The following is a 72089-nucleotide window of genomic DNA, read 5'->3' as shown; positions in this document are numbered from 1 at the left end:
CATTTTGTGACATTCTCACTTGAAAGGTAATGCAAACTATTTTCGAGTAAAGATAGTTATAAACTAGGGAAAATTACATCATTACAAGCGACAAACAGAACAGTCGAGTCTTAGTACATTCATTAGAAAGGGGCCTATAATGCTAACTTTATGATTCCTTAGTTTATACATCAGGGATATATATTAATCGGATCTGACAGGTAGTAGGATGTGTGCTTTCCGCTTCATTTCCTGTTCCTTGTTTGGTTATGGGCTTAGAGCAGATTCACCCAGTCTACTATCTATTCGATCTTAGCTATATATATATATATATATATATATATATATATATATATATATATATATATTCCGTATACACTAAGTAATCCTAAGGAGTACCAGGTATGGGTCAGGTCATAGTACACTAATTCAATACACCGTTTTCTAGTACAAAACATACTTTTCAGATAGAACATTGAGTAAACTAAACTATAAACTTATCAGTGAAAGGTTTAATCCATTTTATTAAACCAGTATAACTTAAAGGACCTTAGGTGGTTAATTATATAATACCTTAGTTTATACATCAGGGTTATATATAATTAATACCCGATAGGTAGTTGGATGTGTGCTTTCCGCCTTGCTTCATGTTCCTTGTTTGGTTGTGGGCTTAGGGCAGATTCACACAATTAACTAACTGTTCGATATTAGATTATATATGGCTAGTATAAACTAAGTGATTATAGAAGGAACCATTGTGGTTACTATTTTTACTAAAAGAAATAAGGGTTTTCTGAAAGAATGTTTTCATAAAATATAGAGGAACTCTTACAGTTAACTCTGTGAGTACCAAGTGAATACGCCAGTGATATATACAACGATGATCTAACAAACAATGGGATGTGTGCCTTCCGCCTCATTTCCTGTTCCTTGTTTGGTTGTGTGCTTAGGGCAGATACACACAATCGATTGTTTGTTTACTCTGGGTTTTATATAACTTGTATCTGTTTAGTACTCATAGAAGGGACTGTAGAGCCATTTTACTTATCTTTCATCATATCAGGAAATATAGGATTTCATGGAGGAACAGGCGAACTTTTCTAAAACAACTTACAACTTACTTTACATCACTAAAATCTTATGAACTCACCAGCTTAAATGTTGATCTATTCTTTCAAAATAACTTGTATTCTCAGGAGACCAGTAGACAGGTACGCGCACTGGGATACAGAAGATGGAGCTTAGTAGATTCATGTCTTGTTTTGTTATTTACTTTTGTAGTCTATCTTATGTGAATCACATACTTTGTAAACACTTTCTTTCTAATGAAATGGTTGTTTGTTACTTTGATTACTATGATACATGTCTTGTGATACTAAACATGACGTCCTCCGCCCCCGAATGTTTCTGCCGTTCCGGTTTGGGGGTGTGACAGATTGGTATCAGAGCATTGTTTATAGTGAACTAAGTATATCAACCGATAAAATATATACAACTATAAATGCAATGGGGCCGAAGTGCTCTGGATAATAATATATTTTAAAAATATAACAATACCTTATAAAAGTGTACATACATGGTAATACATATATACATACTAGAACAAGTATCACAAGAAGAACAGAACAGAAGTATTTAAAGGTTGAACACTGCGGTTAAACGTGGACAATTATGTAATCATATCAAGGATCAATATAGCCTGATCAACTATATTCATTCGAGATGTGTCCGACATGTGTTTAGGAGTGATATGGTGTTGCAACAGTCTTAAAACTTACCTAACTCTATTCAAGGGATTTCTAGATCAGTACATAAATTTAGAATACTATGGGAGTATTTTATGATACTATAACACAACAACAAGTTTAAAACATACCAAGATCATTACATTAAAATACTATAGGAGTATTTTACGCACTATAAATAACTTATGTGATAATTTAAAGACCCTTCTGGTAGGTCTATGATTCCGGAATGTATACTGCCAAGGTTTTATATAATTGAGATTTTATAGACTTAGAATTTGTGATCTATGCTTCACTCCCTGTTCCTTGTTTGGTTGTGGTTTTGGAGTAGGATCACTTATTCGAAGGTCTATTTAATCTTAAATTATATACAACTTGTATACATTGTGCAATTATAGGAGGACCCGGAAAGGATCACCCCATAATGTATCACCTAAAGCTCATAGATTCTTTAGACACTTCCATTCTCGCACGAAAAACCCAGATAGATGTAACCACTTCCTCATAGCGGTCAACGGAAGATTCTAGGAGGAACAAGAACAGGTTCATGAGAAGTTTCCAAGAAGTGATCAGCCAGAGAAACTAAAAATGACTTATGCGTCACACTAATAAATAATTACCTTAATTGACTCCGTGAGCTAGTGGTTACACTACTCACACTGTGTTAGAATTATTTGTTTTCATGCAGCCAGTATCAGTTATTAAATTAACAGAAATTCATTAGAGGATAGCCACTTCTGATTCATGAGGTTTATTTTATATAGACTTCCTTTATGAATTGTTTCCAGAACCCCATGAAAGATAGAACCAGATACACTCAGAACAGGGATAACTTAGTTTAAATATCACTCGTACAATACCTACTTCTACCCACTATCATGGACATATCTCAGAAATGTTGACAAAAACATTGAGAGTTTTCTAGAAAAGCATGAAATTGTTTAATACATTTATGTTGATGGGAGTGATGACCATCATTACTCACGATATCATTCTTCGCCATGCAACAGAATCATGTCTTCACAAGGAGGAAACCAACCAATAGGCGAGGCACCAATTCTACAGATAGACTCCGCTACTTTTCAGGTTGCGGTCACAGCTGCTGTGACAGCCGTCATGGCACATTTCAATGCTAACGATGCCAGCGAAAGCGGAAGAGGTGCCGGTTGTTGTTAGGGTCAAAGTGTTGTAATTAGTCGAAGTGTGTTTTGGTGTCTTCGAACATTTTGTAATCTATTTTACTAGGGCATTATATTCGAAACTTAATGTTTAGTCCTTAGTATATTTTTTGTACGCTTTCCTCTCCTATAAATAGGAGTGTTTACTAGAGTCATAGTAACGAAGTCTTTACAGAATTATCTTTGTAATCTGTAAAACTTGAGAGCGTAATAGAGCTGAAACAAAATCATGTTTACATCCTGTGTTAAAATCTCGCAATTCTACCTTAAATCATACTCTGATTAAATCAATACTCGATTCTTTGTTTCATCAATTGGTATCAGAGCAGGAATCATATCTCTGATCTGATTTTCACATTGTTCAAAAGGTTTTTGAATCAAATTTTTGATTCAAAAGTTTTCGCACTTTTTGAAAGTGAAAAATTATCTAGATCTTAGTCTGTGATTCGATTCTGCACTTAATTCATTGAATCGAGTGTTCTACTAGTGATTCTGATTTGAATCATATAGTTTGTTATCAAATTCTCAAAGTTTCGTCAAAAATTCTCAAGGATTTATTCTATACATCAATGGCGTCTTTCAATCTTAATTCAATGACTTCATTTTCTCATCTTCTAGGTTCATCCACCAAAATTCCCATGCTAATCCCTGAGTATTACGATCAATGGGCTGATCGTATGCAGGATTATTTCAATGGATTGGATGAAGAACTGTGGAATTGCATTTCTGGCAATCTTAATCCACCGATGAATGTTCAACCAATTGGATCATCTTCTGGAAATTCTGAAGTTGAGAATCAGACTGATCGTCTGAAAAAGCTGGAGAAGAGGTGCATGAGAGAGCTAAGAGGAGCTTTGCCTCCAGTTGTATACAACTATGTGAGGAGTTGTACAACTGCAAAGGAAATCTGGAACAATCTCAAGGAGAAATTTCAGGGAAGTGAGAAGACAAAAGTTAACTCTGTGAAGCAATGCTTAGTGGAACTGAAGGACTTCAGACAAAAAGATGGTGAAACGATAGAAGTTTATTATGATCATCTTAATGAATTGATCTATCGATGCAATCGATATGGTATTACTAGATCAGCCATGGAGTTCAATCTAATTTTTGTTATGGGACTTCGTAAAGAGTGGCGTAGTGTGAGCATGATGGTCAAGAATCAACAGAGTTTTGATACGTCAACTTTGAATGACTTGTACAATCAACTGAAGTCTCATGAAAGCGAAGTGAACGAAATTGCTGAAGAATCGAAGGCAAGTTTGGGAGGTCCACTAGCTTTGGTTTCGAAGATCTCTGAAAGGGAAGCTGAGAAAGATCTTTCGGACGAAGATGAAGGGTTCATCGTGAACTCAGATGATGAGGCAATTGCTTTCTATTCAAACAATCGTGTGAAAAAGTTCTTCAAAAAGCCCTTTAATCCGAAGGCAAAGTCATCTGAGACAAAAGGGAATTTTATGAATAAAAGTGTTGGGGAAGAGAAAAAGAAGGAAGAGATGAAGATACGAAGCCTATTGAGGGAAAAACGAAGAAGAAATTAAAGGGAGATGCCGGGATTGATTGTCATTATTGCAACGGTGCTAATCACCTTGCGAATGACTGTATGCTTCGCAAGAAGGATGAAAGGAAGAATAAGGTCAAGGATGAGGTGTACTATGCTGAGAAGCTGGAGGTGGTTCGTGCTAAAGCCAAGAATTTGTCATTAGTTGCAAAGGGTGAGATTGAGGATGATGAAGGTACTTATCAAATCTGGTCTTCTGGATCAGATGATGAGGAAATGCGAAATCCAACCCACGGAGCAATGTTTGCAAAAATGGAGGAAGAATCAGATGAGGAGGCATACGAAGTTCATGGGAGATGCTTCGTATCCAAAGCTTCTGACAAATCTCCAATGACCACAAAGGTACGAAACATTCTTGAATCTTTCAATATTCCATTACATGCTTATAATTCTGAATTAGTATCTTTCGATGAAACTGTTACTTATTTTGATTCAATTGTGGTATCTGTTAGTAATGAGGCTAAGAAGCTGTCTATGCAGTTGCTAGAGACACAGAAGAAACTAGATTCGAAAATCACTAAGATAGATTGTTTAGAACTTCAAATAACTAATATCATGGTTGATAGGGATAATTTGTCTAGTGAAACTAAACTGTTGTTAGCCCAGAGGAACATTTACTGTAATTCGGCTAAACGATTGTATGGGAAATTAACTGAACTACATCATTCATGCGAAATCAGTAAAGAACAACATAGAAAATTACTACCATTTTTAGCTTATGAAAGAGCTACGGTAGATAACATTTCGTATGACTATGAAAAGGAAATAGCTGATTTCAACAAAGTTCCAAATGATAAGTATAGATATGGAATAGTCAATGTTGATGAATGTCTTGATACGAATGATTTAGTTAACATTGTGAATGATACTTTGACTAAATCTAAACGAATTAAAATTTTGAAAAAGACTGAGAATTCAACGTCTAATTCTCAATCTAATTATGCTGATATTGAAGATAATTCTGATAATATTAGTGAAATTAGTGAGCTTGAAGATGTTGATTGTTCTCAGTTGTCTGTTGTTAATGTTGCTTCAACATCTAAAGGGAAAGAAAAAGTTAAGGATTTGATGGTTGAAAATGAAACTGATATACCCTCAACTTCGAAAGTTTGTGATATGAACTTCGTGGATCTCAAAGACGGCCAAACTGATGATAGTGATGATGAGAAAGAAGAGAAACAAACGAAGAAAAAGGAAGTTACAAAAGGAAAAAGAAATTCCTCATATAGTTGTTGAACAAGTGTATGGTGATACACAAAAGTTCGAAAAAGTAATGAATGAAAAAGGTGAACATTATCTTGAAACAAACACGGTGGTTTATCCAAATTTCAAATGCACAGATGATGTCATTTTTCCAAATCAAGTTTTCGTAACTACCGGAAATGTTGAGAATATCAAACCAGAATTAAAGAAGATGGTTGAAGAAGATAATTCAAAAACAACTAAAGAAGGTTTTTTCGCAAATCAAAACACAATTGAAAACAACTTAACAAAGAATTCGTATGTGTTTCAACGACAAAAACCACAAAAACAATGGGTTGAAAAATCAAAAGTTGAAAAAGAGAAAACAATAAAGGTTGAAAAGGAAAATGAAAATGTTTTCAAATTAAACTCTAAGAAATTTAAAGATCAAATTGACAAATTTTCGAAGGAAAACAACATTTCGAAAAGACAAGCAAGAAATAAAATATTTTTGCAAAATGTTGAGTCTCAAAAGATGTCTGAATCACAATCAACCAAAAATGTTTTCAAAGCTAAAAATTCTTCTTTTTCAAAGACCCAACATTCATCTCAATCAAATCATACAAGGTCTGAAGTAAATAAGCAGTCAAAGTTTTCGAAAGTTTCTTAAACTAACAAATCAAGAGATTTTTCAAATAGATCTAATTCAAATCAACAAGTTTTTCAACGTCAACATTTTAAATCAACAGTTGATTCATCTTATGCTTATTCTTTTGTAACAAATCCCAAAGTTGATTTTGTTCCTCAAAAGCCAAATTTTCCTAATCATACGAAGAAACAAACACTAAAGACTTCGCATGAAAAAGGCATAACTTCAAAGAAAAACATAGATCACTGGCTCGAAGGACGAGGAAAAGTTTATCAATCCAGCAAATATTCAGAAACACAAATCAACGAAGCTTATGAAAAGTATGTCAATACTTCTTCAAATGGAAGTTCGTCTTCAAAAGATTCGAACATTTCCATCAGAGCTTGGAGACCAGTCACAAAAGTGAAGACAGTTCATTCACAAACTCAATATGCGAAGGGTAATGTCAGTGAACATTCGAAGCCATCAAACTCTTATGTTTCGGTTTCTTTAAATGATGAAGTGAACTTAATTGATAGTCTCAAAACCAAAGTTTGTGATTGGGTTAAAAGTTCTTCATTACATTCGAAATTGAAATCTAATTTCCAAGGACCCAAAAAGCCTTGGGTACCTAAATTTTTCCATTGATTGTAGGTACTGTGTGACGAGCAATATGATAACAAGTGGTACATTGATAGTGTTTACTCTCGTCACATGACTGGAAAGAAGGAGAATTTAAGAGATTTTCGAAGTCTCAAAAATGCTGGAGTAGTTAAATTTGGGAATAATCAAAAGTGTCAAGTCAAAGGATATGGAAAGATCACGAATGGACAATTCACAGTGAATCGTGTTGCATATGTTGAAGGTCTTCAACATAACTTGATTAGTGTTTCTGAACTTGTTGTGGGCACTGGTAATCAAGTTCTCTTTAACGAAGAAGGAAGTGTTATTTCGAATGTTAACACAAAAGAAATATTACTGAAATCCAAAAGGAAAGGTGACATGTTCACTCTGGATATCAATCCAATTGTCGGCAAACCTGTTGTATGTCTTCTTTCGAAAGCCACTTCTGATCTGAGCTGGCTATGGCATCGAAGACTTTCACATCTCAACTTTCGAAACATCAATTCGATTAGTCAGAGACGAAGTGGGATTCTGTAATCGTATTGTTGTTTGAGTGATTGACGATTTTGGAAATCAATTTGGAGAAGTCGATATTGGAAGTCGATTGAACAAAGACTGTGAAATTGTTTTGGGAGTTCGATCGGTGAAGGATTTGTTTACGAATCGTTGAAATGTTGTTATCGATGATTGTTTATGTTTGATGTCGAATGGTTTAAAGCTTTGGGAATCGATGGGTATTTTCTGTAAAACAAAGCGAACAGATCGATTGCTTTGAAGTCGATGATTGCAAGATTGATTTCGAATGTTTTTGGAAGTCAAAAACGAATCGAATAGTCAATAGTCGATGGTTTGGGTATCTGTGATTCTCATTGTATTCGACTGTTTTGAAAATGAGTGAAGATTTTGAGTTTGGATTCGAAAACTGGTAAGCGATAGTTTGGAATCGATGGAGCCTTGAGTCAATCTACGAACAGGTACTGGGAATTCGATAATTGGATTCGTGTTTGATTGGATGTTCACTAATCGAGAATGGGAAGAAGACAAACGACGATTTCAAGTTTTGATTTCAATGTGGGTTTGGATTGTCGATTGTTTTCACAGTTTTGATGTCGAGTTTGGTTTATTGGTTGATAACGAACTATTGAAGGTTTGATAGATGGGTTATCCGATTGTTGTTTTGATAACAGAAAGGAGGATGGAAATTGATTTCGAATGTTTTGGATTAACATCTGATAACACGAATTTGGGGAAGAAAGCAAAGGTGTTCGCTTTGATGGTTTGAGATCTAAGTTGACATGCGAAGGGTCCCTGTGTTGTCGATGGTTTTGAGTAGATGAAAAGCGAAGTTCGTAAGATTGAATTCAAGTTTGGTTGATTTTGTTAATGCCGATTGGAGTGAGTAATGGACGAACAGATGGGTTATGGTTTGGAGTCGAGACTAAGAGACGAATTTCGAACGTTTTGGGTGTAATCGACACTCGACTCTTGATAGTCGAAGATTTTGGGTTGATAAGTTTCGAAGGTTTTACCCGTATCGACTAACGAAGATTATTGTACGAAGAATTGTATATCGACGTGCGAAGAATTTGATTGGAACGTATGAAGATTTTTTCTCAAACTGTCGAAATTTTTGAGGCGTCGTCTGGAACAAGCGAATTGGAGAAGAAATCACACAAGTTTTGAAATTAGCCCCTGAAATTTCGAAGACTTGGCAGAATTAGTCCGGTTTCGAATATTGAGCAAAAATTGTGAAGAATACAGAAGTTTCAAGTTCATTCCCTGCAGTTTATGCAAATTGACGCTTTCTACCCAGCTTTGGAAAAGGGGGAGAGTTTTGCATATTTAGCTGTTTTGGGCGGAATACAATACTCCCCCTTGATGTGTCCCTGCAAGTTTCAGAAAGTGACGATTTTTAGCCGGTTTTTGAAAAATCTTGCAACTTTCACTCAAAAAGTCAAAAATTTTCATAAATTGGAAAATTTTTGTGGCTTTTTCGTGATTGTTTTTCCGTGCAAGATTTTTGGTGATTCATTTTTCGTACACATCAAGGGGGAGTATTGTATTGTTCATTCCTCGAGCGCTTCTCACCCTTAATGGGTTTTATAATCATTTTTTGATTATAAAAAGGGGGAGAATGATGGGTATTCGAAGCGGGTTTCTCGGATATTCGTTTGCGGATTTGAAGACCGGTGTTACTTCGAGGGGGAGTTTGGTCTTGATCACGCTAGCTCGTTGGAGATTGAAGCCGGACATCCAATCCTAACTTTGAGGGGGAGAATGTTAGGGTGTAAAGTCACTCTTGGATGTAGTGTTTTAGGCTTTCCCCTTTGTATGTGTAAATGGGTTGAGTCTTTCCTATAAATAGGAAGTGAGTGACTCCCATTATGTAAGGAACCATTTGGAGTGTTAGACCAGAGAGAGAAACTTTGTACAAACCCATTTGTATATTCTTTCTAGATCTAATATGAGCTTACAAAGATTTATTTACTCCTTGTGTTCTTGAGTTTACATGATGATTCACTAGATCTTTCTAATTCCGCACATGCCATCATAATCAACACCACTACAGTTGTGCTAATCACAATAACAATCAAGGGGACTCGCTAATGTCTACTGACAAGGACACCCCAGACCACAAACCTAAGAACAAGAAACGAGAGTTCTGGGACAAAAAGGGGAGAAAGGCGGCTCAAGGTTCTACCAAGAGACGACAGCTCGTGGCTACTCCTTCAGTAACAACAGCAGTCACAACATCGGGTACTTCATCTGCCACTACAACCCCCGCCAACCGATATGCTGGAAATCTTCCAAGGTAGCGGAAAATGCACCTACCACCACAACGGAGCTTGCCGAGAGATGCAGTGCTCGAATTACCGCAAGAAGGGGCACACTGCCCGTTTCTACAGGGCGCCGGCACGACCAATCTCCCAAGTAAACCTGGCTTGTTTCAAGTGCAGAAAATCTAGACACTTTAAGAGGGATTGTCCAACAGAGAGGAAAGATGAAGAAGCTCGTTTCTATGAAACTCCGACTCAGCACATCACTACAACCACCGATACTGGTATAGTTCAGATATGCCATACATGCGGGGAAATGGGACAGGCCAAGAAAGACTGCCCAAAAGAGAGAAATGACGGAGGATAAGGAGAAATATAGCGACAAGACACAAGAGAGCAGCGAGTAACCCCTCTTTTGAGATTTTGGTACGTCCTCTAAATAAAATAATTACTTTAAAAATTAATTTATATTTATATAAGATTAAAACTTGGGGAAAACATTTAAAAGTAATTATAATAACTCACTAATCTGAACAAGTGACAGTATTCAAGAGAACTAAAAGATTCATTCAGAGAAGCTATGATGGCTTAGTATATACATCAGGGTTGTGCATAGCTAAGATTTTGCATACTTAGAGTGAGTGACTCCGTCTTAATTCCTGTTCCTTGTTTGGTTGTGGATTTGGGGCAGAGTTACTCAGTCGATTGTCTTATTCATCTTAATTATTCATAACTTGTATATGTCAGGCGATCATAGTGGTACCGAGGAGGAATCGTAGTATAAAATATCGACACTAGTTATCAAAGCACTTTCATTGTATGTACTCGCTCATCGCGGTACTATACGTGATAGTGTTAACATCAAGGAGAAAACAGAAAGCACTAGAAAGTCTACACGGACTACGTTGTCGAACACACTCGGAATAGACCGTTGTATAACAAGCGTTTCTTTCAAATCGACATAACTTTTGTTTCTGTAAAGAGTATGTTGTCATCATTCGTCATGAATTGGCGTGGTCCTCACCATACTAAGTTCATATGTTTCCATCGCCTTGACCGTCAAATTCACGAACCCCTCGTCATTCGTAACGACAACCCGACCTAGACCTCGGAATCGTTTACCTCGTATTCTAAACCCCGAAGTACTCATGCGAAGAGTACCTTGCCCTCCGAAACCTTGTCGCCATATTTCGAACAGACCTTCCCGAAATACCACTCGTTCAACAGACCAAGTTCAAGCATAGAGGCTAAGGACAAATACAGCCCACCTATCACTAATAAGTGTATACGCGAGAGTGGTATATAATTATGATTATGCAGATTTAGTATGTGTGTTTCCGCCCTATCTCATGTTCCTTGTTTGGTTGTGGACCTGGGGCAGAGTAGCACATCCGACCGTCTTACTAATCTTAATTATATACGACTTCTATACACGATGTAATGATAAATGGACCGGTTATGAATCCTATCATGGACATTAGGGCAAGGTTGCCAGGTCTACGACTGGGTATTCTGCCATTCAGAGGAGCACGACCCCAGGAGTACTGCTAAAAAAGCTAATTTCGGGACGAAATTCCATCTAACGGGGGGATGATGTGACAACCCGAAATTTTTTTCCTTGTAAGTCCAATCATTCAATTCAACCGAGAGTCAAACTCATTTCTGCTACCTTTTAGCATTGTTTAAGGTCTGTTTGAGTGTTTCGAGCATAGCACATTCAAGTTTTGGTTTTAAGGATGAGTTAACTTAAGTTCAAAGTGTTGCATTCGGGCCAAACACTCCTTCAAGAGGAGTGTACGGTCGTACACATGGGTGTACGGTCGTACACCCATGATGGCTGTGAACCCATGCCCTTATGTAGGGTATTCCTTCATTATTCTTCATTTCTTACATTTCCACCTAAACAAATCCAATTCTCTCTCAACTATCATCAAGCTTTTCACCTTGATCTTCAAAAACGTAAGTGATTCTTCCATCTATTAGTTGTTATCCTTCTTGATCAAGTATCACCCTTTGATTTCATCCATGAAAATCATCTTTTTGGTTAGATCTTCAAGATCCTCATCTTTCACCAAGAACACCAAGAACACACACTTGTTCTTGGTGGCCGTGAACCATCTTCAAGCTTCCAAATCGTAAGTATCATTTCCATATGCTTAGTATACATTAGAAACTCTTGATTAACACCCTAGAAACGACCATTTTTCATGAACAAAAGGAGTGTATGGCCGTACACCCTTGCATAGCCGTACACACCTCAAGACCCTCCAAAAGACCCTAAAAATGAGAACTTTGTTCATCTTCTTGTTGAGCATGAGACTCACTAGTTTCCCCATGGATTGAATACCCTCTTTTGCATGATTTACCATGAGTGTACGGCCGTACACTCCATGGTCATACACCCCTTGGCCGTACACTCCATGGTGTGGCCGTATACTCCTTTTAGTTAATCACATGTGATTGTAACACTTAGTCCAAGTGTTTCCTTGTCCTGAAGGGTGTTTCCTTGCATATTAGTTGTTTAAAACACTAATTACATGCCAATATATATCATTATATGTCATTTAGGACTCATTTGTGTCTTGGGACTTCATTCGTGGAACTTCTCATCCATACGCACATATTCGATTGAATCACCCACATAAGGTGAGTTCATACCCCTATAATCAATCTTTTAAATTTTTTAAATGCTTTTAAGGGGGATAATACAAGTTGAACACAATGATAATTGTGTAAATGTTATTTGTGATAACCAACATATTCAAAGGATTTCTTATACTTTATAAGTGATCAAAACCATTTCAAAAACTCTTTTAAGGTTATGTTACTTTATGGTTTATAAACTCTGTTTTTAAAGTACAATCATAACTTAGTAGATAATGAGTCTTTTATTCAAGTCAGTAACAGTTCTAGTAAACATACTAGTAAACTATAATAGATATAGTTTAGGGGTTCAGAACATGCTATAAAGAGAAACAGGGAGGAACATACTATACACTAGAACAGAGAGAACATACTATAACGAGTTGAGGGAGGAACATACTAATACTAAAACAAGAACAAGAAAACTTTAATGTGAGACTGCTTCACGGCTTAGCAATTTGTTTGTTAAGTCGCGTTTTGTAACCAGAGTCTCCTGGAGGGAGAACGTTATTAGTATGGTTACAACCACATCACATTATGACCTTAAATAAACAAACTGGTTTTTAAGGTAGTCAGTACTTCATTAGTCATTTTAAAAGACTACTGCATACTTTCATTTTCCTATTTCTTTCATATTATGACATTCTCACTTGAAAGGTAATGCAAACTATTTTCGAGTAAAGATAGTTATCAACTAGTGAAAACTTACATCATTACAAGCGACAAACAGAACAGTCGAGTCTTAGTACATTCAGTAGAAAGGGGCCTATAATGCTAACTTTATGATTCCTTAGTTTATACATCAGGGATATATATTAATCAGATATGACAGGTAGTAGGATGTGTGCTTTCTGCTTTATTTCATGTTCCTTGTTTGGTTGTGGGTTAGAGCAAATTCACCCAGTCTGCTATCTATTCGATCTTTGCTATATATATATTCCATATACACTAAGTAATCATAAGGAGTACCAGGTATGGGTCAGGTCATAGTACACTAATTCAATACACAATTTTTCTAGTACAAAACATACTTTTTAGATAGAACATTGAGTAAACTAAACTAGAAACTTATCAGTGAAAGGTTTAATTCATTTTATTAAACCAGTATAACTTAAAGGACCTTAGGTGGTTAATTCTATAATACCTTAGTTTATACATCAGGTTTATGTATAATTAATACCCGATAGGTAGTTGGATGTGTGCTTTCCACCTTACTTCCCGTTCCTTGTTTGGTTGTGGGCTTAGGGCAGATTCACACAATTAACTATATGTTCGATATTAGATTATATATGGATAGTATAAACTAATTGATTATAGAAGGAACCATTGTGGTTACTATTTTTACTAAAAGAAATAAGGGTTTTCATAAAGAATGTTTTCATAAAATATAAAGGAACTATTACAGTTAACTCCGTGAGTACCAAGTGAATACGCCAGGGTTATATACCACGATGATCTAACAAACAATGGGATGTGTGCCTTTCGCCTCATTTCATGTTCCTTGTTTGGTTGTGGGCTTAGGGCAAATACACACAATTGATTGTTTGTTTACTCTGGGTTTTATATAACTTGTATCCGTTTAGTACTCATAGAAGGGATTGTAGAGCCATTTTACTTATCTTTCATCATATCAGGAAATATAGGATTTCCTGGAGGAACAGGAAAACTTTTCTAAAACAACTTACAACTTACTTTACATCACTAAAATCTTATGAACTCACCAGCTTAAATGATGATCTACTCTTTCAAAATAACTTGTATTCTCAGGAGACTAGTAGACAGGTACGCGCACTGGGATACAGAAGATGGAGCATAGTAGCTTCATGTCTTGTTTTGTTATTTACTTTTGTAGTCTATCTTATGTGAATCACATAGTTTGTAAACACTTTCTTTCTAATGAAATGGTTGTTTGTTACTTTTATTACTATGATGCATGTCTTGTGATACTAAACATGACGTCCTCCGCCCTCGAATGTTTCCGCCGTTCCGGTTTGGGGGTGTGACACTCCCCGTTAAGATCCTTGACTAGAAGGTCACTTATCGCTTTTGAGGATACTGAGAAGTAGAGAATAAGTGGTTCTCCATCTATAGGTTTTACTAGTAGTGGAGCAGAGGTTAGATATTTTTTGAGTTCCTGGAAGGCTTTCTCGTGTTCCTCCTTCCACTCAAATTTCTTTTTCTTTTTCAAGATATCGTAAAAGGGCTTGCACCTTTTTGGGGATCATGAAATGAATCTGTTGAGTGCTGTTACGCATCCGGTTAGCCTCTAGATGTCCTTTGTTGAAGACGGGGATCTTAGTTCCATGATTGCTTTTATTTGTTCTGGGCTTGCTTCTATCCCTCTTTTGGTTACCATGTATCCAAGTAACTTGCCTGACTTCATTCCAAAGTGACATTTGAGTGGTTCAGCTTCATATTGTACCCGTCCAGAATGTCAAATGCTTCCTTGAGGTATCTAAGGTGATCTTCAACTTTCATCGACTTCACTACCATGTCATCAATATAAACTTCCATGGTGTCCCCCAGTTTTTATTTGAACATCCGATTCACCAATCTTTGATATGTCACACCTGCATTTTTGAGACCAAAGGGCATTGCGGTGTAACAATATATACCTGTTGGTGTTATAAATGCAATATCTTCTGGTCTGATGGTTCCATTTGGATTTGCTGGAATCCTGCTAAAGCATCCATGAAGGTCAGGAGTTCATGGACAGCCGTCACATCTATCATAGAGTCAATATGTGGTAGAGGGAAAGGATCCTTAGGACAATTGTTTTTGAGATCCATGTAATCCACACACACTCTCCATTTTCCGTTTTTCTTTTGTATGACAACCATGTTAGCTACCCATCTTGGAAACTTCACTTCCTTGATCATTCCTGTTTTGAGGAGCTTCTATACTTCCTCTTGGATGATTTGATTCCTTTTGGGTGCAAAATTTCCTTCTTTTTTGGTGTATTGGTCTGAAAGAAGGGTCAATATTAAGTTTATGAGTAATAATACTCTTGTCTATACCTGTCATATCTTCGTGTTTCCATGCGAATGTCGTGCTTCTAGTTCTTAAGAAATTTAGTAGATCATGCTCGATTTGCTCAGGCATTGAGGATCCTATGAGGACTTTAGCTTCAGGATCCTCGATGCCCAGGGGCACTTCCTTTACGTCTTGTTCCTTTGTCTCTAGAACATGTCGTGCCCCTGCCTTAATTTCTATGCTTGTTTGGGTTTGGTCGTAGATTTCATAGAGGTTTTGTAGCATTCTTTCTATTCATATTGGTCTCCCATGATCTTCACTGTCCCCCATAGAGTGGGCATTTTCACACACTGATGGTATGTTGATCGAATCGCTTTCATCTCGTGCATCCATGGTCTACCTAGTATCACATTATAAGAAGATAGGGTGTCAATAATACATAAATTCTGTATGGAGTTTACCCCTTCTATGTATATTGGTAGCTTTATTTCTCCAACTGTGTGTTTTGTTTCCCCGCTGAATCCTATAAGGATCGAGGATCTTCTAACTATCTCTGATTCTAGGATGTTCATTCTTTTCAGAGCGTCTAGGGGTATAATATTGATCGAGGATCCTCCATCAACGAGGACCCTTTTGACGAAATGGTTGACCATGTACAGTGTTATCACGAGTCCGTCATGATGAGGACCCTGAATTCCTTCCATGTCAGTCTCGTCAAATGTAATTTCTTTTTCACTGCTAACCATGTTTTTCTTTCGTGACCTATCCTCCTTTTCTGTTTTGGAGACCTTGACGTCTCTTTTTGCCTGAGAATAAGAGGTACCACAGATGTTAAATCCGCCTGAGATAATGTTAATTATCTTAGCGTCAGAGGGTGGAGATCCTGGTTTCTCTGGGATCCTGTGATCATCTTGGCTATTTTCCTTGCATTTTTCTCTTTTTCTCTCGAGGATCTCTTTGAGGTATCCTTTGCTAAGGAGGTAGCTGATTTCTTTTCGTAGAGCTATACAGTCCTCCGTCATGTGGCCAAAGTCTTCATGGTAAGCACACCATTTGGACTTGTGTTTCCAAGCGGTGGACTTTTATCTCTCTTTGGCCATCTTGCTTTATCTCCAAGATCCTGCATAGCATGAATTACACCTGAAACATCCACATAAAATCAATAGTCAGTGATTTTAGGAAGTTTTTCTTCTTCTCCTCCATCTTCAAGGGCATTAACCCTGTGATGACCCGGTTTGGAATAGGGCTTCGATTTGAGGATCTTTGAGTCGAGGATTCGGCCTTCCTGTTAGGGCTCTAATATTGATCCGAAGGGTTGCTTCTCTTCTGGATCTCTCTATCCTCTTCGAGCCTTATGAACCTCAATGCCCGGCATCTGACTTCATCCAATCTGTTGGATGGGGGTCATCATAAGGTCTTCGAAGAAGGGTGAATCCTTTCTTAATACCATTTTAAAAGCTTCCACAACGGTGGCCATATCAATTTTGGGGATGCTCAGAGCTTCCCTGCCAAACCTGTTAACAAAGTCCCTAAGTTTTTCCTTAGCATCCTGAACCACCCGGTAGAGATCACTAGTGATCTTCTCGAAGGTTCTGCTGCAAGAAAATTGGTGATTAAAGATATTAACTAAGTGTGCAAATGAAGTATTAGAGTATGGGGGAACGTTTAGTAGCCATTTGAGGGCTGATGTTGTAAGAGTCGAACCAAAGCCTTTGCATAGGCAAGCTTCCTTCAAGTGCCCTGGGATGGGAATGACCTCCATCCTTTCTCTGTATTGGGCTATATGCTCTTCGGGATCTGTAGTCCCATCGTATAGCTTCATGCTGGGAGTTTGGAAGCACTTAGGAACTTCAGTATCGACTATCGCAGAAGCAAATCTCGAGATCTTGTGGCTTGTAGAGGATGTTTCTGGTATTGGTTGGACCACTCTGGGTACACTGGAGATCATTTGTCTTAATTGTTGAATTTCCCTAGCCATGTTTGGGTTTATTCCTGCATCAACATTAGTGTAGTTAGTATTAATAGTATTGTTGTTTAAGAAGTTACTAGATTCAAGGTTTCTAGGAGTGTTGAAAGGCTCATTGAGATCATTGATCATGGATGCTCAGTTTCCCATAGTTGCCCCCCAAGGTGACACCACAGTGGTAGAAATTGTGTCCTTCTAGCAATTTTTTAAGGATCCTGCATTATTGAAGTCCAGGATCCTTGGTTGCATAACTGTGGGCGTAGTTTCCTGGAATTCTGAAATTCCGCCTTCATCCTCTCCACTTCCTTGAGTAGTGCTCTATTCTCCTCCTGTTGTTGGGTCACCTGTTGCGTCATTTTCCTCATCATAGCGAAAAGTTCAGCAGTAGTGGCTGAGGCAGTCGGATCCTAGAGCCCTGAGGATCCCAAAGTTCCTGGAGTAGCGATTGTGGGGGTGCTTTTCTTGGAAGTATCGGGTGTTTTCCTCTGAGTGGGGGGTCCACTCGGAGGAGGTGGCAGGTTTTTGGTTGGAATGGAAGGAGCAGAGGACGGAGAGAGGATCAGTTGTGTACACATGATTTTTTCGAGGATTTTGAACACCACGGCCCCACGGTGGGCGCCAAATTGTTTTGGTCAAAAATTGCACAGGTACTAATCAACCAAATTAAATGAGAGGCTGTGATATTCAGATTGTGTAAAAGCAAGTGGTAAAAGAAAGTGACACAATGGTTTACAAGGAAAGCCTTTGATCCTTACTAGGATCTCTAGCATAAAACCTTGGTAGGTGATAATGATCACCTACCTTGATGATTTTATTGATATAGAATATGAAGATTATAGTGAGTTTTTGGTAAGAATAAGTAGAGAATTTTGTAGAGTAAGCTTGGGCTGAAGAACAGTGTGTTGTGTACAGATTACAAGTGTTAATTTATAGTCTAATTTAGCTAACAAGATGTCCGATATTTTCGGGATCCTCTATGATTACCTTCACGAATGTTATTTGACCAAGTATTCTGGGTCTTTAGCATAGTTGAGATGATTCTTCATTGAGAATTGGACTTCCCTTGACTACTTCTGCACACGTTTTAGTTATAGACAAAATATGACCGTTATAAATATTGATAAAAATAAAAACGATAATTAGTCAGGATCCTACTGTTGCTGAGGATCCTAGATATTTGAGGATCCTGAATATCGTAAGGATCCTGGCCCTAACACTCTCGCTGAGGATTGGTTCTTAGTATAGATACGATACCATTCGTTTAATCAAGGGATATACTTGTATAGATTAGTATATAAGCAACATTAGGGTAAACCTTAGTGTTGTGTTTTTCTTAGTGATCATCTTTGTGACAAACCGTCTTCTTGGTGAAGACAAACCCTTTCTTGGTGAAAGAAAATTTGGAGAACTCCCTGTGTTATTTGCTTCATGTTCTTTGTTTGCTTAGATTAGTTTACATTTGCTCTTTATACTTGAAGTCTATCCGATCGATACAAACCTTAGATTGCTATCAAAGTAGGTTTTTGATACACTCAAGTAATTATCACGAGCTCTTTCAATCCAAAATCAAATGTCTGCAACAAGATCCCTCCGTTTGATGAACACAACTTCTCTAGTTGGAAATCAAAGGACATGGAAGATCTCAAGTTCATGGACTTTGACATGCTTGAGATAATCAAAAAAATTTCCTTTTACTGTTATGCATCAAGTGGAAAGGTGTTGTTACTCAATGGCAGTGCATCTAGTAGTAGGATAAAAGGGAAATATGAGCCTGGATATAACAAAGAAGTGGAAAGGGTGCTGAATCTCGGTGTGAAAGTGAGAGTTGGTATTGGAAACTCACTCCCTTAATCTGTCTATCGTTTAGTTCAAAACTATTTAACCGTTAGAGATGATGATTACACTATCATCTGCTTTTGAAAAGGATAAATCTTTAGATGATGAAGGTAAGTGTCTCATGGTTCAGATTGTTGAATCTCATGCTAACACATCAAATGATAGAGTTGGGCTCTTGATACCGATCCTTCTCAAGTTGCTGCTGACCTTAAGTCAGAATGGGACACTACCTCAGCGTATCAGGTAAAAAATATTGTTAACCTCTCTTCTATTGAAAAATTGGAAAAATATGACACGATGAAGGGTTCGAAATGTATGTAGTGAGAAGTCGAAATTGTTTTAAGTCTATTAGGGTGCAAATCAGAATGATTTCGACACTGTATGTATTTACAAGGCACACATCAAATTCAATATTGAACGTTTAGTCCTTGTACTTTTTGTGCGTCAGTAAAACCCTATAAATAGGGTATGTATTAGGGTCAAGAGTATATTTTGGGAACTTTTGTGCTCTTACTGTTTGTAAACACTCTCAACTTTTCTTCTCTTTTTACAGATTAAATAAGAGACAATCAAATCTTATTTACTTGATGTGTTCATTCTATTTCTGTAATTGATTTCGTATTCAGTACTCAATTCTAATTCACATCAATTGGTATCAGAGCATGATTCATTCAATCATTTTAAGTTTTCTCGTGTTTTTCATATTTTTGAATAGTTATTTCCGATTCAAAGTTTTCCATAATATTGATTTAGAAAACTTGTTTCTATTGGTTGTTTTGTTTCGATTCTGCACTCTGTTTGTGTGATCGAGTGATTACTGACCAGTTTCTGTTTCACTGTTCTTTCAAATCTATTTTTGAATTCAAAAATCAACTTTGTTCGTACAAAAATGGTGAACTTTAACATGAACACGATGTCGACTTTTTGACACTTGCTTGGATTATCTACGAAGATTCCAATGCTCATTCCTGAACACTATGAGCAGTAGGCGACCGAATGGAGGATTATCTCAACGGAATAGATGAAGATCTTTGGAGATGCGTAACAAGTGGAAACTATCGTCCTGGTATGCTTGACAAAGTAGAAACTGCTAGTTCTTCTGCCGATGTAGCTATGCGAAGGGTTAAACAAGAAGCAAATAACAAGAAATGCCTTCGTAAACTACGTGGTGCTCTTCCACCAGTAGTTTACAACTACGTTCGAAGTTGCAAAATAGCTAAGGAGATTTGGGACACACTGAAAGAAAAATATCAAGGCAATGAAAAGACAAAGAAAAGCTCAGTGAAGCAATGCTTATTGGAAATGGCTGAGTTCAAGCTTAAAGATAACGAAACAATCGAGTTTTACTATGATCGCTTGAACGAATTGATATTCAAGTGTACTCTTTATGTTGTTACTCGTTCGACTCTTGAATATAATCCAACTTTTCTGATGGGATTGCGAAAAGATTGGAGGAACATTAACCTGATGATTAAAACTTAACAAAGTTTCGATGGTTATGCGTTGGATGATCTGTATAATGTTCTTAAGGCCCATGAAAGTGAGATAAATGAAATTGCTGAAGAAGGAAAGTTGAGCTTAGGAGGGCTTTTGGCTATGATGTCGAAAGTGACTGCCAAGGACTTTGAAGTCGAATCTGTTGAACAAGATAACCTTGAAAAAGAAGGACTTTTGGTTAATTCTGAATATGAAGCGGTAGCTTACTATTCGAATAACAAAGTGAAAAAGTTCTTCAAAAATTCGTTCAATCCAAAATACAAGAACAACAATGAGTTCAAGGGAAATATATCAACTAGAAAAGGTGTAAAGGTCGAGTAGAAGGAGGAGAAATAGGATGTAAAGAATGTGATTGGGAAGAAGAAAATAAAACTCAAAGCGAATTTAGGCTATGATTGTAATTATTTTAGTGGTTCGAATCACTTGGCAAAAGACTGTATGTTGCGAAAGAAGGATGAGAAGTAGGAGAGAGTGAAAGATGTAGCGTACTATCCAGAAAGATTGAGCAGTTGAAGGCTCCAACCCTCGCAGAGCCCTATAATTTATCTTTTCGGTTTCGAAGCCCGACCCTCGCAGAGCCCGGTTTCTCAATAAAACTCCCGGTTTTATTAGAAAGGATCGTTTTAGGAAACGAATTGCTGCCCGATTTTCATTAAATCAGGTGAGTGTGTAGCCACTTTCATCTTACACATAGATATGAAGTGTTTTATATAAAATACGTGGTATGTGTATATATGTTGTTTGTTTATTCGAGATGGGTGTTGAATAAATGTTTTATACATGTTTAAAATGATTTAAAATGTATATATATTTTATCTTCAAATATGTTGGGTAAAAGATGGGTAGATAAAGTATGAGGGATAGAAGTACAGTATAGATGTACGTTGGTAGCTATGAATTTAGTACAGTATAGATGTACGTTGGTAGCTACAGATTTAGTATGTTGGCAGCTATGAACTCAGTGCCTGTTGTATAAACCTTGGCGACGATGTGACTTCGTGCCTATTTGACATAAATTGTTGAAGGAAAACAATGTTGTCACCCCGGTGTTTGTTTTATTTGACATAAATTGCTGAGGGAAAGCGATGTTGTCACCATACTTATTGTTTTATGTCAGGTGGTCTTATTTGACATAAATTGCTGAAGAAAGCAATGTTGTCACCTATTGTTGGTTGTTTTATTTGACATAAATTATTGAAGGAAAACAATGTTGTCATCCCGGTGTTTACCTTATTTGACATAAATTGCTGAAGAAAGCAATGTTGTCACCTTATTGGTCATTTTGTGTTAGGTTGTCTTGTTTGACATAAATTGTTGAGGATAGCAGTGTTGTCACCATGTAGGTTGCCTTATTTGACATAATTGTTGAGGAACCCCCGAAGCAAAGTTGTCACCCCTAATGAAAATCCTTAGGCTAGGTCCCTTGTGATAGTTGTTTTAGGGACGTAAGGTGAGGATAACGGGAATGGGTAATTAGGGTTGTTTTTGGTTGATGAAACTTAATAAATTATTTGTTGATTGATAAACTTAAAGAGTTTATTATTTATTGTGGGTTGAAAACCCTATATGCTCACCAGGCTTCCAAGCCTGACCCACTCAGCTTTTTATATTACAGGTAGTGGACCCCGAGCATAGTCGGATGATGACGATGAGTGATTTTGGATTATAGGCCAGTAGTTGTAAATAACTGTGTAAGGCTTATAATGTCTTGTTTATGCTTTTGATCTGTATCGAAACATGACATCCCGAGGTTTTGTTATGAAATAAAAATATATATTTCTTAAAGAAAGGTTTTGATAAATTTTTATCATGTTTGGTTTTGGGAACAAATTCCGCAACACTTATAATCAAATGATTACTCTGATTTTATTTTAAAAAGCATAAACGAAATCGGTCTTTTCTGGCCGTGAAATTGGGGATGTCACACACATTCGAGGTGAGTTCATACCCCTACATTTTTTTTTTACCGTTTTCAATATTTTTAGGGGGAATACATGTACAAAACAAGGAAATCTTGTGTTAACATCCAAATGATTTCAAACTATTTTAACTGAATCAAACTATTTTAAATTGTTTCAAAGTACCCAAAGTATTTTTATACTATTTTTTTGCCAAAATATACATATGCTTATACATATACGAGCATAAAACTTGTTTAAATGAAACTATAACCCCTTTTGGAACATGTCGAACAAAAAGGGGCATCCTTCTCAAGTAATTTATTGCCGCTATACGAACTGTTAAATTTCTAAGGTTTCTTTTCATTCAGAACATGCACATAGACTATAATAGGAATAGTTTAGGAAAATATATACTGAGGTTTTAATTATGAAGAAGATAAAACAACCCATTTATCATTATAAAAAGGTTTTTTTCTCTATTCTACACGTAACCGTCAATATAGTTTGTGAGACTTCCCTTCAAGTTCTTATCTTAGTACCAACAAAAGCCCTGATTTTATAACCAGAGTCTCCTGGAGGAGAGCATGAGTTTGTGTACAGATTTATACGGGACTAACAATCCCGCACCTAAAATGTTAGCAAGAGTTAGGCTGGCAGGCCTGGGGTGACAAATGTCATAACGTTCCTGACGCCTGAAGAATGTCGTATCAGGTCATCCTGGGTCATCAAGTATGGTTATAAAAGCTCACAATTTAGAATTAACAGAACGATTAGTGCATGAATATAAAAGTAACTTCAGGTGGTTTTATATATCAATGAAACTACAAAACAAGGTTTTACAAACTAGGAGGAATAGGTATGGGTCATACCAATACGTTAAAGTATAGTACATTATTTTGTAGTACAAAACCTACAGTTCTGGGCAAATCATATATTAATGCAGTGTTATCAAGTAACAAAACTTCAAGTATACAAACTTAGCACACATTTTGGAAGAAACAGTTACCTAAGCACAAAAATACTGAATCGTTGCATGTAAGTGCATCTATAATACATTACCTTTTCAAATACATTGTAGGCTACATTCAAAAAGGAACACACTCATCACATCTACCTTACAGGACAAACACATCCTCAACTTGTTTTACTTATAAATAAAACTAGGTATCATTAAACTAAGTATTGCATTTATACTTGTAATTTTCGGTCTTGGAACGTTTAATAATACAATTCAGTTTTATGGAAAATATAGAATTTTCCATGTCAAACATCATCTCTTTACAAACGAACATTTTGAAATTCACCTTTCTGGAAACAAATATGATTGCTTATATAATTCAAAGTGTCATGTTTTATTCTTTAAGTGTAAGATTACATTCCATTTTACTAAGAAAATACAGGATTTTCTGGAGGAACACACGAACATTTTCAAAGAGCTCATATTATAACTTCTATAACAAAAATACTATGAACTCACCAACTTTAATGTTGACACTTTTTCAAACCACTTGTATTCTCAGGAAAGTTAGTAGACATGTACCCTCTCAGGTGTTATGAAGAAAGAGCATAGTAGTATTACGTCTTATCTTTTGCTATATATCTAATGTTAAAAAGCAATGTTTTGAACACAATGTAAAATATATATTATCAATATGTCACACCCCAAAACCGAGAACGGCGGAATACGTTTTGGGGTGGAGGACGTCATGTACAGTATCATAACAATGCATAGAAGTAAAGACAAGCAACAACATCCATTGCATTAATATAATAGTTGTAATACAAGCGTGTTTTGTACAGTTTGTTAGACACCAAAAGTATAATCAAAATAAAGAGGATTCTTGTATGTGCTCCATCTCCTCAAAAGCTGCATTTGTACCTGTCTACTGATGACCTGAGAATACAAGTTATTTTGAAAGCGAGTATCAGCATAAAGGTGGTGAGTTCATAAGTATTTAGTGTCATTGCTTGTATAAAAATGCTTACAATCATGTAGCATAATGGTCGATACCAATGTTTGAAAATAGTGTGTTCCCTAGAAAATCCTATATTTTCCAGTGAAAGTAGTCTTCTACCAAGACCCGATTGTTTGCATGTTTGATCCTTTGAAAATGTAATAGTTTTCCCAGTGAAACTATTAGTATGAAAATATAGTTTTAGACTTCATTCATAATAAGTAATCGGGAAAATAATGTTTTACCCCAGCAGTGTCACTGCCGGCTTAACGTAATAAAAAAAATGCAGACTCCAGGTAGTATTAAATGTACAATACTCCTCGGGGAGTCTGTTTGCCTTTAATTCTTAATGTATTAATTAAAGGTCCGAATGTGAACTCGTATGTAACCATGCTGATTGACGATCGAATAACTGATGACCCTCCAGGTCACGCGTAGTATGGTGACATTTTGTCACCCCTGGGCCTAGTCAGCTCGGACTGTAGCTAGCAGTCGGGATATGGGAGTGTCTGTCCCGTATAGATCTATACACATAATGCCCGCTCTCCCTCCAGGAGACTCTGGTTACACGGTGATAGCACAATGAAGTGTCGTATCGAGGAATAGTATGTCACATTCTATTTTAGTATGTTCTCTTGTATTATGTATAATGTACTTTCTTGGTATAATGTATAGAGTGTTCTCCTGTATAGTATATAGTATTCTCTTTGTATAGTATTTAGCATGTATTCACTCATACTGTATTAACGATAGTAGGTGTCATGATAATGGTAGTAATGAGCAGTGATCCTTAACTATACCTATTATAGTTAAATAGAAATGTTGGTTGCATATCTTTGATACCCAAAGGTATTGAACTGAAGTCAAGACTTTTATATCCAATACAAATATATATAATATATAACTAAGAATTCAACGACAGTCGGACAGATAACAAATATACCCTAAATCCACAATCAAACAAGAACAGGAAGTAAGGTGAGCTATCAGTCCTAAGTCCTTCAAGTCTTACTTATATAAATATATTGGTGCAAATATGGTTTGGAAGGTAAAAGTAGTTTAAAAGAGTTTGGAAATAGTTTTACAACAATATAACATGAAAATGAGTTTGATAAACGTTTAAAGCAGTTTTGTTGGCAAAAACAGTTAAAAGTATAGAAAATCCTTTTGGTTGCAAGTTATAAATCGCATGTGATTGATAATATAACTTGATTGATTCAACTTGTATCCCCCCCCCATAAAAGCATTTAAAAACATTTAAAAGGTTGATTAAGGGGTATGAACTCACCTGCAGTGAGTGAAGTGGATGGAAGTGCTGGGTAGGATGCTAGGTGTCAAGTGAGGACCTGAACACACACTCGGATCCTATGTAACATGTAGTGATACATAATGTATCTAATTAGTTATTTAATCACTAAATAAGTAAGTAAAGGCACTCTAATGTATGAAAACACTTTGTTTCAAGTGCTAGGAGTGCTAAGGGTTGCATCTAAGGAGTGTATGGCCTCACTATGGAGTTTACACTTCAAATGGTCACCCTTAGGGGTGTTTACGGTTGAAGGACCATTTCCCCCATGAGTTTACGGCCGTAAACTCATGGGAATGGTGTGTTTGAGTGATTTATGGTCTCATGTTTCACAAAGAAGGGTCTTAGGGTTGAATCAAAGCCATAGGAAGTGGTTAGGACCCGAAATGGTACTACCTTGGAGTTTGCGGTCCTTGGACCACTCCTTGGGAGTTTACGGCCGTAAACACCTAGCCACTTCATCCTTTTCGTGTTTTGTAGTTCTAAGCTCATTCCTACAAGTTTCTAGTCCATTAAACATGCTAGGGAAGGAGTTAGGGGCACCAAAACAGCCTTTGGGGTGTTTATGGTTTTGGGTGTTTACGGTTTTGGGAGATCCCCAAACCGTAAACACATGTTCTTGGGGTTTTTGAGGTTCAAACCATGGATTTAACAAGCACACTAAGCAAATAACTAGTTAGGAAGAGTATGCTTACTTATAGGAGGCTTGTAAGAGTGATTAGAGCTCCAAAAACACAAATGTGTTCTTGGTGTTCTTGGTGCTTTGAAGATCACTTGAAGATCTATGTAAAAATCGAAAATCCTTGGATGAAAAGATGTATAAACACTAGATTAAGTGTTCTAGGAAAGAATCTAGGAAGAACAACTTACATTTTTGGCAGATTTGGAAGAAGTGTGTGATGATACTTGAGAGAAAAAGCTACTGTTCTTGAGTGGGAAGTGGGAAAATGAGGACAAGGGTGTAAACTCATGCTATATGCATGAGTTCTTGGGGAAAGGGTGTTTACGGCCCAAACACCCCATGTTTGGCCGTAAACACCTAGCTAAGGTGTCGGGTTGTTTTGCTCGTTACACTTAACTAATTACGTCACTTCCATTTATTAAATCGTTTGACGAAAAATAAAATAAAACACCAAACGGGTTTAAATCCGGCCAAAAATGTACTGAATTGTTTTTGAATATTATTTGAAGTGTTTGACTGTGGAAATTATACCAATGAAAATTTCGGGATGTCACATCATCCCCCCGTTAGAGGGAATTTCGTCCCGAAATTTAAAATTTAAGCAGCTAAGTTATTACAACGCAACTAAGCAAAGAGATGAGGATATTTAAGTTTCATCTGATCCTCGCGCTCCCAAGTGAACTCTGGTCCTCGCTTGGCGTTCCAGCGAACCTTCACAATTGGGATGCGGCTTTGTTTCGTTCGTTTGACCTTTTGGTCCATAATCTCCACAGGTTCTTCCACGAAGTTGAGGCTCTCGTTGATCTCGATCTCGTCGAGTGGAATTACAAGAGTCTCGTCGGATAGGCACTTTTTCAAGTTCGAGACGTGGAAGGTAGGATGTATGTTACTAAGCTCGCAGGGGTAGATTGAGTTTGTAAGCTACGGGGCCGATTCTAGCGAGAATATCGAAAGGCCCTATGTATCTTGGATTCAGCTTCCCACGCTTTCCGAATCGTATTAAGCATTTCCAGGGTGAGACTTTCAAAAGGACTCGGTCTCCTACCTGAAATTCCAAGGGTTTCCTTCGTTTATCTGCGTAGCTTTTCTGTCGGTCTCTAGAGGCTTTCAATCGTTCACGAATCTGAACGATCTTCTCTGTCGTTTCCCGTATGATTTCCGGACCCGTGAGAGTGCTGTCAGGAACTCGTCCTTTAGCTAATTGAGTGTCACCTACCTCGGCCCAGCACAGAGGGGATCTGCACTTCCGGCCGTAGAGGGCTTCGAATGGAGTAGCCTTGATGCTCGTGTGATAACTGTTGTTGTAGGAAAACTCGACAAGGGGTAAGCGAGTATCCCATGCCTTACCAAAGTCGATCACACAGGCTCGCAGCATATCTTCCAGAGTTTGGATAGTTCTCTCACTTTGTCCGTCGGTCTGCGGATGGTAGGCTGTACTCATGTCCAGCCTCGTTCCTAAGGAGTGTTGTAATGACTGCCAGAACCTCGAGGTGAATCTACTATCTCTATCGGAGATAATGGATATAGGAACACCATGCAGTCGTACGATTTCCCTAATGTAGGTTCTAGTGAGCTTCTCCATCTTGTCTGTTTCCTTGATGGGTAGGAAGTGTGCGGACTTGGTCAATCTGTCGACGATGACCCATATGGTATCAAGTCCACCCGTTGTCTTGGGTAGCTTGGTTATGAAATCCATAGTGATCCGCTCCCACTTCCACTCAGGTATCTCCGGTTGTTGGAGTAGACCTGATGGTTTCTGGTATTCAACCTTGACCTTGGCGCAAGTAAGGCATTTACTTACGAAGGTAGCGATCTCCGCTTTCATGTTAGGTCACCAGTATGATTTCTTGAGATCCTGATACATCTTGTCTGAACCCGGGTGGACGGAATATCGAGTGTTGTGTGTTTCCTTCATGACCAAGTCTCTGAAGCCACCGTGTAGCGGTGTCCAGATTCGGTCCATGAGATATAAGGCTCTGTCACCCTTGGCCTCCAGGTTCTTATCTATTCCTCGCAGGGATTCTTCCGCCACATTTTCAGGTTTCAAAGCTTCGAGCTGAGCCTCCTTTATTTGTGCGGTTAGATGCGAATGGATAGTCATTGCTAATGACTTGACTCTTCGACCAAAATATTCTTTCCGACTTAGGGCGTCTGCTACCACGTTGGCTTTACCCGGGTGATAACGAATTTCGCATTCGTAGTCACTGAGTAGCTCGACCCACCGTCGTTCTCTAATGTTGAGCTCCTTCTGGTTGAAGATGTGTTGGAGGATTTTGTGGTCGGTAAAGATCGTGCTCTTCGTGCCGTACAGGTAGTATCTCCAGATCTTTAGGGCGAACACGACCGCCCCTAGCTCGAGGTCGTGTGTGGTGTAGTTGACCTCGTGTGTCTTCAGCTGTCTTGAGGCGTAGGCGATGACCTTACCTCGTTGCATCAGAACACATCCAAGCCCCTGATTAGATGCATCGCAATAGACTACGAAGTCTTCTGTTCCTTCAGGGAGGGACAGTATCACTGCGGTGCATAAGGCTCGTTTCAGGGTTTAGAATGCCTTCTCTTGTTTCTCTTCCCAGTCAAAGTCCATGCCTTTCTGGGTCAATGCAGTCAGGGGTTTCGCGATTCGAGAGAAGTTCTGTATGAACCTGCGGTAGTAGCCAGCGAGGCCTAGAAATTGGCGAATTTCTGTAGGCGTCTTCGGTGCTGACCAGTTCTCAATTTCTTTAATCTTGGATGGGTCCACGTGGATTCCTTCTTTGCTAACCACGTGTCCTAAGAATTCGACTCTTCGGATCCAAAATTCGCACTTAGAGAACTTCGCGTATAGCTTCTCTGAAAGGTTTCCAGGACTTGTCTTAGATGATTTCTATGCTCCTCCTTACTTCGAGAGTAGATAAGTATGTCATCAATGAAAACGATGACGAACTGATCCAAGTAAGGACGGCATACCCTATTCATTCAATCCATGAACACTGCGGGCGCATTGGTCAGTCCGAACGGCATCACTACAAAATCGTAGTGTTCGTAACGAGTTCGGAAGGCTGTCTTCGGAACATCTTCCTCAAGTACTCGTAGTTGGTGATACCCGGACCTCAGATCGATCTTGGAAAAGTAACTCGCCCCTTGCAGTTGGTCGAATAAATACTCTATACGAGGAAGAGGGTAACGATTCTTCACCGTCAGCTTGTTGAGTTCTCTGTAGTCGATGCACATACGGAACGATCCGTCTTTCTTCTTTACGAACAAGACCGGTGCTCCCCAGGGTGAGAAGCTTGGTCTTATAAAGCCCTTGCTGAGCAGTTCGTTAAGTTGACCGGACAGTTCTTGCATCTCAACAGGCGCTAGACGATAGGGTGATTTGGCTACGGGGGTAGCTCCGGGGATTAAGTCGATTCGGAACTCGACTTGACGTTGCGGGGGTAAACCCGGTAGTTCTTCGGGGAAGACGTCGGGGAAGTCGCGTACTACGGGTAGGTCTTTCGGGACTTTTGTTTTCTGGCTCGTATCTACAACATGCGCCAGGAATGCACGATATTCCTTACGCAAGTACTTCTGGGCTTGAATACTCGAGATGATACGAAGGCTCGCACTGGGTTTGTCTCCGTAGATCATTAAGGTTTCGTTGTTGGGTAGGTTTAGACGGATGGCTTTGTCGAAACACAGAATATCGGTACGATGGAGACTCAACCAGTCCATGCCTATGATGACATCGAAGCTCTTGATCGCTACTGGTATGAGGTCGATAGGGAACGAATGATTATCTAGCGTGAGGGAACAACCTATGTAAATCTCGTTAGAACTCTCTGTCTTTCCGTTAGCCATTTCTACGACGAAGGTTTCTCTTAGTGGTTGCGGTGATTGCTTAAGTAAGTGTTTAAAGTTCTGGTTTACGAAGCTTCTTTCTGCCCCACTATCGAATAGAATACAAGCATAAGAGTTATCGAGAAGGAACGTACCCGTGACTACGGGGGGGTCTGCCACGGCCTCATTGTGGCCAATAGCAAGTAGTCTACCAGCTCCTCCCGCGTTTCTAGCCTTTGGACAGTTTCTCTTGAAATGTCCTACCTCGCCGCAGCCGTAGCAGGCCTGGCTTGCTTCTGAACTGGGAACCTGTGAAATGGGTTTGGGAGGTGCTCTGCAAAACCGAACGGTATGACCCTTCCGGTCGCAATTGGTGCAGTGCATCTCACGGCAGGGGTCGTTATGATGGAAAGAGCACTTGGTGCACTGGGGTAGATTTCCAGCATATGTTTTGGCTGGTATCGGGGCAGCAGGAGTAGTGGCAGCATGAACAGCCACAGTCTGTTGGTTCTTGGAAAAGGATCGAGCTGATTTGCCCTTCTTCCGGTCCTCCCGCTTCCTTTTGTTGTTAGAAGCCTTGGTCGATGTCGGGGTAGTTGTTGTGGCTGTTGAGGGAGTAGAAGGAGTTTCGTGATCGATAAGCCTTTGGGCCAATTTCTTGGCACTATCAAAGGTCGCAGGGTGTGATGCTAGAACGTTCCCACGATATGGGGGTATCAGGCCCCATATGTATCGTTCAATCTTCTTGCTTTCGGTGGGCACCATGTTAGGGCATAGCGCCACCAAGTCGCAGAACCTGTCCGTATAAGCTACGATGTCGGAACCCTGCATTTTGAGGTTCCAGATTTCCTCTTCAAGCTTCTGAATTTCGCCCCTCGGACAGTACTCCCTCGTCAAGAGGTCCTTCAGAGTGTCCCAGCACATGGCATTGGCTGTGACTAGGGAGAGTGTTTTGACATGGCCATTCCACCATGTCAGGGCCCTTTGGGTGAAGGTGCAAGCAGCAAACTTAATCTTGCTTCCCTCGGGGCATGAGCACATTTCGAATATTGCTTCGGTTCTTTCGATCCATTGGGATAGTGCAAGGATCCCTCCGGTTCCATTGAAGTAGGTAGGTTTGCAGCTGATGAAGTCTTTATAGGTGCACTCCCGTGCACGTGGGTGGGTTTCACCATGACTAGAGTTAGTGCCCATTCCACCTCCAATGGCGCCACCAGAGTTGACTTGCGCCATGGCGGCAGTCACAGCTGCTGTCACAGCTGCTTGAAACATCACCGGATCGAACTGCGGTGGGGGTGGTGGCGGTGGAGTTTGATCTGCAGGCGTGTTTCTAGTTGGACGCTTGCGAGGCGGCATCTCTAACTGAAAATCGAAAGAGATGAACGATGATAATGAGAATCAATTGTAAGTATGATGAGAGTGTTTCATGGACTAAATCGCCATAGTCTAACAGTTAGATAGTGACATAACAATAGAGTAGGGAAACATAAGAGTAGGGACTCTCCCATAGAGTAGGCGACTGCCAATATTACTGGTATTAATGATGTAAAGTAAGTTCAAGGAAAAATTGACCTAGCAGTAGGTCTTACATCAAACCATAGAGGAAAATGTTGGCAGACTAGAAGCCCAGTTAAGGTACTTTCAAAGTTAGGAATGTTTACAGACAGTGCCCCATAGAGCATAGAAAAGAAAGGCTATTCCTAAGTGCAATAGTAAAGATGAGTTGACATCTTCTACCGGCGACGGGTGTCTCTCGGACGAACCCTTAGGTCAGCCAGTTGACGTGCTATTTCCTGAAGATGTCGCTCATGTGCTCTCTGACGCACTCGGAGTTCCATGACTTTGGCTCGGGATGCAGCTAATTGTTGATGCAGGGCCTCATTGGTCCTCCTAGTCCTATCCACAGTCTCTTCGAGTTGGCGGATGCGAACTGTGTTTAGGTTAGAGTTGGCGTCAATTTCAACTACTCGGTCGATGGCTGCATGACCTTGCTCGATGTTCCTAGCAATCCTACGGACCATGATGGGCAGGACTCGGTCAGCTGAACCTCCCTCGCTTATGTTGTAAAAGCTTCGGTCTCCATTGAAAGGTAAAGGCTGACCCTGTTCATCACTCCATTGATTTAAGGCTGTTGCCCACATGGGAGTGGGGCCTTGAAATGTCGGACGGGGGTTGGGGTTTGGAGCTACTGGGGGTATGTTGTTGACTTCTGGTTCGGAGTCGGAGCTATCCGAAAACCTTCTGCACGATGATCATCCAAAGGGATCGGGTGATCATCTTCTGGCTCCTCATCAAGCCATCCTCCAATGCCTTGGTTCGGATAGTACGGATCGCCGGGAAGGTGGAAGCCAGCCACGCTATCTAGGCGAGAATAGGAGAAAGAATAGTTAATAGACGTACTAATCTAAGATACTTATAAGATGATCGTTATTAGTTGACCCAATACTTGCATAGTGCATACTGATTACATGTAACCGAAACAGGATAGACCTTCGAATAAGTGACCCTAACTCTAAATCCACAATCAAACAAGAACAGGAAGTAAAGCAAAGATCACAGATTCTAAGTCTATAACGCCTTAGTCACATGTAACCTTAGAGTATCCACTTAGCAACTATTGTCCTACTAGTAACGACCTTTTTAGTTCTCACATATGTGAATTTCAGGAATACAGAATACTCCTATAGTATTCTTGTTCTAATGTTCTGGTAGTAGTGTTGGTAAGTTTTTAGACTTGTTGCAACACCACAATCATTCTTAGGCACATGCTAGTCACTCCTAGGAAAAATGTAGTTGATCAGGCTACATCCACCCAGATTTGACTATATGTCTCTAAGCCTAATTGTGATGTCCAACAATCTTAATACTTTTGTTCTGTTCTAGTATGATACTGACCCTTTGTATGAATGAATGTATATATATACTTAGTTAAATATTTTTATTACTTAAAAGTATATATTCTTGTTCAGAGTGTTTTAATCCCTTTGTGTTTATAGTTTGTATATCTTTTATGGGTTGATACACTTGATTCACTATAAACAGTGCTCTGATACCAATCTGTCACACCCCAAAACCGGGAACGGCGGAATACGTTCTGGGTTGGAGGACGTCATGTACAGTATCATAACAATGCATAATAGTAAAGACAAGCAACAACATCCATTGCATTAATATAATAGTTGTAATACAAGCGTGTTTTATACAGTTTGTTAGACACCAAAAGTATAATCAAAATAAAGAGGAGTCTTCTATGTGCTCCATCTCCTCAAAAGCTGCATCTGTACCTGTCTACTGATGACCTGAGAATACAAGTTATTTTGAAAGCGAGTATCAGCATAAAGGTGGTGAGTTCATAAGTATTTAGTGTCATTGCTTGTATAAAAATGTTTACAATCATGTAGCATAATGGTCGATACCAATGTTTGAAAATAGTGTGTTCCCTAGAAAATCCTATATTTTCCAGTAAAAGTAGTCTTCTACCAAGACCCGATTGTTTGCATGTTTGATCCTTTGAAAATGTAAAGGTTTTCCCAGTGAAACTATTAGTATGAAAATATAGTTTTAGACTTCATTCATAATAAGTAATCGGGAAAATAATGTTTTACCCCAGCAGTGTCACTGCCTGCTTAACGTAATAAAAAAAATGCAGAATCCAGGTAGTATTAAATGTACAATACTCCTCGGGGAGTCTGTTTTCCTTTAATTCTTAATGTATTAATTAAAGGTCCGAATGTGAACTCGTATGTAACCATGATGATTGACGATCGAATAACTGATGACCCTCCAGGTCACGCGTAGTATGGTGACATTTTGTCACCCCTGGGCCTAGTCGGCTCGGACTGTAGCTAGCAGTCGGGATGTGGTAGTGTCTGTCCCGTATAGATCTATACACATAATGCCCGCTCTCCCTCCAGGAGACTCTGGTTACACGGTGATAGCACAATGAAGTGTCGTATCGAGGAATAGTATGTCACATTCTATTTTAGTATGTTCTCTTGTATTATGTATAATGTACTTTCTTGGTATAATGTATAGAGTGTTCTCCTGTATAGTATATAGTATTCTCTTTGTATAGTATTTAGCATGTATTCACTCATACTGTATTAACGATAGTAGGTGTCATGATAATGGTAGTAATGAGCAGTGATCCTTAACTATACCTATTATAGTTAAATAGAAATGTTGGTTGCATATCTTTCATACCCAAAGGTATTGAACTGAAGTGAAGACTTTTATATCCAATACAAATATATATAATATATAACTAAGAATTCAACGACAGTCGGACAGATAACAAATATACCCTAAATCCACAATCAAACAAGAACAGGAAGTAAGGTGAGCTATCAGTCCTAAGTCCTTCAAGTCTTACTTATATAAATATATTGGTGCAGATATGGTTTGGAAGGTAAAAGTAGTTTAAAAGAGTTTGGAAATAGTTTTACAACAATATAACATGAAAATGAGTTTGATAAACGTTTAAAGCAGTTTTGTTGGCAAAAACAGTTAAAAGTATAGAAAATCCTTTTGGTTGCAAGTTATAAATCGCATGTGATTGATACTATAACTTGATTGATTCAACTTGTATCCCCCCCCCCCATAAAAGCATTTAAAAACATTTAAAAGGTTGATTAAGGGGTATGAACTCACCTGCAGTGAGTGAAGTGGATGGAAGTGTTGGGTAGGATGCTAGGTGTCAAGTGAGGACCTGAACACACACTCGGATCCTATGTAACATGTAGTGATACATAATGTATCTAATTAGTTATTTAATCACTAATTAAGTAAGTAAAGGCACTCTAATGTATGAAAACACTTTGTTTCAAGTGCTAGGAGTGCTAAGGGTTGCATCTAAGGAGTGTATGGCCTCACTATGGAGTTTACACTTCAAATGGTCACCCTTAGGGGTGTTTACGGTTGAAGGACCATTTCCCCCATGAGTTTACGGCCGTAAACTCGTGGGAATGGTGTGTTTGAGTGATTTATGGTCTCATGTTTCACAAAGAAGGTCTTAGGGTTGAATCAAAGCCATAGGAAGTGGTTAGGACCCGAAATGGTACTCCCTTGGAGTTTGCGGTCCTTGGACCACTCCTTGGGAGTTTACGGTCGTAAACACATGTGTTTACGGCCGTAAACACCTATCCACTTCATCCTTTTCGTGTTTTGTAGTTCTAAGCTCATTCCTACAAGTTTCTAGTCCATTAAACATGCTAGGGAAGGAGTTATGGGCACCAAAACACCCTTTGGGGTGTTTACGGTTTTGGGTGTTTACGGTTTTGGGTGATCCCCAAACCGTAAACACATGTTCTTGGGGTTTTTGAGGTTCAATCCATGGATTTAACAAGCACACTAAGCAAATAACTAGTTAGGAAGAGTATGCTTACTTATAGGAGGCTTGTAAGAGTGATTAGAGCTCCAAAAACACAAATGTGTTCTTGGTGTTCTTGGTGCTTTGAAGATCACTTGAAGATCTATGTAAAAATCGAAAATCCTTGGATGAAAAGATGTATAAACACTAGATTAAGTGTTCTAGGAAAGAATCTAGGAAGAACAACTTACATTTTTGGCAGATTTGGAAGAAGTGTGTGATGATATTTGAGAGAAAAAGCTAGTGTTCTTGAGTGGGAAGTGGGAAAATGAGGACAAGGGTGTAAACTCATGCTATATGCATGAGTTCTTGGGGAAAGGGTGTTTACGGCCCAAACACCCCATGTTTGGCCGTAAACACCTAGCTAAGGTGTCGGGTTGTTTTGCTCGTTACACTTAACTAATTACGTCACTTCCATTTATTAAATCGTTTGACGAAAAATAAAATAAAACACCAAACGGGTTTAAATCCGGCCAAAAATGTACTGAATTGTTTTTGAATATTATTTGAAGTGTTTGACTGTGGAAATTATACCAATGAAAATTTCGGGATGTCACATCATCCCCCCGTTAGAGGGGATCATTGTGATACTCTACAAGACGTCCTGGTGGGGATCATTATATGAAGTATCAATACCATCTATCGAAACACTTCTACTGCTAGTACTCACCTAATGTTGTACAAAATGCTCACAATAGTAATAACAAGGATAAAACGGAAAGCATTAGAAATGTACAAATAGAAAGCACTATCGTCCTTACAACCACTCCTTCCGAATCGACTTAAAACATGTGTCAACAAGAAGTTCCGACGTTGTCAGCCGACCTGGATTGGCTTGGTCGTCACCATGCCAATCACATGTACTACCGAAATGATCCTTCGCCCTAACCGACCGACTAACGAAACTCTCGTTACTTATAACGACAAACCAGATACTAACCTCATAATCGTCTCTTGCTTCAAACCTCCGAAGTACTCATGTGAGGGGTACTATATCTTTCGTAGCCTTCCCGAAGTATCCCTAACAGACCTTTCGGGAATACTACGCGTGAAACAAGTCAAGTTCAAGCACATAGGCTAGGGACAATTACGGTTAACCTATCAATGTTAAGTGTATGCGCGAGGGTGGTATATAATTAAGATTCTATGGACTGAGGATGTGTGTTTCCGCCCTATCTCCTGTTTCTTGTTTGATTGTGGACTTGGGGCAGAGTCACCCATCCGACCGTCTTGTCAATCTTAATTATATACGACTTGTATACACGAGACGATGATGGATGGACCAGGTATGAGTCCTACCATGAACTTCAGGACAAAAGTTGCCCAGGATTACGAGTGGACACCTTACCAATCAGATGAACATGGACAAGTAAGCCAAACCCACACACGCTCTACCGATCAGAACAGCAGAGCCAACAGTGAAGATCCGCTGGAACGCCAAGCGATGATCTGAAATCACTAGAGAACCAGATGATCAAATGGAACAGATGTACCCACCTCTTTTCCTAGTTCCTGAGTAACTACTCTAGAACGAATTTCGGGACGAAATTCCCTCTAACGGGGGAATAATGTCACAACTGGGAAATTTTACACCCAACAAAGTCTAAACCCTAACCAAGTGGAAGTGAAAACACATTGCAATCCTTGTTGCATTGTATCCTCCATTGCTTTAAGGGCATGTTTATAAGCTAGTAACTAAGTGTGGATTGAAACCTAAGTTGATTTAGACTAATAAATGTCAATTTAAGAAAAAAGTAAAAACTTAAAACCAAGAAATATCCAACCATAATTGAGTTTTCGGCCTAGGAATGAAAGATTAAGTAGTTTTCGGTTTTGGGAATCAAATCCCAAAACTCAAACTGAAATCACCCCTTGGAAATAAAGCCTATACCGAATTCCTTTTTCCATTTGACTAGAAACCGAATTCCCTTTTCTCCATTGACTTAGGACCGAATTCCCTATTCTCCATTTGAATTAGGACCGAATTCCCCATTAAGGGCCATCATTTAAGCCCGAAAATACATCCTTACGGCCCATTAAGACCGAATTCTAACTGTTATATATATATATATATATATATATATATATATATATATATATATATATATATATATATATATATATATGTTTAACTGAACACAAAATTCATTACTCACTTTTCTCACTGAAAAACACTCTCATTTTTGCTCTCAAGTATCATCCGTAAACACCATAACTTCATAGATATCTTGCCTAGATCTTCTTATTTTCACCAAGAACACCAAGTACATTCGTCCAAATCTTCAAATCTTCAAGCCTCCAACCGAAAACACTAGCCTCCACCGAAAACTCCACTTGTGCACCGAAAATGTCTACAATTATTCCAAATAATTCCTAAGACTTTTGTAAGTAATTTTCTTATTGAATTATGTGTTGTCTAACACTTAATTTATTACTTTTAACCATTACTTAATTATTTAATATAATATCGTATTAATTTAAATACGACGTGAGGTATAATTATTTTTAGGATACGAGTACTGTCACGTATTCTAATCCGAGGATCATCGTTAGCACTTCGCGACTCAACCAAACACACACATTCGAGGTGAGTTCATACCCCTACGTTTTTTTTACTGTTTTTCAATATTTTTAGGGGGGGAATACATGTACAAAAGAAGGAAATCTTGTGGTAACATCCAAATGATTTCAAACTATTTTAACTGAATCAAACTATTTTAAATTGTTTCAAAATACCCAAAGTATTTTTATACTATTTTTTTTGCCAAAATATACATATGCTTATACATATACGAGCATAAAACTTGTTTAAATGAAACTATAACCCCTTTTGTAACATGTCGAACAAAAAGGGGTATCCTTCTCAAGTAATTTATTGTCGTTATACGAACTGTTAAATTTCTAAGGTTTCTTTTCATTCAGAACATGCACATAGACTATAATAGGAATAGTTTAGGAAAATATATACTGAGGTTTTAATTATGAAGAATATAAAACAACCAGTTTATCATTATAAAAAGGTTTTTTTGTCTATTCTACACGTAGTTGTTAGGAATCGGACCGGGTACACGCAGCGGAAACACACTATCACACACACAAACACACGAAGGAAATAAAGCAAGAAGGAACACAAGGATTTTACGTGGTTCGGATTCGGTGTAAATCCTACGTCCACGGGCACAACTAGATTTTATATTAACTCACTATAAGATTACAAATGGTAATATCACTCAGCACTTTTGTTGTTCTACGCTGCTTGTTGTTCTGCTGCATCGCTCTATATTTATACTACAAATGGCCGTAAATTTTCCTTCAATTTCATACTAAATTGCCGCAAATGTTGACTTTGAAAGTTTTGCCATTCACATTAGCCGTCCAACAAATATTAAATAATTGTCCACCGACCATTTGAATATTTAATTCAAACGTTTGCCGACAACAATTGAATAATTCAATTGTTAAATGTAATGTTACATTTATGGCCCTTGAACTCTTAGGAACTTGTCAATTTGTTCAAGACTTCCATAAATCTTAACAATCTCCCACTTGGAGGCTTGAACAACTTTAGCTTTTCTCCGCCATTCAACTCTCAATTACTCCAGTAATCTTAAAAAACAACCAAGTCCTTTTAGGCTTCCAGTTCCAAAGAACAAGCTAAAACTTAGTCTGATTTCTCTAGTTGCAGCCGCCCCTCATCATCAATTACTAGAAGGGCCAGTTGAAGCTCCCACTAGCTCCAACTCAGCCGTGGCTAATCCCGCCACCAACTCATCCTCTGTCTCAACTGGTTTGGACACTCCACCGGATCCAGAGATACACCGAGGACCACTAACACTCTCCAAACATAGCAAACATCCAACAGGAGAGAATTTTTCAGTCTTAGTCTTCAAAACCCAACGGCTCTTTGTAACTGTACCCGAAACACGTCCCGTGCTCCCACTGTCACAGAATCCCCTGAATGGTTTAGACTTTCGAACTCGTTCAGCTAACATCTCTTTGGCTCCAGAATTTATGTTTGCAAAATGAACTCTCTTAGCCGTAGATTTAGCGAACCAGATTTTGTCTTGTTTAACAGGGATGGTCATACTTCCCTCAGCAGGTACCTCAACCATATACAATGACCCACGCTTCAAACCTTGAGCAATCACCGAATTACCATTGACCACCATCCATTTACCACCACCAAACCTTACTTCCAGTCCTTGTTTATCCAGCTGACCAACAGAAATCAATTTTTTCTTCAGCTCCGGAATAACCCTGACATTCTTCAGGCTCCATGTAGTTCCTAATGAAGTAACCAAATCAATATCTCCCATGCCCGTTACCTGAAGCATCTCGTCATTTGCCAAACGTACCTTTCCAAAATCTCCTTCTTTTAAATTCACCATCGTTTCCCCGTTGTCCATGGCGTGAAACGAAGCCCCTGAATCCATGACCCAAGAGTCTACAGAACTTTCCATACTGAGTAACAATGCATCATCCTCAGACACACTCTCAGCACCGGCAATGTTTAATTCTTTCTTTGGACATTGACTCTTAACATGTCCCACCTCCTGGCAGTTCCAGCACTTCACATTCTTCTTAGTTCTAGATGAACTTCTTCCCCGACTCCCACTGCTTCCACTATTCCTGCTATTCCCTCTCCCTCTTCCGATATTTAATAACTCAGAAGAAGAAGATCCACCTTGATTCTTGCGTCTGATATCTTCGCCAAGAACCAAATCTCTAACCCCTTGAAAAGTCATACCACTGGTCCCCACGGAACTCGTAACAGCGGTAACTGTTCCGGACCAGCTATCAGGTAGAGAAGCTAGTAGCAGTGATGCTTGAGTCTCGTTATCAAATTTAATTCTCACAGATGATAATCTGGATTGAATTGAATTTAGATTGTTAATGTGAACCGTAACTGAGCCTTCCTCATTCATCCTTGTAGTGAACAACTCCTTCATCAAGAACACCTTGTTAGCCGCCGATGGTTTCTCATACATATTTGACAGAGCCTCCATCATACCACGTGCCGTGGTTTCATTCATGATGTTGAAAGCAACGCTCTTCGTCAACGACAATGTAATAACCGCCTTGGCTTTCTTGTCCTTTGAGTTCCACGTATCTTCAGCAGCTTTTTCCATTTTCTCCGGTTTGTCTCCGAGTACCATGTCCAAGTCTTTCTGACATAGCAATGCTTCTAATTGCATTTTGCACCAGCTAAAATCAGAACCATTGAACCTTTCGATTATAATCTTGTCTTCAGCCATTACGGCAAACAAAAAAAAATAAGGTATACTCGTGTGTGAAGAAAAACGATCGTACCCTCCAAAACCTCGCTAACCGGGCTCTGATACCAGTTGTTAGGAATCGGACCGGGTACACGCAGCGGAAACACACTATCACACACACAAACACACGAAGGAAATAAAGCAAGAAGGAACACAAGGATTTTACGTGGTTCGGATTCGGTGTAAATCCTACGTCCACGGGCGCAACTAGATTTTATATTAACTCACTATAAGATTACAAATGGTAATATCACTCAGCACTTTTGTTGTTCTACGCTGCTTGTTGTTCTGCTGCATCGCTCTATATTTATACTACAAATGGCCGTAAATTTTCCTTCAATTTCATACTAAATTGCCGCAAATATTGACTTTGAAAGTTTTGTCATTCACATTAGCCGTCCAACAAATATTAAATAATTGTCCACCGACCATTTGAATATTTAATTCAAACGTTTGCCGACAACAATTGAATAATTCAATTGTTAAATGTAATGTTACATTTATGGCCCTTGAACTCTTAGGAACTTGTCAATTTGTTCAAGACTTCCATAAATCTTAACAGTAACCGTCAATATAGCTTTATGAGACTTCCCTTCAAGTTCTTATCTTAGTACCAACAAAAGCCCTGATTTTATAACCAGCGTCTCCTGGAGGGAGAGCATGAGTTTGTGTATAGATTTATACGGGACTAACAATCACGCACCTAAAATGTTAGCTACAGTTAGGCCGACAGGCCTGGGGTGACAAATGTCATAACGTTCCTAACGCCTGAAGAACATCGTATCAGGTCATCCTAGGTCATCAAGTATGGTTATAAAAGCTCACAATTTGGTATTAACAGAACGATTAGTGTATGAATATAAAAGTAACTTCAGGTGGTTTTATATATCAATGAAACTACAAAACAAGGTTTTACAAACTAGGAGGAATAGGTATGGGTCATACGAATACGTTAAAGTATAGTACACTATTTTCTAGTACAGAACCTACAGTTTTGGGCAAAACATATATTAATGCAGTGTTATCAAGTAACAAAACTTCAAGTATACAAACTTAGCACACATTTTGGAAGAAACAGTTACCTAAGCACATAAATACTGAATGGTTGCATGTAAGTGCATCTATAATACATTACCTTTTCAAGTACATTGTAGCTACATTCAAAAAGGAACACACTCATCACATCTAGCTTACAGGGCAAACACATCCTCAACTTGTTTTACTTATAAATAAAACTAGGTATCATTAAACTAAGTATTGCATTTATACTTGTAATTTTCGGTCTTGGAACGTTTAAGAATACAATTCGGTTTTATGGAAAATATAGGATTTTCCATGTCAAACATCATCTCTTTACAAACGAACATTTTGAAATTCACCTTTCTGGAAACAAATATGATTGCTTATATAATTCAAAGTGTCATGTTTTATTCTTTAAGTATAAGATTACATTCCATTTTACTAAGAAAACTAGATTATGACACGCGTTAAACGTGGGGGGAACGTATAAAAAATACATATAAAGTTATAAAAATCTGACACAATAGTTAAAAAAAAAAAAAGATAAAGTAACAGAAACAAACTTCGCATTAGTGGTAATATTGAAATGTCTAAAAAGTAAAATGAAATGTCTTAATATATATAGTCGTTGAAAGACCTATTTGTAGACAATATTTTTTGTTTTATTAGTTGGACGACATTCCTGGTCACATATGAGTACCTTCAAGTCTTTTTTTCTTGTGACACGAGAAACAGATACATATAACTGACCATGAGTGAAGATGGATCTACGCAAGTATAATGCAATATTTGATAATGAATGTCCTTGACTTTTGTTAGTGGTCATAGCAAAGCAAACAACTATGGGGAATTGTCTCCGTTGAAAACGGAAAGGGATTGTTTTATTATATTAGTTTGACATATGGAAAGAATGGTTGAAAATGGGAAAAATTTTGTGAAAATGGTAAAAAAAAAGCCTGATTAGGCTCCACGTCAATTATGTGAAAAGGTCAATTTAGAGCAATTTATACAAACAAACTTTCGTGAAAGGGGCATTTGTCAATCAAGAATAATGGACTAAAGTTAGGACATTTTGGTGGAAATGGGATACTTTTTTGGAAAGGTGAAATTGATAAAAAAAAAATGACCATTTTTGCATCAGGTGATAATTGTGCTAAGTATGCATTTTTAGGGCATTATTTTAGCAATGTACTTCCGATTATAGGTCATTTTGACATCAGGTCAAATTGGCTTAAACTGAGCACATTTTGGTTAGAATGTTTTTGTTTTGGCAAGGTAAAATGGTATTAATGGGGCTGTTTTAGCAACATGTACAAATGGTCCAAAAAAGCAATTTTAAAGCAATTCATAGCAATGCACTTCCGTTAAAATGGCCATTTTAATATGAAATGGAAATGATGGGGTTTGGCTTTCTTATTTCATTTACTATAATACTAAGCACACACAATAATGATCTTTTGTTCATTAGATTCTATCCATCTTTATTTAAAGTTGAAATTCCTTTGAAATTCCTAAGAGAAAGTACAATGCTTTTATAGGAAAAAAACAATCAAAAAATTAAAACAATTTATGTTTAACATGCACAGACGGAGAAGGAAAAATATATATTGAACTAACCTATTAGATGAATGTGAAGCTTGAAGTTATTGTTCTTCAAAGTCTGCAGTGGCTTGATGAGAAATTGAAAGTGTGAAACAGAAATTTTCCAATAGGTGGATGGGCAAATATGTCAATTTGATTGTGTAAGGGCAAATATGTCCAATAGGTGGAAAATATGGCCATATTTTTTTTACTGTAATGATAACCATAGTACATAATGGTAACATAATTTCAACACCCACTTCAAAATAGAAACGTACTTCTGAGTCATAAGTACATTGCTATTCTGGAGTAGGTATTGAAAGTTCATTGCCATTTTCCAATTAAAATTGTCTTGACATTTTCCCGAAAATGTTATTAAAGTCGAACAAAAAGTAAGATAATCTGGAAGAAACAATATTGTGCTAATAATATGATTAATGAAGTAGTTTTGGACCAAGGGCTACATATTCATTTTTTTTTTATTAAAAGTAGTTTTCGAGCAAGGGCAAAACAGTCATATTTGTTTCCATTTTTTAGATTTTAATCCCATGGTACAATGACTTCATGTTTATTATATGTTTGTTTGAGGAACAACAAATTCATGCTTTTTTTAAAAGTTGTTTTAGACCAGGGGCAAAATAGTCAAATTCGTTGCCATTCTCTAATTTTATTCCTCTGGTACATTGAAGTCCATGTTTGTTAATACTAAATGCTTTGACCTAATATAGTTGTTTACAAAAACTTTGAAAGGCAAATATATCCAATGTATATTAGTTAAAAAAAATGTCATTTACTATTGAAACCCACTGTATGTTTTGTTTAAGTGCAAATGTGCCCAGAAAATACCAAATTATAAAATAATAAATCTATAAATTTAGTAATTAGACTTTGTACACGATAAAGTTAATATTTGGACAAGAAAAGTAATTTTATTATATCACAATGTTTTGGTATGAAAATAGAATGTTGTAAGTGGGATGACTTTGAAAGGTAAAATAGGTATATAAAAGGACCTGCTCTTTCTTCTCAATGAATTACTCAACTATTACATGTTTCTTCAAAGCAAGGTGTAAGTAGATAACTCTTTCCTCCTTCTTTAGCAAATGACATGATGATATCTTCAGCGGAATTGTTCATTTTGTTACATAAGGTCTCACTGGTAATTTCGTCTCTTAATAACAATGACAACAACAACCACAAACCACCAAAATGTTTTAAGAACTATTTTTATGAGATTATGACATCGTTCTTTAATCGTTTTTTCACCTAAAGTCAAAGAGACTGATTTTACAACTCAAATTTATATTAAAACTTTAAGATTTAATCGTAATTTGATCAACCAGATCAATTTCACATAAAAAGATTAACCTAAGATAAAGATTTCCGGGTCGATATGCATCTGATAAAGGAGGAACATAATTACTTTTAGGTCGATATGCATATGGAAAAAGAACATAAAGAAGTAATATGTCAAGAGGTTTTTGAGAAATGTTTCTTGACCTATTTTTTTATTAATAATAGAACATGCATCCAAAATAGACAACAAATCCAAAAGAAAAATATATGGACAAAAATAAAACATTAAATGTATCGGATCACTGACACATTGGTTTGGAAATGGATCTCTGTAAATTATAAAATACACAATAAAGCAAGTGAAATGCTTAAAATGTTAATTAACATCATGTTTCAAACATGAAAAGTACCACAATGTTGAAAATGTTACTGAACATGAGATTTCAAACCGAAAATTTACCAAAAATGACAAATAAGATTTCAAAAGCTAAAATCTGTATTAATGAATGCAACTGAACACTCAGAAAAATTCAAACTTGAATAAAGGAAGAAGGATCTTTACCTTGATCTTCTTCAACAACTTAAAAAACTCAAAGGATTTAGTACAAAATCTACCCATAAGCCTTATCTTTCTGAAATCGGCCAACTTCAACATGACAACCTTAAATCTTTTCTGTTTCCACTGAAATAAAAACACAGAGAAATCAAGATTGACATTTTCAAGTTTCCAAAATGGGGAAAAAAAACGTTAAACCTATGCCAAAATGGAAAAGAATTTACCTACACAATAATTGGTTAAGTCAAGCAATTGAAAAATAGTTTAAGCAACAAATAGATATCTCTATCTATATGGTTACAAATTATAAAAGACTAAGATTTTTTTACTATAATTTGTGCAAAAAAATTACCTGAGAAAATAAGTTATAATTTTGGCGGATATGCCAATGACATGTATGTTCCTTTAGCTAACATATGTATGTAAGGTTTTCAATGATGAAGATGTTGACAGATACTCTGCCATTTCTTTTGCAGGCCAACAACTTTGGTGTTCACTATAAAATGATTGTCTTGGGTTTGCATGATATTTGTTTCAGTGATTATCGAAAGTTGAGAAGTTTGTATCCAAAAAGGTAAGGTTGGTCGATAACGGTCTAAAACTGACCCACTGTCCTTTAGAAATAACATTTACTTCTAGCTTTAACTTGTCGTCACAAACGTAACACACATATCCAAAATGGTTTGAGAACCTTAATGGAGTCTTGATATCATATTCCATGGAGAAGAACTCTCCAAATGAATAAAAAATGACTCCAATAGGCTGTAAATATATACCAACATGCAAATCATGATTAGAATTAGAATTCACTTGTATATAAATTAAACTTTGATAACATGAGACCGATTATTCTAAGTTTCACCTGGACTTTGGGAATGTTTCAGCCATGCAAGGTCTTATTGAATTGATAGGAAGAACATGAAGGTTCACTATTCTTCAAAGTTTCAACTGCCATCAAGGACCTACATAAACAAACCTTTTTATTAGCACTTAACACGTTTGATTTCCACAATAAATCATAAATAAAAAAAATGACTGAAAATAAACTACATCAGGAAATAAATATAGACTTGATGAACCTAAATCCAAGATCCAGTAATTGCACACGTAATAACATCAAAAATTATAACTAAATTCAAGATTTTTCATGTTGACATTAAAAAAAACCAACACCTTAATGCTTAAGAACTCTTAATATGGCTTTTGGCCAACTAAGCAACCTTCATGGCTGGATATATCCCGAAAATCAGGAACAATGCCAAATCTGATCATCATGTAACTTGGCCATTTTGAGTTAGGGATCCAAAATTGCAAATGTTGATAGAGAAAGTAGGAATACAAAAGTAGAGAAAGGATTTAGAAGTTACCTCATGATTTCTAAACCAAACCCAATAGCTACGTGATAGTAGAAAGAACCATGAATGGCAGAGGGTAAATATCATGGTCGAAAAGATGAGAAAACAACCCATAGAGGGGTATTGTGATACGGAGAAAGGGTGATTAAACATTTTTCGATCAAATTTTTAGTAAACCTGATAACCAAAACATTATTATTCAGATGTAAACAAAGTTAGAAACAGTCACCTGAATTAACGTCAGGGTTACGCTGGATGTGGTCTCTTCTTCAATCGGACTTAATAATATTTATTGTTTCTCCAAATAGGGTCTATCTTATCATAATCAAACTCAAATTAGAAATCTTTTAACAGGGAATCCTTCGAAAAGTATGGCTGATGGATGAATACAGAGAGAGAGAGAGAGAGAGTTTTTGGGAACGAATTTCGGATATAGAATTTTCCTCGCAGAACAACCATTGACATGGAGGACGAAGAGGATTATGGAATTAGGGTTTAAGAGAGATAGAGGAAAAAGATGGGGCGATTAATGTTTTTTTGTTAGACTTACGGAGAAACTGATATCCGCTACATAAATACAATGATTTGTTTAAATTGATAGCATAATTGTTGAATTTAAAGATTTCATAATTAGCTGTAATTGTGTTTGACTAAAAGTTTGGTCATGATGTCGTCATCAAAATGATCTAAGAATGGAAAACTTATTAATGAAATGTAATGAACGGCCCTGATTTCTTTAGTTTATAATTAAAGGTTTTTTTTTAATAATATTTAGAAGTACAGGATTTTCTGGAGGAACACACGAACATTTTCAAAAAACTCAGATTATAACTTCTATAACAAAAATACTATGAACTCACCAACTTTAATGTTGACACTTTTTCAAACCACTTGTATTCTCAGGAATATTAGTAGACAGGTACCCTCTCAGGCGTTACGAAGACGGAGCATAGTAGTATTACGTCTTATCTTTTGCTATATATCTAATGTTAAAAAGCAATGTTTTGAACACAATGTAAAATATATATTATCAATACAATGGTTGTTGTTGCTTTGATTACTATTATACAATCATTGTGATACTCTACAAGACGTCCTACACCCCCGAACATTTCCACCGTTCCGGTTTGGGGGTGTAACAGTTGACCTCAAGCCTCATAGACTTCATGTGTTCGAAGCCTTAATGGAACTCTCACTACAAAGGTTCCTTCCCAATTAGGCTATATTCACATTAGCCTAAGAGCTACCTTTCTCTTCTCATATTGAGTAAAGAGATTCTGCAATGTCCATATATTTCGCAGAGGTACAATGAGTTCTTAAACACAATTTTTTCACTAAAATTTATTTCATTATCAAACACTTCACTGAATATCCTCGACATCTCTGGTGGAAACCTACCCGAATGTAGATATTGCAACGCTCTGTGTTTATGATCCTAACTCATTCTTCCGTGATGATGGTGAAACGCAAAAATCCTAATTTTTAAGGAATTCACGGTGAACATTTTTGTTCAAGATTATAACGAAACACTTGTTTTAGTACCTTTTTGATATTCAAAATCATGTTCCATTCGACATGCGTGATCTTCATGAAATGTTCTAAAACCAAAACAATTTTTTCGCAACAAGATCTAGTTTTGTTTTTTTTATTTTTTTGAATGTGATTTTTGTCTGAATGTCTATATGATTTCTTGTTAATACATATAAATATCCAACCATACTTTTTGTTGACTACACTTGTCATCCATATAATTTTGTTCAATTGACTCACACTTATGTTAAGTTGTGGTGTTGAGAAACATTGAGCCTACCTTTCGAAACAAATAGAAAAGAAGCCATTCGATGTTCATTAATGAGTATTTGATTGAAATTCACGGGAAACCACACAAGCAGTTTGTCATCTATCTTGGTGTCGAATGAAGAGATCCCCGCCCGAGATCCAACTGCTTTCGTATCAAATGCATTTTGATATCACAACACCCACACTTTTTTTTTAAAATTGCTTCTCACTCATTATTTGGCACACAATTGCACTAGAATCCTTGAGGTTTTGGTTAATACCAACTCGAAACAAAGATTTCGAAGAGTCTGCATATGATTTCTCTTTCATATCCCAAAAGCGAATGAGCCTTACCTCAGTACGAAGGAATGATGTTCTCCTTGTGTCGAAATAAGAAGGTGTACTTAATCACAGTTCGAAATAAGTGACGGTTCTTATCCGGTTAGGAACAACAAAAGATCCGACGGACATAACAGTTCAGGATCTTCTCGAGATTTGAGGAAAACATGATGATCACTTTTATTACATGGCGGTTTTTACGGTGAATGGTTAAATAACCAATGCAATACGTGGCAGTGTCTAATTGGTTACCGGTTCAAATTTAAAGAATCTGTCGATTATAAAAAGAAATCGATGCTATTATTTTCAGACTTTATGCTCTGAGAACAAATTTCCCAATATCATAACTTCTTCATCGTCTTCAGCAATTCTTACATTCACAACAATGGTTGCTCCTCAAACTAATGTTGATCCCACACACACCACCAATGAAAAAGAAATCTCACAACCCCTGATGAAGATTCATAACACGAATCTTCGTTTGCTGCCAACAGTTAATCAATATCCAGAACAATTACATATGTTTATTTTAGCCTTAAATCACTTTGTTCTATCCATAATGTTATCATCTTTGTTTGCAGTCTCGATGTCTTGGCTTTATCATGTTGGTTCTATAACAGTGTTCAATGAATCCACTAAGGTTGTTACGTTTCAACCGACGAACAAAAAGATGCAAAAGCTTACAAAGAAGCAGTTTAACCAAATCATGAAGTTGTTATTTTATGAAGTCACTAATGAACAAGTTCTTTATATGTTCAACGAGATCGGGAATCAACCAGTTATGACTGGAATAAATCTATTTCGAAAGTCGAGTCTTCCATGCGTAAGAAATTTTCTTTTTGGAATTGTTTTACGATGCTTGACTGGCCGTAGTTCAGGGTTAGACAAAGCAAAATTCGAAGTTTATTCTCTTCTTGCTGGACTGTACTATGTATTGAATGTTGATTATGTTACACTATTATGGGAGGAATTTGGCATAGCTATTACTCACACCAACTTGACAAATGGTGTTTCATGTGCTCGATATTTGTGTTTGATTCTCAAGAAAGTTTATGAAAAATAAGGGATTTTGGTTCCTTCTGATGTCGAAAAAGTTGATTTTTCGACGTTGGCTGCTCCATGACTCGTTGTTGATGATCCAACATTTTTTTCCTAATGTAGCTCGTATTCCAGATGCGATGCTAAGGCGTATTGATCTGAAATATCGAATCCTTGTTCAGTACTAGGCAACAATTGATGCTAATGTTTCTGTTGGTGTTCTTCCACCAAAAGGGGCTGAGGTTTCTTCGAAAGTTGTTAAAGTAACAAAGAAGATGAAGCAGACTGAGAAACCACAACCTGTTCAATAACCTGTGGTGGAGGAAGTTTCAAAGGAAATTTTTCCTTCGAAGATTGGTATTCTCAAGCACACCAAGAAACTAGACAATAGGCCTTGTCATTCTCCAGTGAGGCCATCTATTCACGAACCTGAAATCAAGACAACTGAGTAAACACAGGTTGATTCTTCATATACTCTTTCGTCACCAAAGGGTATCAAGAAGTGTAGAAAGCCTTAATTCCACAGAAGAGGTGTGATGTTTCGAGACATTCATGTTACTGCTTCTCCTGCATCGAAGAAACAACGGGCACTCGATATGTCTCAAAAGTTACAACAAAAGAAGCGAAAGCATCAAGATCCACTTAATCAAGTTGTTGTTGAAACTGAAAAAGAATATAATGATGAGGATGTTCGCAATGGTGATTTTGGGCTTGGGTCACCTCAAAGGGATTCCCCTCTCAAGGTGAATTTCGAGGAGATAGGAGATCTTGGTGTCACTGTAGACGTATCTAATACGAATACAAGCACCAATTCGAATGATCAAACATCTACATCAATCCCTGAGCAGACTACAGTCATACCACTAGGGTTTTCGCATCCTAAGTCCTATATAGAGGAGGTCCGAACTCCAAGCATCCATGTGAACTTATCTTATAAGGACACAAATATTAATATGAGTGAAGGGGTTCAGAACAATGAAGCCATTGTTACTTAAATTCTTGAAACATCAACCATTCCTATTTCCACCATAATCTCATCAACCATCAAATCTTTAATATTCAAAACAGTCACTTCCATACCGCCACTTTAATCACCTATCCCAACTTCACTTCTAGTTTCAACAATTCCACCAATTTATTCCACAATCATGCATGAACCCATTATTACTCTCTTCTCTTTGCAATTCATTGAAGCAAAGAGAATAGTTCAAGAAGACTAACCAAATAATGATGACATCATGGTTTCTTTTGCTGATCTTCAATTTGATTTAGAGGAGGATAGTGTACTTGATAACATGATCATGTTAGGTAAACAATTAAAAATCCTCAACAACAAAATTAATTATTTTCAATAAATTCAAGCATATACTGGGGGAAGGAATTTTATCTCTAGAGTAGAGGTGGAGTACTTATTGAAGTCTGAGGAGAATCGTCTTCGCAACCTAGTTGAAGGTCTTGAACAGAGACAGGTCAAACGGCTGATTGTTCACTCTAAGAGCTTTGAGTACGAAATTCAAAAGCTTCGTGACATTGCTAAGGAGCATCATGATCTTTTTGTTGAACAAGTGACGAAGATGAAAGAATCTGTGGATCTTTAGGTGGCTGAACTTAAGTCCGAAATGGACAAAGAAGTAGAGAATATGGAAAAAAAATCATACTGTGTTGCACGAAAAGTTGATGTTATTGCAAATGCGATCACGAAGTTGGTTGAGTTCAATATTGAATATTCGACCAAGCATAAAGCCAAATCAGAGAATGATTCCCTGGTGTTTGCTAAGTTAAGTTGGAAGAATTGTTAAAAAGTATCATGGAATCAATTTCTAAAGCTCCTCTTTCGAATCAATCTTATGTTTCTCAAGAATCAATTTCTCAGTTGATTTCGACTATCGACACGAATATCAAAGAAGGGCTTGCTCCCATCCTTGAGTTGGTTCTTCGCTTACCAACAAATGCTCCACCTGTGAAGCAAGTGTTACAAGGTGGAGATAAAGAATGTGGATGTGTTGGATCTTCGAAGGATTCAGAGAAAAGAGCAATTGTTGAAAAGGTGAGTTCGACTCTGATACCGACTTCACTTCCTGTTTCGCTAACCACAACATCAAAAACAACAACAACAAGAGCAATAACGAAAGGAATCATTATCAATGCACGAGCTAGAGGTTCAAGTTTGAGTTCTGTTCCACCACCTTTGAAAGACGATCCAGATGCTAAAGGGAAAGTTATTTCAGTGGTTCTTTCTGAAGAAAAGAAAAAGAAACAACAAGCCTTGGAAATCGAAAGGCAAAGACAAATCAACATCATAATGAGGCAAAGTCAAGATGACCCACCTGGCTTGAATAAGGGCGATCCTAAAAAGTAATGGTGTTACGAAACCATCGAAGAAATCATTTCGATTGTAATGAATGGTTATTTTCTTAAAGTGCTTAAGAAAAGTTATGCTGTTGAAAACACTGACTTTAATCAGCTTGATTTCCCGTTGAATCACATGTTGTTCACCTCTTCCCAATTCAAAATCATTGAAAAGTTTGAAGATAAAGAAGAATTCAAAAGACTAAAGATACGATTTCATGCAGTCTTGGGAAAGAATGAGGAAGAAGTATGGTCATTAGTGAAGATTGTTAAGGTGATGACAATTACACATGAAAATTTCTTTGAAGGCATTCTACAAAACTTTCGTGATGTGGTTGTTAGAGCGAATAATGTGATCTTTGAGTTCTCGATTGCTGATTTCCCATTGATGAACTTGAATGACTTGGTCACTGTGATAAAGATTTTAAGCAATGTGGATCTTTCGAAGCTGACAGAAACCAACAAGGATGACTTTCCAATTGGTTTTGCTCATATCAAGGTGTTCATCGACGACTATTTTTTATTGCTAAGAAATTACTCATATAAAGCTTGCTACAACTGTTAATAAGCCTTCGAAAGTTCCTCGATATTTGTTGAAGGGGATGCATAATTGACGAGTTTGAAGATGGGGAAATTATTCATCAACCTCTGGGAGTTGTATTTCAAGGGAAGAACAAGAATGCAAGTTGACAAAATTCTTGTTTCAGGTAACTGATTTAGATAGGTATACGAATGCTCAATATACAATTCTTATGGTTCGAATCAACAACTCGAAAAGGAATGTTGAAGAAAAAACAGAGATTCGAAATTTGATTCTGTGGTATATGGAGGAAAGCAATGTACTTTTACAGACTTTGAAGCTTATATCATAATTTCGTCTTTTCTCACTAAGGGGAGATTGTAGGGTTCGAAATGTATGTATTGAGAAGTCAATATTGTTTTAAGTCTATTAGGGTGCGAAATCAGAATGATTTCGACACTGTATGTATTACCGGGCACATCTCGAATTAGATATTGAACGTTTAGTCCTTGTACTTTTTGTGCGTCTGTAACACCCTATATAGGGTATGTATTAGGGTCGAGAGTATCTTTTGGTAACTTTTGTGCTCTTACTGTTTGTAAACACTCTCAACTTTTGTACTCTTTTACAGATAAAATATAAGCGAATCAGTTTTTAATTACTTGATGTGTTCATTCTATTTTCTATAACTGATTTCTTATTCAGTACTCGATATAATTCACATCACACGGTTGATCACATACGCTTCGATTTATCTGTTTCCAAAAAAGAAAAATCTTTTCTCAGTTTTAAGTTGAAAAATCTCAAAGAAAAACTTTCTTTCTTTGAAAAATTTGTTTCTCTATTAAAAAAGAAAAATAGTTGTATCTCGCTGACCAATAATTTTCTTCACTTTGAGAAAGAAAAACTTGTTGATCATGGTAGAAGAATTCAACTTGTTTTAAAAAAATGGGCCTCTTCTCAGTATAACGTCACAAAAATTATAAATGCCTAGGTTCCAGATCAGTGTGAGAAAATTGTTAGAGGCGATATAGAAGGTGTTGTTTCCTTAACCAAAAGTGTTAAGACTAAACAAACCTTCTATAAAGATGATTGTTTAGAAAAACACTTTAAGGATAGATTTGTGAGCTCTTATTTTATAAATCAAACTCTAATTGATACTCACTGCTCAACTGATTCTAAATTTATTACCAAATGTTTTTCTTAATTATCTTCTCTTGATCCTTCCCATCAACCTTCTCATTGTGAGTATGTTCCTCCCTCCACTAAGATTTTGCTGAAATTTCCAATATGTAATGGTGAAGTTCATTTAGTGAGCGAGATTCTTAGCATCTTTCCTTAGTGCTCTGTTAGGAACTATGCATCTGAAGATCAATTAAAGTCTTCAATTTCATATGAGTCTTCAATGTATCATGAGATTCATAACAAGTTTCAGGGTAAAGAACAAATTTGGTATTTAGATAACAGCTGCTCAAGACATATGAGTGGTGTAATGTCCCAAATCCAAGGATTTAAAACAGTGATTAAACAAGTAATCAATCAAACAAATAAGAATGGAGTAGAAGAAAAAAGTAATCAAGCAATGCACATGTTTTATATATAAAACGTCTGGTACACCTTGAGAAACACACACAAGACTGTGAACTTGACTAACCAACGTCACTGACACATTCTAACAGACTCCTATATATAGGACCAAGAGTGAACACAGTTCACGGCTGTGAAAGGTTCACGGCCGTGAACACCTACACGACCGCAAACACTACAACAACAAGACCAAACCCTACCAAGGCTTATATCTAGAGAAACCTAGCCCAAACCATAAAGTGTGACCTAACAATATCCCCCTTGGTTTGGGCTAGCATTGATTCAGTCTTTCTTGATTATGAGCACATCAGACCTCCCCATTGAACCAAGCCACATCTCCTTCTCGATAATCTCAGCAATCATCGAAGTGTACTCCTTAGCAGCAACTTCAAAAATATCTTCAGCAACCTGGATTTGATGTTGAGCCAGATGGTGTATATGCCATTTTCCAAACTTGAGTAGATCCTTTTTGTCATATATCCGAAATACACCTTCAGGAAATCTGATGACATCAGAAGCTGTCTCACTTGGTTAGTAGGAGGCTATATCACCGTCTTGAAAGGCTCATTTGTCTTTGGATCCAGCACATCTGGGAAGCTCCTGATGAAAGACTCGCCAGTCCTCATATCAGTAAAACCCTTTTTCACTTGATCTTCCAGAAAATGTTTGAAATTTGTTGCTTGTGGATCATTGGATGGATTAGCAAAGGGAGCATTAGCAAGTTCAGACATATCAACTCTCGTCCATGAACAAAAATCATGTTTGTCCTTGTAATAATCCACATTCGAACTTTTGCACTTCACAAGCCATAGTTTCAACTTGTCATGAAAACCCCAAGACACAATTCCTGAACGATCACCGTACTTGGAACCAAATCTTTTCTTCTTGAGTTTTGTAACAGTGAGTTGAGGTTGATCTCCGCGAGCGTTCTGATCTGAGATCTTCTTGAAAATCCACCTTTGTTTCTTAGAAGATGATGCTTGTTGAGCTCGCTTCAAAGTAACTATGTAACGAGCTTAACTGGCTCTTTTTCAAATCGATCAACTATTTGCGTTGTTCGTAGAGTGGGAGGATCGACAGGGGGTTCTTGCTGTGAAGCTAGGGCAGGGTCAGTGGTAGAGGTCTCAGCTCTGCCTGGTTCTCCAACAGATGAGTTGAATTTGTCACCAAATTCCATAGCCAGCTTATTCTTGAGGTCGAAGTAACAGGCAGTCAGAGCTCCAACGTGAGTTTGTAAATCAGTGATCTGTGTTGTCTTCAGAGAATTGTCTGCTTTAAGCTCTGAGAGTTGGATTTTAAGGTTATCAATCACAACATCTCTCTCAATGATTCTCTGATTCAACACACCCATTTCTTCCTTGAGCTCTTTCACAGATGGGTCTGCTCCCTCTGAACTGCCTTCCCCAATAGATATACCTTTGGCACAAGGGGAAGGGACTGAACCTTGTAGTTCCATCAACCTGGCAAGCCTCTCAGAGGCAACATCATGCGCATGTCGTGGAGGAGAGCCCCTAGGAGCTTAATAACTCTCGGCTTCATGAAAAGATCTGACATTGCTTGGTTCTTCATGGGTAGGTTGAAGCGGTGTAGCAGTTGTGGTAAGTGGTTGCACTGGTGGTTCTTGATTCCTAACAAGCACTCATGGCCTTAGATCAACTCACCTTCTTTTTAACGGAGGATGGGAGGTTTGAGTCATTAGAGGATCACTTGCAGATGGCATAGACGTTGAAATGGTAACAGGAAGGGGAGGAATCCTTGATGTTGCATCCGTATCAAGTGTAGCACTGGCCATCTGTTATGAAGTAGGGGGCGTCGCTTTTTGAACGTCTTCAACTCCCTTATCTCCGTTGCATGTTTTGCAACATCATCGATATTGTCAAAAAAGGAGTCTAGGTCTTCATTTGTGGGGCAGTAATCGCTATGCTCGATCTCAAAATTGAAGTCTTTATCGAAACTCGACAAGTCACCACCAAAAATCACATCATCTCATCATCTTCATTATCATCATCATCATCACCGGCATCTTCACCCTCATTGTAGTCACTTAGCACATCCACATTCGTCATTTGATCATGTTCCTCTGCCACAATTGCCATTGGAGGAACTCTATCTTTTTCGTGCTCTGAAGCAGTAATAACATCATCTTCTGATTTCATATGACCTGAGGAGCTTTCAGTCGCTGATGCATCACTAACTTCAACAAAATTTCTGAATTTCACCAACGGGTACTTTCCCTCAAACATGAATTTTCCCTTTCGGTTATGTTTCATGAGGCCGAAGGTGTTGGAGCCAAGAGATTTGACATCGAGTGTTTCTCCTCTACTTTCTATCTCTGGGTGCTTTCTGTTGAAGATAAATTGTATAAATCTTGGTACATGAGAAAGTTGTCTCTTTTCTTCTCTTCAACGTTCCCCATCATTTCATTCAGAATGTACTTGGAGAAGTTGAAATCTAGACCCATGGGAAGAGCTGTGATTGCACCTGTATTGAATAAGGAGATTTCATCAGCTCCTGATCTTCGACCAGAAATGTAGCACACGAACACATGAGCTAAGAACCTCCAATAAGGAGGCAGAAGCTTCTTGATAGTTGGAGGAAACACCCATTCGTATCCCATCTGTTCGATGATCGCTTCAGTATGATCCAGGTCAATAACTGATGGAAACTCCCTTTTGTCATCAATTTGCAGTACTTCACGGATGATCTGCTCTGTCACAGAAATCTTCTTTCGTTTAACAATTGCTTCCATGGAGACAGCATCATATTTACCTCTTTGCACTACAACTTTGCTCCAAAATTCCTTGATCAGGCTTTGGTAGATGACAGGACTGGTTGTAAGAGCAGAAGCTAGGCAACATCTCCTCAATCCATGAACCATGGACTTGAAATCAGTATGGGCTGCTGGTGGATCAGCCAAGAAAATAGCCAAGTTGTGGACATCAGCGACTTTCAAGTCAGGCATTTTTGACCTGCACTAACCAAGCCAAGTGAGAAAACCATTGATTTAAACAATTAAAATGAAGGTTCTACTCATTAAACAATTTAATTAGGCTTTAATTGATGATTAATTGTTGGAAAAATAATATTCTTGTCCAAAAATTTGTGTTCACGGTTAGAAGGGGGTTCACGGTCGTAAACGGGTTCACGGTCGTGAACCCTTCAATAGTCGTAAACCCTCTAAAGGGTTGTAAACCCTTCAAAGGGTCGTGAACGCCGAATAGTCAATTTTCTTCGATTAAACCCTCGATTCACGGTCGATTCTTGGTTAGATTAGCATGATGGTGATCGCAAAGGGCATACCTATGCAAAGGAACAAACAATTTCACGAAAAATGATGAATCAAAAATTGAGATAGAGAGAAGATCCATGAGGGGTTCACGGCCGTGTTCAGAAAGTGAGAGTGAAAGGAGTGAATGACCTCAAAAGTTAGGCCGATTTGAAAGAAACGCTTGTTATACGACGGTGTATTCCGAGTGTGTTCGACAACGTACTCTGTGTAGACTTTCTAGTCCTTTCTGTTTTCTCATTGATGTTAACACTGTCACGTATCGTACTGCGATGAGCGAGTACATACAATGAAAGTGCTTTGATAACTATTGTCGATACTTTATACTACGATTCCTCCTCGGTACCACTATGATTGCCTGACATATACAAGTTATGAATAGTTAAGATGAATAAGACGGTCGACTGAGTAACTCTGCCCCAAATCCACAACCAAACAAGGAACAGGAATTAAGGCGGAATCACTCACTCTAAGTCTGCAAAATCTTAGCTATGCACAACCCTGATGTACATACTAATCCATCATAGCTTCCCTGAACGGATCTTTAGTTCTCTTATGAATGTTGTGACTTATTCATATGAGTGAGTTATTATAATTACTTTTAAATGTTTTCCCCAAGTTTTAATCTTATATAAATATAAATTAATTTTTAAAGTAATTCTTATTTAGAGGACATACCAAAATCTCAAAAGAGGGGTTACTCGCTGCTCTCATGTGTCTTGTCGCTAGATTTCCCCTTCTCCTCCGACATTTCTCTCTGTTGGGCAGTCTTTCTTGGCATGTCCCATTTCCCCGCATGCATGGCATATATGAACTATACTAGCAACGGTGGTTGTAGTGATGTGCTGAGTCGGAGTTTCACATAAATGAGCTTCTTCGTCTTTCCTCTCTGTTGGACAATCCCTCTTAAAGTGTCCAGATTTGCCGCACTTGAAACAAGCTAGGTTTACTTGGGAGATCGGTCGTGCCGGCGCCCTGCAGAAACGGGCAGTGTGCCCCATCCTGCGGCAATTCGAGCACTGCATCTCTCGGCAAGCTCCATTGTGGTGGTAGGTGCATTTGCCTCACCTTGGAAGATTTCCAGCATATCGGTTGGGGGGGGGGGGGTTGTAGTGGCAGATGAAGTGCCCGATGTTGTGACTGCTGTTGTGACGAAGGGGTAGTCACGGGCTGTCGTCTCTTGGTAGAACCTTGAGCCGACTTTCTCCCCTTTTTGTCCTAGAACGCTCGTTTCTTGTTCTTAGGTTTGTATTCTTGGGTGTCCTTGTCACTAGACATTAGCGGGTCCCCTTAATTGTTATTGTGATTAGCATAACCGGCACCACTTCCGCTTCCGCTGGCGTTGTTAGCATTGAAATGTGCCATGACGGCTGTCACATCAGCTATGACCACAGCTTGAAAAGTAGTGGAGTCTATCTGTAGAATTGGTGCCTTGCCTGTTGGTTGGTTTCCTCCTTGTGAAGACATGATTCGGTTGCATGGCGAAGAATGATCTCGTGAGTAATGATGGTCATCACTAGTTGTATCCCATCAACTTAAATGTATTAAACAATTTCACGCTTTTTTGGACTACTCTCAATGTTTTTGTCAACATTTCTGAGATATGTCCATGATAGTGGGTAGAAGTAGGTATTGTACTGTCACACCCCGCTAAAGCGGAAACACGAGGCGTGGCAGTATAAAGGGTTTCATAGCAAAAGTTAAAAGACAACACCAACCATAGTATTAAAAATCATTACAATTTTACAATGGGTTTGAACAACTTTTAAAAGAAATTAAAATGTAAATTGAAATACAACACATGCGAATGCTCCTAAAAGTGAAGTTTCCCTAAGTGCCACTTACTCGATGATTCCTGAAAAAGCATGTAAAACGAGCGTCAACTATAAAAATAGTTGGTGAGTACTCACAAGTTTAAAAATAATATTAGTTTCATGAATCGAAATCAAATTTTGATATAAGTTTCCATAGATAAAAATATATTGCTAAAATGAGTAAATGAGTTTGTGTAAACAAAGTTCGTTGTCATCATGAGAAATAAAGTATGTTGCCCAAAAGAGATGCAACGTTCATATCCTCATGGGAAATAAAGTTTGTTACTAAAATGAGTAATCAAGTTTCATTGCTACAAGGAGCAAACAAGTTTGTTACTATAAGAAGCAACCAATTTTGTTGCTAAAACAAGTAAATAAGTATTTAGTAACAAAAGTTCGTTGTTATAATGAGATACAAAGTTTATTGCTATAATAAGAAACAAAGTTGATTGCTATAATTGATAAACGAGTTTATTGCCATAATAAATAACAAGTTTGTATGTGTATGAGCAAACAATGAGTTCTCAACCAAACCTATGACTGAAGCCCTATCAAGATCTATGCTTATCGTTCCATAGATTAATATGGTATCATGCACTCCAGCAATAGGGCGAGTGAGGAGTTGTCAATTCCTAATAGCGTTATCCATAATGACCATTGGCTCAAAGAGTTAATGGTTAGAGATAAGGGAAGGGCCTTAATACGATAAGTTCTCATGTTCCGTGTTGCATAGACATACATAGAGAGATATAGCAATAAAATAGCAATCATGTTTGATACAAATCAATTTAAATACAACGAACAAATAATAGTTTTTCAGGACATGCTTTTCCACCCCAAAACATAAAAACTGAAAATAGGGGAGTGCGTGAATACTCACAATATGCAAAATATAGCAACCAAGTTTATACGAGTCAAATAAATACAATGAGCATAAATAGTTTAGGACATGCTTTTCCACCCCAAAACATTTAAAAACGGAAAATAGGGGAGTGGTGAATACTCACAATATGCAAAATATAGCAACCAAGTTTATACGAGTCAAATAAATACAATGAGCATAAATAGTTTAGGACATGCTTTTCCACCCCAAAACATTTAAAAACCGAAAATAGGGGAGTGGTGAATACTCACAATATGCAAAATATAGCAACCAAGTTTATACGAGTCAAATAAATACAATGAGCATAAATAGTTTAGGACATGCTTTTCCACCCCAAAACATTTAAAAACGGAAAATAGGGGAGTGGTGAATACTCACAATGCATTGAGATGATGCAAATGATGCCTTGATCTACGCTCCACTCGTACCACTATCGTTTTCCTACAACGATGTTACACACTAATGAGTCTCTAATTGAAATCTAATACTAGTATACTTACTACTACAATAGAATTATGCCAATAATGTGTCAAAATTTAATATTGATAAGTTACAAACATTTTTCTGTGGAAATTAAGTTTCAAAGAATCAATTGTTATATAACAATTTAAGTGGAAAATTTCCATTATTTAAATGTTAATATTTAACATTTTAGAGGTGTTCCAATTATTAAATATTCAAAACGAAATCAATTTAGTTTTAAACTTTCCCAAACTTTGTATTTCATTTTTAATTGAAGTCAAAGACCTTAAGATAAATTTTCTTGAATTTTTGATTTGTCTAACTATTTTTCACCATTTAATTCCATGAATAATCATAAAATCATGGAAAAATAGTAAATTATCATGAAAAATTCTTGTAATTTTTGTGTAACTATTTTACAGTGTACATAATCTAGGAAAAATATTAATATGTGTTTTCAAAAAGTTTAACACAATTTTTCTGATTTTTGTATATTTAAGTGTATTAAATCTTGGCAAAATAGAAGAAAAATAGCATACAGAAGATAAAAATCATCAAAATGTTTATGTATCATCCTAACATATTATAAGAGTTTTTGGTAGATTTTCATGAATTTTGGATGAGTAAAACTATTTTTCCTGTTTTTAGTCCATTATAAACACAAAAATTCAAGAAAAATAGATATACATTTTCAAAAATTCCCAAAATATTTTTCGGAGTCTTAAATATAAGGTACAAGCTGCGAAAAATACGAAATAATATTTTCACATTCCCTAAAGTGGTTTTATGATTTATTAGAGCTAAATAAAAAGAAAATTAACAACCATACTAAACAGTAACAAAAATCGATGAAACTTCATGAGAGATGTTTATCCACAAATATTTCCAGAATTTATTTACAAGTTTAAGTATATTATATGCTTTAACACTCTATTTTATTATTATTTTCATGTAAAAATAAAGAAAATATATATTGAGCTGAAAATTTCCAGAATGCAACTTCAAACAATTTAATAACAATGAAAAATTGTTTTCTTATTTTTGATGTCGAAAAACATGCCTAAAGGCTCAAACAATTATAGAGAAAACTTGATTCTTGTGATTTTGGTAAAAATTATTGATGTTACTTTGAGAATTTTTGCAACATGTTCCAAAGGCTTTTGAATCAAGATATTTTTATACCTCTTAATACATGATGTTAAGTGCTCAAATTAATTTTTCCTTGATTTTTAGTGATGAATAAGATCTTTGAACATGCAATACAAAACTAGTATTCACAAAAAGGTGCTGATTGAGCAACAGTTTTGTAAAAATTGCTAAAAATCGAAATATTTGAATTTTCCAGTGAGGTCAGATGGGTTTGAAAGCTAACTCAAAATATTATATTTCAGAAAACGAATCCCGAATTTTGGTTAAGAAATGAGTGAGATATGACAGTTTAAAGTCAGGTAAAGAAATCTGGCAGATTGCATGCATGGTGATTGGTTAGAAAAATGAGTTTTCATCATTTCTTTGAGTAAATCTTTTGAAATATTTTAAAAGATATCATGATAAACTTATATTCTAGTCATGTTTCCAGAGATCAAAAGATTAAAACTTATCAAAATGTATACATTCATTTATGAACAAAATTTTGTTTCTCAAAAACTCTTAACTTGAGTTTGATGTTTTAATCCTTAAAATCGATTTTTGCACTAAGATCATGAACATGCAACCTTGTTTATCATACATGCATGGTGTTAAAACACATCCATGATGTTCTAAAAACCATTTTAACAAAAAGAAAACAAGTTTGAAGAAGATGAAGAAGTAGAAGTCGGTTTTTGAAGTAAAATGCACATGCATGGCTTAAATCATTGTTGTGGATCTTCAAGAGATGTATGTTCTTTACCTTAAATTTATTTGTGGCTTGAAAAACCCTTATGAATCTCCATAATTTCGTGGTTAAGAGGCTGTGGTTGTGGTGTTTGGAGAAAAAAAAATTAGAGAGAAGGTAGAGAGAGTTTTCTAGAGAGAGAAAGAAGAGAGATGTGTGTGTGTTGGAGAATGAGAGTGTGAGAGAGAGATATGGGAAGAGAGGGGTCCGAAATTTTGAGTATAATAACCCTTTCTCATTCATTTTGTTTTATAAAATTTAAGTTATTTTATAAAATATCTAAATTTTATATAAAATGTGCACTAAAATCAAGTTTTTATTCATGAAACCTTGATTTTTGACTTATAAATTAAGGATGAATGTTAATGACTTAAAATTTTATTTTCCTTGATTATATTTCCCTGAATTTAATTGTTTTAAGATAATATTATAAGTTTCATAACTATTTTTATAGAATTCTTGATGTTAAACTTTATAAAATTTAAGTTTTAGGGTTTTTAGGGTTTTTGAGAGTTTGTAAAAATTTGGATATCAAAATAAATAGAATATTTGAGACTTTAAATTATCTTATGGTATCATAATTCTTTTATAGTTATAAATAATGTTTGTAATTTATTTTTATCGGTTTATTGGCATTCTATGTAGTGATTCCGAGATTCAAGCGAAATTGAGGAATCAAGTATACTAGTCCTAGTCTTCAACTTTGACTTAAGTTTCTATGAGACTTTGACCTAATTTCTACTTCTACGTCAAGTGCATGATGTGTGTATATGATTCATGAAAAGGTGTTCGAGTCAAAGAGTGACCCGAATATGGATAGCCTCTACAGTTAAGTAGTTGTAGAATTCACATATCAATGTGAAATCTAAGTACATTATACATTGTTTCTAGTTGCTTCCAAGTTTCTAGTAGGTTATAACTGAGCTTCTAGTCACTAAGTCCAGTATGTGTCGTGCCTATATGTGCAACTAAGTTTATTCAAATCTAGAACCGACTCAAATTTTGACGGTTGTCACATTCTCCCCCGGTTGAAAGAATTTCGCCCCGAAATTCAGTTCGTGACGTATTCTATTAGAACTCATTCGAATACAATTATATAGTTGGAGAGGTGGTGACTTGCAATGTTCTTTGATTATTTCGGGTTTATTTCCTCAAGGGAAAAGCCCAATTCTTTAGCTATAGTCAAATTAATGTTTCCTTAATTCGAGTTCTACAATTTAGATTGGGAGAAATTAGGATCATGGAAATCATGATCCAAACATGGCGACCTAGTTGAAAAAGATCATCTAGTTAGATATTATCTGAATTAAGAGAGCTATAAGTTTTGCTGAAGCACTAACTGCATTGAGCATTAAATCCGCATTGATCCTTAAGTCGCGTTCTAAATTAGCACTAAGTGTAAATTCGCCGCCTAATAAAGAAGAGATTAGGAACAATTTGTTCACTTCCGGGTTGGCTACTACATCTGGAAAGGATATATTTTGAAATAAGAAGGGGTAGCACGAATGAAAGAGAAGCGATTGAGGGTAAGTTCCTAAAAATACGTACTAAGGGTAGGCAACGAAGTTTTGGTACATCTCAAATGTAAAGGCTAATTAAGTGTCGTCGACAAAATAAATTACGAATGATTGAGCATCTCCGAGGCTATAATTACTACTACGGTTACTCTTACAATAATAAAACCTTATTCAAAGAATAAATATATTTAGAGAGTCATTGGTGCAAATGGAGGCGATGAAAATTTATGATAAATTAAATCACATTGTGTATATAGCATTTTAAGTGTTTAGAAGTGATTAAAAATCTCATTGTTATCAAAATGTCTGTTTAGAAATGATAATTAATCTCACTATTATCAAAATGTGTAATAATTCCAAGATAATGAAGATACATGTGTGGCGATCCAACAAAGTAGTAAAATAATATAAAGATTAATTAAAGTTAAAGGTTTAAGTCGTCATTAAGGGAAATTTTTTTTTATTGAAATTATTGATATTACGCTATTTGAAAAATTGACTAATTGTCTAAGTCAGGACAAATCTAAGTTTACGAGGAGTCAAAATACTTATGAAAACAAGCTTAAGAGTTTAGGAACTCACTGAAAATTGCAAAGTAAATTACTATTTTAAGAAAGGTGTAAAAATGTCAATCTTCAAAATAGGGCATTCATAGTTTAGTGTTTCTACAAAAACAATCATTTAGAGAATAGATAATCGTAAAATTCAAAATTCTTGATGTATTTAAAGAAAAGAAGAAACATAAGGATACATATCCTTCACATATATTTTCCGGATATAGAAAAATTATAAGCATAAGAGTATTCATCTTGTGTATTAATTATAAGGAAAAATACAATGAAAATTGCATTTTATATCAAGTTTCTGAATTTAGAACGAAAGAGCAAATGTAAATAAGGATCACTTGTTTATAGAGATTTCAAAATAAAAACAAGATGTATATGATAAAAAGGCGTAATTGAATATATCAAAGTTGACTAAATAAAAATTATTCCTCACGGCTATACATGTATTAATCACTCAAAACGAAAGGATAGACTTCTAGTATGTATGTGTACAAACATGATACCAGGAGAAGAAAAATAGACAGAAACAAAGTTAGACAATGTATTATGTTACTATTATGGGTGTGCGAGATCTAAAATCATAAGGAGAGCAAGAAATCAAGTGCGGGGGAAAGAAAAAGGAAGGTAGCGGCGGCAATGATTGTTATTGTTAAAATTATAAGAACAATACCTATAGGTAGATTAAAACCAGGTTGAGATATATTTCAAACTTTAATATTTGATGTATATTGATGATTAAATAGACATGTGAGACTCTTAGAATGTTTGCTAATAATCACGAGTTACCTTATTAAGTTAAACTCCATTTGTGAAAAAGAAGAAGCACTACAAATGGTAGTTGAAAATCTGACAATTTGACTTTTTAGAATGGAGTTCAATAATAGTTAAAACATATAAGGTAAAGACTCAATAGATTTAGAAGAGTAATTATACATTGTTGAAGGTGTCACTGGAAATTTAAAAGTGAACACTAAGTTTTGCAATGTTGTAAGTTTTATAAACACAGATTATAAAACTAATTTGAAATAAAATAAACAAATAAGGTGTGTTTTGAAATGTAGGCATCAGTGATGTCTTGTAAACACATTTGGATTAGAAAGTTGTAAAAATACCATGTTGGGTTTCAGGAAAACACATTTAAGTAAAGTACGATGCCTAAATGGGGAAGTAGTCAAAAGTCTTAAAACAAAAGTGGTTTGAAGATCCGATGAAGCTTTTACACATAATATGAACTTTAACGTCATATGTTTAAGTTTTATAGTAAAGAGTTTAAACACGATTATAAAAGAAAATGTTTCTAGTTTTTCGAAGACGTGTCAAAATGGTAAGCAATGTTTAAAATGGTTTATATGCCCTTAAAAGCACATCAATCCATTGAAATGAATTTGAAATGAAATTGAAATAGCAAGGTTAAAACCAATATTGGTTAAATTGAGTTTTGAAGAAAAGTGTTAAGTTAAAGCAAGTTGTCAAAAGATTTTTAGCGAGAATATGGCTTACATTGTTAGGAAATGTCTAGTAAGTTGTATGAAGTGGTTATAAAGTATTTTATCGATGATAAATAAAACCGATGAAACGAAATAATTTTTCGATGGAAGATTAAGAAGTAAGGAATAAGTATATTAGTGTAGCTGATCGTACCTAAATACTAAGGCGAGTACAAGGCGAGTATAAGACGAGTACCGATGTCTTTTTCCCTAAGATAAAGGGAAAGAAAAATTGTTTGAAAAACGTTTTATGGTGTCAATGCAGTTTCGTGGCCTTTTATAGAGGTCAAAGGGATATCCTATGTTAAGTTTTAACCTGAAGGTGGAAACAACCTAAAGCTAAATCGTAGCGTAGTAATAAGGTCTCACGTATTAGTAGCAATAGGTTAAACCTTTGTGTCTCCTTGTGAGTCGAATCCGGAATGCCCGCCAATGGTATCCAAGTGATTACTTAGTCGTGACTCATCTACATCCTTACGCGATGCTCCAATTATCATTCGTGTCGGTATCGAAACGCTTTTTGCTAGTTGTAACTCTAGTACGAAGACGATGAAGAGGTATTGAGGGATAATTGGTATTGGTTTCGACTTAAGATTATTACTAGTGTATATCTAACTACTAACCTTATATATAAGGTCAATAGCTACCGAGGAATACCCATTATCAGTACTATGTGCATTGCTCTTAGAGTGGCTAGTGATATAACCTAAGTGGTTAACCTAGCACTTGATAAGGGATAAGAATATTTCTAAATAAGGGCATTGATATAACAGGGAACTTAGTTTCTAAGTGTATCTAGATGAATGCCTATAACATGCAATGCCCGTACGCACACCAAAAATTTTGTTTTTCAAAAGTTTAAGTTGAAAATTGTTTTGAACATAATTCTACTATAACCGTTTCAAGCCTCGCATTAAGTTTCCTTAATTAAGCATAGTTGTCCAGGCTATACTTAGTTAAAGTCCAATAATGCGTACTCGAATTAGTTATACTAGTAGTATGTTCGGTATTTTAAAAACATTTTGAAATTTTTTGGCTATAGTTGTGGTTCTCCAAAGGAAAACCGGTATTCTCTATAACCTACGGCTCTGATACCATTTCCTGTCACACCCCGCTAAAGCGGAAACACGAGGCGTGGCAGTATAAAGGGTTTCATAGCAAAAGTTAAAAGACAACACCAACCATAGTATTAAAAATCATTACAATTTTACAATGGGTTTGAACAACTTTTAAAAGAAATTACAATGTAAATTAAAATACAACACATGCAAATGCTCCTAAAACTGAAGTGTCCCTAAGTGCCACTTACTCGATGATTCCTGAAAAAGCATGTAAAACGAGCGTCAACTATAAAAATAGTTGGTGAGTACTCACAAGTTTAAAAATAATATTGGTTTCATGAATCGAAATCAAATTTTGATATAAGTTTCCATAGATAAAAATATATTGCTAAAATGAGTAAATAAGTTTGTGTAAACAAAGTTCGTTGTCATCATGAGAAATAAAGTATGTTGCCCAAAAGAGATGCAACGTTCATATCCTCATGGGAAATAAAGTTTGTTACTAAAATGAGTAATCAAGTTTCATTGCTACAAGGAGCAAACAAGTTTGTTACTATAAGAAGCAACCAATTTTGTTGCTAAAACAAGTAAATAAGTATTTAGTAACAAAAGTTCGTTGTTATAATGAGATACAAAGTTTATTGCTATAATAAGAAACAAAGTTGATTGCTATAATTGATAAACGAGTTTATTGCCATAATAAATAACAAGTTTGTATGTGTATGAGCAAACAATGAGTTCTCAACCAAACCTATGAATGAAGCCCTATAAAGATCTATGCTTATCGTTTCATAGATTAATATGGTATCATGCACTCCAGCAATAGGGCGAGTGAGGAGTTGTCAATTCCTAATAGCGCTATCCATAATGACCATTGGCTCAAAGAGTTAATGGTTAGAGATAAGGGAAGGGCCTTAATACGATAAGTTCTCATGTTCCGTGTTGCATAGACATACATAGAGAGATATAGCAATAAAATAGCAATCATGTTTGATACAAATCAATTTAAATACAACGAACAAATAATAGTTTTTCAAGACATGCTTTTCCACCCCAAAACATAAAAACTGAAAATAGGGGAGTGCGTGAATACTCACAATATGCAAAATATAGCAACCAAGTTTATACGAGTCAAATAAATACAATGAGCATAAATAGTTTAGGACATGCTTTTCCACCCCAAAACATTTAAAAACCGAAAATAGGGGAGTGGTGAATACTCACAATATGCAAAATATAGCAACCAAGTTTATACGAGTCAAATAAATACAATGAGCATAAACAGTTTAGGACATGCTTTTCCACCCCAAACATTTAAAAACCAAAAATAGGGGAGTGGTGAATACTCACAATATGCAAAATATAGCAACCAAGTTTATACGAGTCAAATAAATACAATGAGCATAAATAGTTTAGGACATGCTTTTCCACCCCAAAACATTTAAAAACGGAAAATAGGGGAGTGGTGAATACTCACAATGCATTAAGATGATGCAAATGATGCCTTGATCTACGCTCCACTCGTACCACTATCGTTTTCCTACAACGATGTTACACACTAATGAGTCTCTAATTGAAATCTAATACTAGTATACTTACTACTACAATAGAATTATGCCAATAATGTGTCAAAATTTAATATTGATAAGTTACAAATATTTTTCTGTGGAAATTAACTTTCAAAGAATCAATTGTTATATAACAATTTAAGTGGAAAATTTCCATTATTGAAATGTTAATATTTAACATTTTAGAGGTGTTCTAATGATTAAATATTCAAAACGAAATCAATTTAGTTCTAAACTTTCCCAAACTTTGTATTTCATTTTTAATTGAAGTCAAAGACCTTAAGATAAATTTTCTTGAATTTTGATTTGTCTAACTATTTTTCACCATTTAATTCCATGAATAATCATAAAATCATGGAAAAATAGTAAATTATCATGAAAAATTCTTGTAATTTTTGTGTAGCTATTTTACAGTGTACATAATCTAGGAAAAATATTAATATGTGTTTTCAAAAAGTTTAACACAATTTTTCTGATTTTTGTACATTTAAGTGTATTAAATCTTGGGAAAATAGAAGAAAAATAGCATACAGAAGATAAAAATCATCAAAATTTTTATGTATCATCCTAACATATTATAAGAGTTTCTGGTAAATTTTCATGAATTTTGGATGAGTAAAACTATTTTTCCTGTTTTTAGTCCATTATAAACACAAAAATTCAAGAAAAATAGATATACATTTTCAAAAATTCCCAAAATATTTTTCGGAGTCTTAAATATAAGGTACAAGCTGCGAAAAATACGAAATAATATTTTCACATTCCCTAAAGTGGTTTTATGATTTATTAGAGCTAAATAAAAAGAAAATTAACAACCATACTAAACAGTAATAAAAATCGATGAAACTTCATGAGAGATGTTTATTAACTTAAAGGGTCATCCACAAATATTTCCAGAATTTATTTACAAGTTTAAGTATTTTATATGCTTTAACACTCTATTTTATTATTATTTTCATGTAAAAATAAAGAAAATATATATTGAGCTGAAAATTTCCAGAATGCAACTTCAAACAATTTAATAACAATGAAAAATTGTTTTCTTATTTTTGATGTCGAAAAACATGCCTAAAGGCTCAAACAATTATAGAGAAAACTTGATTCTTGTGTTTTTGGTAAAAATTATTGATGTTACTTTGAGAATTTTTGCAACATGTTCCAAAGGCTTTTGAATCAAGATATTTTTATACCTCTTAATACATGATGTTAAGTGCTCAAATTAATTTTTCCTTGATTTTTAGTGATGAATAAGATCTTTGAATATGCAATACAAAACTAGTATTCACAAAAAGGTGCTGATTGAGCAACAGTTTTGTAAAAATTGCTAAAAATCGAAATATTTGAATTTTCTAGTGAGGTCAGATGGGTTTGAAAGCTAACTCAAAATATTATATTTCAGAAAAAGAATCCCGAATTTTGGTTAAGAAATGAGTGAGATATGACAGTTTAAAGTCAGGTAAAGAAATCTGGCAGATTGCATGCATGGTGATTGGTTAGAAAAATGAGTTTTCATCATTTCTTTGAGTAAATCTTTTGAAATATTTTAAAAGATATCATGATAAACTTATATTCTAGTCATGTTTCCAGAGATCAAAAGATTAAAACTTATCAAAATGTATACATTCATTTATGAACAAAATTTTGTTTCTCAAAAACTCTTAACTTGAGTTTGATGTTTTAATCCTTAAAATCGATTTTTTGCACTAAGATCATGAACATGCAACCTTGTTTATCATACATGCATGGTGTTAAAACACATCCATGATGTTCTAAAAACCATTTTAACAAAAAGAAAACAAGTTTGAAGAAGATGAAGAAGTAGAAGTCGGTTTTTGAAGTAAAATGCACATGCATGGCTTAAATCATTGTTGTGGATCTTCAAGAGATGTATGTTCTTTACCTTAAATTTATTTGTGGCTTGAAAAACCCTTATGAATCTCCATAATTTCGTGGTTAAGAGGCTGTGGTTGTGGTGTTTGGAGAAAAAAAATTAGAGAGAAGGTAGAGAGAGTTTTCTAGAGAGAGAAAGAAGAGAGATGTGTGTGTGTTGGAGAATGAGAGTGTGAGAGAGAGATATGGGAAGAGAGGGGTCCGAAATTTTGAGTATAATAACCCTTTCTCATTCATTTTGTTTTATAAAATTTAAGTTATTTTATAAAATATCTAAATTTTATATAAAATGTGCACTAAAATCAAGTTTTTATTCATGAAACCTTGATTTTTGACTTATAAATTAAGGATGAATGTTAATGACTTAAAATTTTATTTTCCTTGATTATATTTCCCTGAATTTAATTGTTTTAAGATAATATTATAAGTTTCATAACTATTTTTATAGAATTCTTGATGTTAAACTTTATAAAATTTAAGTTTTAGGGTTTTTAGGGTTTTTGAGAGTTTGTAAAAATTTGGATATCAAAATAAATAGAATATTTGAGACTTTAAATTATCTTATAGTATTATAACTCTTTTAAAGTTATAAATAATGTTTGTAATTTATTTTTATCGGTTTATTGGCATTCTATGCAGTGATTCCGAGATTCAAGTGAAATTGAGGAATCAAGTATACTAGTCCTAGTCTTCAACTTTGACTTAAGTTTCTATGAGACTTTGACCTAATTTCTACTTCTAGGTCAAGTGCATGATGTGTGTATATGATTCATGAAAAGGTGTTCGAGTCAAAGAGTGACCCGAATATGGATAGCCTCTACAGTTAAGTAGTTGTAGAATTCACATATCAATGTGAAATCTAAGTACATTATCCATTGTTTCTAGTTGCTTCCAAGTTTCTAGTAGGTTATAACTGAGCTTCTAGTCACTAAGTCCAGTATGTGTCGTGCCTATATGTGCAACTAAGTTTATTCAAATCTAGAACCGACTCGAATTTTGACGGTTGTCACATGAAAGATGAGTCTGACGGCGGAAACGTTCTGGGGCGGAGGACGTCATGTACAGTATCACAACAATGAATAGTAGTAAACAAGCAACAACATCATACATTGCATTAATAATATAATTTTAATACAAGTGTGTTCTGTGAAGTTATATAGACACTAAAATATAAATCAAATGAAAGATGAGTCTTGAACGAGCTCCATCTTCTCTAAACCTTGCACCGGTACCTGTCTACTGGTGACCTGAGGATACAAGTTATTTTGAAAGAGAGTATCAGCTTTAAAGCTGGTGAGATCATAAGTATTTTAGTGTCTGTATTTATAAGAAAATATTTGTAAGTAAGGATTTGTAAGTATGTGAAGTATAAGTATGTAAAAGTTTT

General features: G+C 36.4%; 1 protein-coding gene and 1 long non-coding RNA gene across 5 annotated transcripts; both read right to left on the bottom strand.

Annotated features, from left to right (window-relative positions):
* Nucleotides 1-15577: 15577 nt before the first annotated feature.
* On the bottom strand, nucleotides 15578-16309 carry LOC145157632 (uncharacterized). The gene has a single exon (XM_079076657.1). It carries the CDS (start codon nucleotides 16307-16309, stop codon nucleotides 15578-15580), a length of 732 nt encoding a protein of 243 aa, XP_078932783.1.
* A 28073-nt stretch (nucleotides 16310-44382) lies between these two features.
* Nucleotides 44383-47243, bottom strand: LOC145159330 (uncharacterized). Of its 4 annotated transcripts, none has more exons than XR_013737653.1 (4): nucleotides 46693-47243; nucleotides 46188-46589; nucleotides 45678-46087; nucleotides 44383-45451 (listed from the first exon to the last, which is right to left on the bottom strand). It is a non-coding gene; the product is annotated as an uncharacterized LOC145159330 (long non-coding RNA). The 4 variants fall into 4 exon arrangements; XR_013737651.1 differs by having other exon boundaries at nucleotides 46188-46287; nucleotides 46499-47242; XR_013737652.1 differs by having other exon boundaries at nucleotides 46188-46287; nucleotides 46910-47242.
* Between the last annotated feature and the right edge of the window lie 24846 nt (nucleotides 47244-72089).

Source organism: Lactuca virosa, chromosome 2 (genome assembly GCF_052849685.1).
Source record: "Lactuca virosa cultivar CGN04683 chromosome 2, Lactuca_virosa_CGN04683_v6, whole genome shotgun sequence".
Lineage (NCBI taxonomy): Eukaryota > Viridiplantae > Streptophyta > Magnoliopsida > Asterales > Asteraceae > Lactuca > Lactuca virosa.
Note: the sequence above shows the minus strand (reverse complement) of the source record. Positions and strands in the feature narration are given on the sequence as shown.

What these genes read in the sequence shown, in the direction of transcription:
- LOC145157632 (XM_079076657.1), bottom strand. Translation starts at nt 16,309, where the DNA reads ATGACGGAGGACTGTATAGCTCTACGAAAAGAAATCAGCTACCTCCTT.